Here is a 72,089-nt window from a genome sequence, read left to right as displayed (position 1 = left end):
ATCATCAGGTAGCAGGTAGTCAGGTCTTAAAACATTGGGGAAATAAAAAGGGTTTCAGGTCCACTGAGTCCCAGTCCAAAAGTGTAAGCACTCCACCACACTGGTTCCCGCACTTGCACACATGCATGCAGTGTGCAATATACCACCTCAGCATGGCATGTTCCTGGGGTCGAACAGGGTGTGCATGGGCACCAGTGTGCCCCCACAGGCCTCTTACTTGGCACCCACCAGAGGCAGCGTGGAGCAATGGTTAAGAGTGCAGGAATGGGAATCAGGAGGTCTGGGTTCCAGATCCAGCCCTGGGCGGCTTTCAACCAGTCAGAGACTCTCAGCCCAACCAACTTCACAGGGTTGTTATTGCGAAGATAAGACTGGGAGGAAGAGGGGGAGAATTATGTGAGCTGCCTTGAGTTCCTTGAAAGGAGGAAAAGCAGGATCTAAATATAATAAACAAATTACTGGCAAGCAAGAATTATATAATTGATATAGTATCTTGTTTGGCTTGCCTGGTGGCCATGCCAGCCAGTCATGTGAGGGCCCCCTCAGCGGAAGCCAGGCGCATCCTGCCAAGGGCCGATTTTGTTCTGCTTCACTGCTTTCCATCAAGGCCACACTAGGCATGTGCTAAGCAGACAGAGGTTTCTTTCCCCATGTTTGCCCTGTTTGCATAGCGTAATAGCTCGATCAAGACAAGGCGTTCGTGGATAGGGTGCTGAAGCTTGCCCACTCCTGTGCCTTACTGAGCCCATAATCCATCACTCCAACTACCCTTCTGCATTTCCTGGTGGACTTCCTGTGTTAATGGTGCAAACAGAGAACAGTGCCCAGACCTGCACTGGGCACCTTGTAGCCTGCCCGATGTTTCACTGCAAGAACCATCATCCCTGACTTTTCCACCAAAAGTACTGCTTCCTTCCACAAATGCAAAGTCTGAGCAACTCACGCCCACTTCTTCTCGACCATGCATCTCTTTCGGCCTGAGGAACAAAGACCTTCCTGCCCAAGGACTGAATTCCGTTTCAGAGGTCTTGGGGGCCTCGTTCTGGTGGTGGACGAGGCCAAAGACAAAAAGGGGCAGGCAGCCAAAATTCTACGCAGGCCAGCATATTTGATACTAAAGCTCGAAGTGTCAGCACAAAAGACTCCAGAGAGGCAGTTCAGCCTTTCGGAAGGGGGAGAGTACACAGAGAAAAGCCAGGATGCCACCAAGCAGTTGGCGGTTGGGAGGAAAGACATGGTGCTGAGTGAAGTCCAGTGGGTTGGATGAGGACCCCAGAGGGTCCTGAGCGAGACAGACCAACATTCTGATTCGATGTAAGGCAGCTTCCTGTGAATAAGAATTATTCTTATTCTCTTCCTCCTCCCAAAACTTGAAAGCTTCTTGCCTGCATTGGCTTATCTTTGAGTTCAAGTCCTCTTGAAAAAGAGAAACATGTTTACTTAGGATATTGCACAGAAGGGCTCTGTAAAAAATACATTATCAAATGGAGAAAAATATAATTTTCTTAGCAAACAAGATGTCATCGCAATAGTACAAATGTCATATTTAAATTCATTCTATTAAGATGTATGGCATTTAATGGTGGGCTCTGGAAATGACTTTATAAACAGAACATCATTTTCCTATAAAAGGGATGGTATATTTTTAAATCAAGCCAGTAAAAACTCAGTCATCAGTGGTTTATGAAACTTGAGTACACTGATGCTTCAGTACTCAATTAATGTCAAGCAATATGGATTTCAATCTGGCCTGAATATATTTAAATAAATGAACTAGAGAGAAATGTTGGTTCTTCGGCCAGCCAGAGCTAAAAATCCATTTTCTAGCCCATTTATAATAAGAACTAATTTAAATGTAATATATCTAAAGCACAATATGTTTCCTAATTTTTGCATGCAACCATTACTTACAGTTTAAGTAATCGTCATATCCATGGATCTTGGGGCACTTAAGTGAAATTTCATGGAACTGAACTGTACCACACAATCCTTCAAAAATAAAAGCATTCTGCTAAAGTGCAATTGAATAGAGAAAGTGTTTGGCTGAGGAAATCTGCAAGGACATTAAGCAGAGCATAGAGATAAAAAGAGGGGCCAGGGCAGCCCAAGTCCTTGAGGGTTCTTGGACAAGACAGTCTCAGTGGGCCTTCAACACTGGGCCCCGCCATTGCCACCAGAAGCTGGTGGCCTCCTCTTTCTGGCTGTTTTTACCAGGGAGCTAGAAACATGCTCCTTTGCCCTGCACTGTTGAGAGCCAGAGAGCTGGACTGGGGACCTGGGGGATCTGGGCTCTAGTCCCCACTCTGCCAGGAATCCCACTGGATGGGTTTGGGCCAGTCACAGACTCTCAGCCCAACCTATTTCACAGGAATGTTGCTGTGAAGATAAGACAGAGCTGTGTAAGCTGCCTCGGGTTCCTTACAAAAGGAAAAAGGTGAGATAGCAAAGCAAAGCAAAGCAACAACAATATTGTCAGGTCCAAAGCAAGAGGCAAGTGGACTGGTAGGCTGAATAGATTCAAAGGAAGAGCAAGTCCAAGGTGACCCCAAACATGCCTCCCCTTAACATTGGCCCTGAGAAGAGGCAGAAGCAAGACATACCCGTGCAAAGTCTTTCCCTTTCCTATTTTGATAGACTTGGATTCCAGTGAAATCAGTCCTCTTGCTACAGTCTTTTTGCCCATTCAAATGCTAAACTTTTAGAGTTCTAATCTGTTTAAAATATTTCCTGATGTTGATTGAGCTTCTTTGTTATACTTCTTTGTTATAATATACTGTTATATTTTATTCTCGGTGGCTTAATTGTTCATAGTTGCATTTTATTGCATTTATATCCCACCTTTCTTCCTTTTTCAAGAATTCAAGCCAGCTCACAAAAGCGCCATTTTCCCTCGTAACAGCCCTGTCAAGTAGCCGAGGCTGAGAATGAGTGATGGGCCGAAGTCACCCAGTGAGCTCAATGGCTGAGAAGTGACTAGAACCCAGTCCTTCCAACTCCCAGTCCAGGACTCTGCTGCTGCAACACACTGGTTCCCAACATAGCAACACAGCAGCGGGGAGAACTGTGTTGCAAGGGGCACACACGCAGTGCCATTTAATAAGGAGAATCCCCTATTTGACAACAATTTGCCCCTTCTCGTGTCTCACTTTTCATTTGGGCCTTTTGATTTTTGGGGTTAGCTCTGCTTCTTCTTCTCAGAATGAGTTGTCTGCCCAAGACTCAAGCAGAGATGAGAAGGAAGAAACTGTACTAAAGAATCCCTTCGTAACTGTGTTAGCAGTGGAGAGATTATTTGGTTTCTATACTGCATTATTTAAAGCCTCTTTGCCTTCATTTATGGCACTTTGGTATCAACGTACTTACTTTCAATCCAAAAGGGGACCATACACTGGGTTGCTGAGCCTATTTCTATAATAAAAGCATTGCTTTTCATTAAACAGCAGAGCAGCCTTCCTGACTCAGATACCCTCCAGAGTCATGACCAGACTGGCAGGGATGCTGCGTACAAATTCCAACACAGCCGAAATGCACCAGGATGGGGCAAGCCATGTTAATGAGTGGAAACAACATTTTGCAGGTCCTTTGCTGCTAGAAACATTGCTGGCTTCCACAAATGCAAAATCTGAGCACCAATGCCCTGAGTCACATGATTTGATAGAATCTTAGAATTGTAGAGTTGGAAAGGACCAAGAAGACCATCAGGTCCAACCTCCTGCTGTTGTTGGACACCAGTTATAGAATCACATCAGCAGTTTTTACTCTTCTTGCAAATGCTTTTGAAATATTCCAACACAGCAAGAGTTCACCTGTGCATATGCCCTATGATAATACCATGGCTGGGCAGTATCCAAAGTTATGTGGGGTTTGCCCTTTCCTTCCACCTATCTGAAGCCCTCAGGTTCCCTCCACCCATCCCAAATCTGCACCAGAGATTTGGGGGTGCAACAAGCTGCACCCCCAATCTCTGTCTCTCTTCTCATGATTCATGGGATGGTGTTGAAGCACACCAAGTAAAGGCTTGAGGCCAAAACCACTGCCCAAACAAGCATATTTTTTCTTAAATCTCTTACCACCAATAAACAAGCCTTTTAGAATGGTTTCCCAGCATCCAAACAGGGACTGGATCAGGAGCTCAAGTGAGCTGGATTTGACCCCTAGATGTGAGATGCAGCAACGCTGACTCAAAGCCTTCAAGAGGGTAACATAACATGTGAGTTGTGACAGTTTTTTCCATATGTTCAAACTGACAATGGTACTATGCAAAGGTTAGTATTAAAGTCTTCGTTTCTAAAGAGTCCAGGCTACATTAAAACATGCACACACGCACCAGACAATGTCCCATTCATATTCAGCTACAGAGACGCCAAAGATCCGTTTTGACAAATTATACAAAAGAAAAGCACCCACTTAATATTTTTTAACCTGCAGAACTAGATGTGACTAGATGGCATTCAATATACAGAATGACTCATTTGACAGCTGAATGGAGGCTCTGGTTACCTTTGATCTTGAACTTCGACTTGACCTGAGCCAGTATCAAGTGATACTAGTTTACCATCTGTCCTTGGTCAGCCCAATGGAGGACTTCAAAGGGTAGATTTAATAGCATAGAGTTTGGCCTTGATGTGGAGGCTGTATCTGTTCTTACTTACCAAACAATAAAACCCTGTATTTAGTTTCCCATCAACAGATGGGGAGCTAGTGCCTCATTCCATTTTGTTGCCCCATCTGGATGTTTTAGAGGTAACCAAAAGGGGGCGGGGGAAGGTGAGACCACCAAAACACCCTGGTCAAGCTGAGCGAGCGCAAAGGGGAAAGCAGAAGAGACGGAGGCCTGTGTTAGGTCAGGACTTATGAAATGCATGCCAGGCAACCCCTAAGCAATTGTTGAGACGAAACGATAATGGCAGTGAAATCAGATGTTGCCTCAATCGGAATGCTTTGAAAGCTTTTTTGATGAGATTCAGGAATATCATCATGTTGGCCCTTCCTGTGAATTGGATTAAACTTTCCCTCTGTGGATCTACATGTAGTCCCTTCCATGCTCTGAACATACACTGAATCCAGGATCCAGCATGAGTCACTGATTACATTTACTGGAACGATGAGGGGCTGCAGCTTCTGGCTTAGGTAATTTTTTTAAAGGCCGGGGCAAATCTATGGAGGTTCCCTTTATTACTGACTGGCTATGTTGAACAACCTTCCCCAGGCTGGTATTCTGCAAGCATTCCAGCCAGTTTGGCTGAAGCATCTGCCTAGGAAGGTGCTGCTCAACCTGTATTGGAAGGGACTACACTCTTCCCATGTCAAGATATGTACATCATAAGGTATAGAAAGTTGGACTCGCTGGACATCTTACAGAAGCTGTGGCATCTCCAAAAACTTGCCTTCTTGTGCACTACTGTTAGGCCTTTAGGAGCTCGCTTTCTTTTATCTTAAAATATGTAATCTGATTGCTTCAATGGGGCCAGCCCCAACTTTACACTCACCTTTTTGGAGGGGTCAGAAAGAGGGTATGTCCCATCAAGGTCAGGCAGAATGGTGCCCTCCAACAGTTGTACATATGACGGGCCATTGTGGAGATGCTACAACTTCTGGATAAGATATCCAGAGAGTCAAGCTTTTTGTACCTTATGACAGAATTGATATGGACTCTTGGACTCTTGGATATGCAGGCCAAGCCTGCTCCTAGGCCCACCTTTGCCTGCAGAAGTCCAAGTTGTGATTATGATCCTGAGCACCTTCCGCAACTGGTGCTCAACTGCAGAGGCAGCCTGGCCAAAGTTATCCATGCTCTGGCAACTTCCTGGTTTGATGAATGCAGTGCGTTGCTTGCACGTCTGCCTTTGAAGATCTCCGAAAGATACTTTAAGAGAATGACAACTAAATCTGAAACCACAGATGAACTTCTGTGGATAAATAAAAGGTAAAGGTAAAGGTTTCCCTTTGACATTAATGTTCAGTCATGTCTGACTCTAGAGGGCGATGCTCATCTCTGTTTCCTAGCTGAGGAAGCCAGCATTTGTCTGCAGACAATTTTCGTGGTCATGTGGCTGGCATGACTAAACACCAAGGTGCACGGAATGCTGTCACCTTCCCACCGAAGTGGTACCTTTTTATCTACTTGCATTGGCATGCTTTCGAACTGCACAGTTGGCAGGAGCTGGGACGGGGCAATGGGGACTCATCCCTTTGTGCAGATTCAAACCGGTGACCTTTCGATCAACCAGCCCAGCAGCACAGCAGTTTAATCCACTGTGCCACCTGCATCCTTCTATGGATAAATATAACATTACTAATATATTTAAATTTCTGTGGTTCCTATTAGCGGTATTTTGTGTTTTGCTAGTTGAAAAAGTTGTAGTATTTTCTATATATTGATCAATTGCATTACAAGCAAGTGATTTAAAACTCAATCAAAATAATATTTTAAAAGGACTGCTCCAAAATGACAGTTAATCCCTAATGCAGCTGCTAGGTTACTAAGCAGAATAAATCACAGAGCTCAGCACCACCCACGATGGCTTAATTTACCTGCGGGAACTGTTACACAATGTTAGGCACCCGTGGGTGTGATTTCTGTATGGCTCCCATGGGCCACTGGCTTTCCATGGCTTGCCATGACATGTGACTCCTGACAGTTAGACAACCCTCACATAACCCATGTCTTGTTTCACAGATTAACCCATGGCAGACTGCCATGATGTGTGAACAGGTCTTTAAGATCCTCAAAGTACCCAAGCCTTCAGCCATGTAGAGCTTTAAAGGACAAAATCGGCAGGGGAGGCCCTTCTCCGGGAACCCTCCGTGAAAGAAATTAGGAGGGTGGGTACTCGGAGGAGGGCTTTCTCTGCGGTGGCGCCTAAGTTATGGAATGCGCTCCCCAGAGAGGTCCGCCTGGCGCCGTCGTTATTTGTTTTTCGGCGCCAGACGAAGACCTTTTTATTCAAGTGGCATTTTAACTGTTAATATTATTGAATTTTATCTGGCCAAGGCGGCTTATTTTTTACTGTATTTTTGTATTTTTAATTTAATATTTATATTTTTGATTTATAATTATTTTAGCTTAGTGTTGTAAGCCGCCCCAAGGCTTCGGCGAATGGGGCAGCATAAAAATGTTTTAATAAATAAAAATAAAATAAAAAAAGCTAGATTCTAAATCTGAGCCCAGAAACGAAACAAACAGCCAGTACAGATTACCATAAAATTGGAACTATGTGTTTTATAGCTATATGGAATCTGACAGCAACTTTCAGTATTAGCTGAAGTTTGGGGATGATTTTTTTATGGGCAAGCTCATGAGGAATGTCTTACAGAAACCTGCAGTTCATGGATGAAGCAGTTCCACAAATGTGTAATAATGCTTGCTTCTGCTACAAACAGCAGAATGTTTTTATCTAAAACAATATTTAAGATTAAGAAAAAATCACAATAATAAAACACAGGCCAATGACAACAAGGTCGACTTTATTATCCTCTGCTACAGGAAGCAATGAAAAGGTAAAGATGGAACACTTTGCCATGCATAGCAATTATTCGGCTTGATTACTTCCTGCCCACCAGCACGGAATGTACACTAGCAGAGGTTACGTTCAATGTTGATAGATCTAGAAATGTTGAATATTGCACTCTCTTAACAATGCCTCTACATCTATTGGAAGCTATTTGCCAGCAATCTAATTTTTTCCCTGCAATTTGAGGAAATGTAGCATAATATTTATATTTGTTTCCTCTCCAAAAGAAAAGGAAAAACCTGGAGTAGAGCTATTTTATTAGCATTACAAACAAAGCACCTTCAATTGGAAACCTAACGTGGATAAACAGCTGAAAAACATTGTGCTTTTATATGCTATTACGTTCGATATTATTGGTTATGCCTTTTTTATTTTTTAGTAGTGTATCAAGCAACTCACCGATATTTTGATTTTCTCTTTGCCCAAACAAATGAATTTCTTGAAGCCATAATCATCCTTGAAAAATATGCCAAATGGCTGAAGGAGAAAAACAACAATGACACCCCTGTCTATCAAAATAGATCAGTGTGTGACAACTTCAGCTTTCACTCAAAATAGGTATTGACTTGCATTTATAGCCTATGCTAACCCATGGACTCGAGGCAGGGTGCAGCCACATATAATCTGACTGCCTCTGTTTCCTCTGTTTCCCAGGACAATCCTTCTTTGCTAGTGTGAGTTGCTAGGCTGGCCAATCAACATGGCTTTGCTTTCTCCCCAAGGTCCCTAAAACACCTTTCCTCGCCTTCGAACAACCCTGGGCATGGCGCTTGTGCAACTGCCCCCTCGTGCAATGGCCATCGCACTGCTGGTGTCCCAAGTTTCCCTGGAAAACCTATTGCAAGGCAAATGCACTGACGAGGCTTCCTTTGCATCAGCGCTAGAGCTGAATGGGCTGCTGCTCCTGATGCCCTCCGTTCAGTGGACTGTTTGGGGATGATGGGACTCGTATTCCAGCCCAGCCAGAGGATGTGTCTTGCTGCCTGTGGCATGCATACGGTTTACCTATTTTATTTCTGTATTGCTCATTGAACAAAACTCTCTGGGCAATTTGCAACTTGGAAGTGGAGGCTTTTTTCTGTCTACAGACAGGATAGGATACGAAGTCTCTTACCTGTAGCAAACCAAGTGCCCCTGTGATGCCCAGTTGCCCTTTCATCTGCTCCAGTTCATCGGGGTATGTTGGGGGCCTTCAGCTTTAGAATAGGCACCCCCACAAAGTCATTCAACTGACAGTAACAATTAATTTTTGGTACCAGGTTAAAATGTCCTTATTTGCCTTGACACTTTAATGAGATGGTTATAGTTTTTAGCTGCTTGGATAATATTCTTGTTACCTGCTCTCAGTTTTACTACCCGATGGCCTTCTGTCATTATATTTTGCATTTTGTAGTTTTGCTTTTGCAAATGGCCTTGCAAGTTAATTTAGTAGGAAAAGATCAATCTAGAAACATTAAAATTAACAAGTATAGAAATTGTAAATGACCAATAGCATATGATAGGAAAAGTACCTTTTTTCCAAATTATGTTTAACAAAAAGAACAACCTCCCTCTATTTTTTTTATAAATGTAGAAAGGTCAGTGAACACCCACCCCCCCCGAAAATAGAATAGAAACTTCAGCGGGCAGCAGTGATGAAGTGGGTCTTAGTGGGAGAACTGAGGTGACAGAATCCTTCAATTAAATCCTTTAATTCATTGATTTATTTTCTTTATATCCCAGCCTTTCTTTTAAAAAAATCAAGACAAGTAACAGCGGCATTAAAACATCCAACATCCAAACATTCATTCATTCATTCATTCATTCATTCATAAAATGTGTATGCCATCCAATTACTTGTGTCTCTGGATGACTTACACCATAATAAATTGATAACCCCTTCATCCTTCTCCGGGAGCCCTCTTTGAAGGAAATTAGGAGGGAAGCTACTCAGAGAAGGGCCTTTTCAGCGGTGGCGCCCTGACTGTGGAACATGCTCTCCAGGGAGGTTTGCCTGGTGCTGTCGCTTTATTCTTTTTGGCTTTAGGTGAAGACCTTTTTATTTTCCCAATATTTTAACAAGCAATTGGTTTTATCCTTGTTTTTATCATCATTTATTGGATGCATTGTGTTGTGTGTTGTTTGTTGTATATGATTGCTTTGATTTTGTTTTGTTTTGTTTTGGTTTTTGTTTTGGTTTTGGTTTGTTTTTTGTAAGCTGTCCAGAGACTTTTAGTATTGGGATGGCATATAAAAACGTTAAATAAATAAATAAAGGATTTCTATCTAGATCTAATTATCTCTATACAGGTAAAGGTAAGGGAATCTCTGTGGATTTCACTCCACTTAGCCAGTGGCTAATGGGGGGTTGTGCTCATTTCCATTTCTAAGACCGTGAACGAGCACTGTCCAAAGAGGAACCTGTAGTCAAGTGGCCAACATGACATCATCGAGTGCTTTTACCTTCCCACCAAGGTGGTACCTATTTACCTACTCACATTACATGCTTTTGAACTGCTAGGTTGGCTGGGAGCTAGGGGCGAATGACAGGAGATCACTCCATCTGGTGGAAACTGGGCTTGGACCACTGGAGAGCTGACCGTTTCTGGCTGACAGTTTCAGAGTCATTAAACTTCTGTGCCACCACTTCCTCTAATTATCTCTGTATGTAAATAAAAATCTATCAATCCACAGCTGAACTAACCAGCAGTAAATGCCTAAGTTAGCAACTAACTTTTAGTCTGATGAGAAAATGATTGGCAGCTGGCATACCTTTTGGGACAGCAAATTCCAAGGTCTGGATGCCATCTAAGAGAAGCCCCACCACTGACAAAAAGGCTTGTGAGTCAGTGAAATAAAATCATTACAATTTGTGCCCAAATAAATATGTCCTGTACTTAGAAGTGGTATATTGAGGGGAGACTACACATCTGAGTTAGTGGACTCCACTCACAGACTCAAGTGGACATATCTTTCATTGAAGCAACACTCTCGCAGGGTATGTCCTCTCTCTTCTCAGTCCAGGAGCAGTAGATGTTGCCCTCAATTCCCTCCTGGGTACTTACTGGGCACTCACCCCATCCAGGCCAAAGTGAGCAATTTTTCCATATTGTTAGAAGAGACCATTCAACCAACCTCCTCCACCACCACCATGTCGTTGAGAAGTGCTGGCCATGTGAACTGTCCATGCATATCTATTTATAATTGAACACTGGGCCCACCAGTAACCTTGTTGAAGAGCCAAAGCCCTAACAGGGGAGGGACTGTGGGATCCAAACGCCCTGGCTGTTATTTTGCTCCTGCCTGGCCTTGTCAGCTTGTCTTTTCAAGAACGAGATGAAAATGTGCTTTGTGCCTGTCTGCTCATGGAGACAGAACAAGTACAGGCAACATGTCTAACCAATTGCTCAGTAAAAGTTGTGTTCAGCACCCGACTGTGAGCCAGAGACGATGATAATTCAGTTATTCTAGCCACAGCAAGTGCACAGACTTGGAAGCAACTGACAGGTCCCAACGATCGTATGTGTTAATGGTTATTAAAATCTATGTTACTTTTATGAAAATCAGTAAATAAACATTTAAACATTTAGCCTGTTTGCATTTTGAGTGTTTGCTGTTTCACGCTGACAAATGATGCTAGCCTCTTCCCCATCACTGCTGCAAGATCATCTGGCTGGAGCCGTAAGTCCCGACAGGCATGGCTCACTTTTCCTGAATAATGCTGAAATGTTGGACATCTCTTCCTAGCCTTGTGCGCAATCATCCTGCATCACATGTCCCGGCATGTTGAGATTCCACCTGCGACCCCCCCACACCCATGCATTGCGCAGTAGTGCATGGAAGTCAATTATTGAAATGAAACCATTGCAGGCTAAAAGGGGGCTGGCAAATGGCAAAAAGCTGCAATTAACTACATTTCCATAGCTTGCTGTTGGGAAGGCAGGAGCATAATTTGAAGCAGTCAGTTCTTCCAGCCTGATGTTAGTGCATTGCTTTGTCACTCCTTGTGTTGCTACTTGTAAAATGCCAGGAATCACTTGGGAATGCCTGCTCTAGATAGCTTTAAACTCTGCAATCAAGCTTTAAACTCTGCAATTGGCCTGAAGTGTGATATTCTGAGACTAAGAGAAAAAGAGAGATTCCTTGGGCTGCCAATAAATGCCTTTTGAGTTAACGCTCCAGCCAGGTGTGGGTTTCCACATAAAGAGAACCTGCAGAAGTTGAGATGTCCTGAAGCATAGCAGCTTCAACCTAAGAGAGAGATCCTATACCTGTGTAGTGGAAAGGAAAGGAAAGGAAAGGAAAGGAAAGGAAAGGAAAGGAAAGGAAAGGAGCCAACAACAGCCCGTGACTGGCTGGGGAACACTGGGAGCTGTTGGCCCCTTTTTCTGTCTAAACAAGCTCAAGGTTTTCCCTAAAGGGATTACCAAAATGCCTTGCACTGTAAACAGTGTCACAAAATGGAAGACTGCTGAGCTGTATTAAAGTTGCATTGAAAAGTTGCATTGAAGTTAGCTGTGTATCACCGATGTAAACACACTTGGAGAAATACCAAGCTATATCGGGGTTTGAAAGGAGAAGAAAGGCAAGCTTGTGAGGGTCTTCCCTGTAAGAATGGGGGACCATGAACAGATCCACTGACCACTCTGATCCACCTCTCCCTCTCTCTCGCTCTCTCGCTCCCCAACCCCCCCCCCCCAGTCCCAGCTCACTCTGAGGAGGCGCTCTCCAGCATGGCCTTATTATTTCTGCGGCCTTATTATTCATGGTGGGCCATGTGCCACAGCCCGGGTTACTATGGGAGGCTTTAGGGGTGGAAAAGTAGGAGTAAGGCAGCTGAGCCCCAGGGCAGAGAGGAGAATGCAGGGGCAACCAGCCAATTAACTGTGGAGTAAATGGGGAAAGTACGAAGTCTAAGACAAACAATATGACTGGCTAACTGAAGCAATGTGTTACGCAGGTGCTGCTGATGGAGGAGAATGGAAGGAGCAGGTGAGGGGGAGAGAAGTGGGAGGGAGAGTACAACATGGACATCTGCTAGGACAGCTGCTCATTTGGTAACACTGAGAAGGGCAGAGCGTTCCATGATGATGAAAAAGATCCATCCCAGTCTAAAGACCACATGAACCTGCGGAATTTCCTTGCATGATGGCCAACTGGTAATGTTTTGCCTGGATGATATGGAGGGTTTGGGGGAAGAAAGGCCTGAAAAAGGTCTCCAACTAGGGCTGGCACAGTGTTTCTGCTCTATTTGGCAGGTTGGAACGGCCCCCGAGTGGCTTTGGTGGCCTGCATGGCGCCAAGGTGGCCTGTCCTGCTCTGTTCAGTGGAGGCTCCTCGGAAGTAAGTGTGCATAGGCGTGCGACCTCACATGAGTGATTCTTTCTGCATTTCTGACTCAGAGCAACATGGAACGCATTACTTCCAAAAATTCCACTGAAGGCTGGCATTGCAAGTGCTGCAAACATAACCACTAACTGCCATATATTGGCTTTTTGCTTTAATAGGCTTTTAACCAACTTTCTTAATGGACTGAATACAATTTAGATATGGAACTTGGCTAAAACGTAGCTTCAATTGGCTATTAAAATTTAAGAGCCAACTAAGATAGCTAATTACAAAAAATAAGAGAGAGAGAGAGTGAGAAAGAGAAGAGCGCTCCAACGATAATGCTAAGCAGAATTAGTAATAGCAAATGACAGTCTGTCTAGTCTTATTCCCAAAGGGGGGGAAAAAACCTCTTCACTGAAAAGTTAACCAGACAATGTACAAAAAATGTTTTTCTTTCTTTTTTTAACACCTCCAAACCAACTGCCTTGATCGTAATACTGGTGTTATGGCTTCCCATATCTGGCAGCTGACTGGGACGAAGTGTGGGAAACTGTATTAGTATATCAATTAGGGGAGACTGCCAAAGTTATTCCATTTGGGCTGTCAGACTGTGTGCATGTGGTGTGTATATGTATACACGGAATACAATAGAAATTTTATTTGCATCAGCCACAAGTCATTGCGATGTATACATAACACTTGAAGAATTCTAATAGGGGACAAGAAGAGGAAATAGAAAGAATAAATCAGCAGGCACGGGGGTGGGGGAGAGAGAGTTTTCAGATAAGAAAGGAAGAACTGAACTCCTTTTGCTTATAATTATATTGGATTCTCCCTCCAGATATTTTAGATTAGAGAGGTGGAGAAAAGTAAACAAGGGTCTGTCTGGTGAATGGCACTAGAAGAAGTGTTGTGCGATTCTTTATCAATACCCTCATTACAGCATCACTTGACGTGCCTCCTAGTCCTCCTGTGAAGACAGAGCATGTATGGTGTCCACTTTGAAAAACGGGGAGGGGAAAACATGTAGGTAGTGGAGTCTTTAACATTCCCGACTCAAGTGTCTCCCTGCTGTGCCTGTAAATGTCAGTCCAGTTTTTTCACGGCTGTGCGCACAGATTAGAAACAGCAGGAGAGCTTGGGAGTATGACTACAATACCCGTAAGGACGCTTGTCTTCATGGCACTGCTCAAGTGATTCTTGGAATGCAGGACCCCGCTGTTTTCTAATATTTACACACAACTGGAGTCATCAAGAGCGGTAAATGCAGTCTATAAGGAAGCTTGCTTCCTTTGTGTAAGGGACTTTACATTCAAATCAAGACTCCAAGGGCTGCTGCCCCCTCTTTTCCCTCCCACCCTGAAGACACGGTATATATCGCAATACTGATGTCGTCATGTGCTTTCCATCCTGGCCCCCGGCTTCTGCAATGCCCCAGGCAGCTCCCGAGTAGCTCCATTCAAAGACGTTGTGGATTTTCATTGGGTGCACATGCTTCTCATCCTTACCTTCAGAGTCCTCCATTGCCTTGTCTTCCGTCATCTGAGGAGAGACTGAGGAAACTGGGCATGTTCAGCCTTGAGAAGAGAGGACTGAGGGGGGACATGGTATCCCTCTAAAGTACCTCAAAGGCTGTCACAAAGAGGAAGGTCAAGATCCCTTCTGGCTGATGCCAGAGTGTAGGACACGGAATAATCAGTTCAAGTTGCGACAACCCAGATTCAGACTGGACATCAGGAAAAGCTTCCGCACTGCCAGAGCAATATAACAGTAGAACCAGCTGCCTAGAGAGGTGGTGGGCTCTCCCACACTGGAAACATTCAGAAAGAACCTGGACAGCCATCTGAGTGGGATGGTGTGATGCAGTGTCCTGCAACAGCAGGGGGTTGGGCTCGATGGCCTTCATGGCCCTTTCCAACTCTACTATTCTGTGATTCTATGATCTCTCCATTCTCCCAACTGCACGCATCCCTTCCCATGGCCTTCGTTTTTCCAGCTCCACCTCTCTCAGCCATTCAATGGTGTCCTGCTCCCCAAAGGAAGCCTTCACTTCTCCTTTGCTGCCCCTCATGGCAGAATGCCTCCCCAGCAGCCTCCAAGGCCCTCCTCAAACCTTACCTTTTCAGGAAAAACTTTGGAACAGCCAATCCCATATAGCAAGTAAACCAAAGGATCTAGCATTGAAATAAGCACATGTTCCTTGCCTTCCTCTGCTGTTTCCTTGTGTCAATATTAACATTGTAAAACCACTTGGGGTAATCAAGCCAGTGCTTTCCCTAGAAACAAAAAGGACAAAACTGAGGCAGTCATGTTTTGGGCCCATCATAAGAAGGCAAGAGAAGACCATCATGCTAGGGAAAGTTGATGGCAGAAGAAAAGGAAGACCAAATGCGAGATGGATTGACTCTAAAAAGGAAGCCACAGACTGGAAGTACAAGAGCTGAGCAGGGTTGTCATGGATAGGACATTTCAGAAAGCTTTTGTTCATTGGATTGCCATATGTCAGAGGTGGCTTGATGGCACATAACAATGATGAACTTGGGTTAGGCATCTGTCAAACTAATTCTTCATAAAGCACCATATGCATAGATAGAGGCATGCGAGAGTGTCTGGGTGTGTAAAGCCCAGGGATTTGCAGAGAAAGCCAGTCCAAGCACACATGGGCAGGTGAGCCTTACCTATTATAGAGGCCCTACCTGGACAGCTTCTCAGGTTCTGCTATTTCTACAGCACGGAAAGATTGCCAGCCGTAGTTGATCTGAAGAAAAAGAAAGGAGACATCCCTGGGCTGAGCCAACTGGACAACTAAAAGCCTCGGAAGCTACCCCAACATGGGGCACCATTGACCCTGAAGGAGCCAACTCCAAAAGGGGTCTCATATTTGGGGGGAGCTGCCACAGGAAGAGCCACAAGGGCAAGGACCACCCCCTAACATCTTACTTTTGGGTTTTTCAGACCTCTTGATGGAAGCACAACTGTTTCTTCCCTCCAGAAGACATGAAAGGAGGACAAGGAGCCAAGTGAGGAAATCTATGGCGGTGGGGACTAGTGACCATAGTGATAGGTAGAGGGAAATATGCTGCCAGGAGGAGGGCTAGGCAGGGAAGGGGAACATGGCCCAGAGAATTAACTGCTCTGCTGTGTTCTGGTTCTTCTTCTATCCAAAACTCTGGTGGCAGCCATATCGGCCTGTCTTTGGGTCTCTGGGTGCTACTTTTGAATGTCTCATCCGTGACTTGGAGAACAGGCCCGGTCTCATCCATGACTTTAAAGAGTGGATAAGGCAGCTGACCTGGCATGAATCATGGGTGGGTGAACAGGCAAGGATTGGTCTCTGGCCATTATGCCCACTGGGGTACTTGACTCAGCATCAAGGAAGGCCAGGAAGGGGACGTTGCCATGGCCTATAGGAGCTCTCTCTCTCTCCAGGCTTCCTGTTTGACTACTAGCCTGGAGTGTTTGCATCTGGTATTGGGCCAACAGGGAAGATTAGGAATGTTATTGTGTACCACCCAGCTTACTGCTCAACAGGCTCCCTATCTGAACTGACAGAAGCAGCCTCAGTTGCTATGCTGAGATTCCCCGACAACTGTTGCTTTTGGAGGATGTCAGCATCCATGCTGAGAGCGCTTCATCTGGGGCATCTCAGGATTCATGGACGGCACTGGCCCGACACACATAACAGGACACACTCTAGATTTTTTTTCAATAATAGCAAGGGATTTGAATTGCTCCCTTTGAGACTTAGATTTGCAGCAACTGTTCCTCTCTGCAAGGATGAGGGATCTGTTATGATGGTCTGTCTCCTGGGGCTAATGGATCCAGAGGGTTCGGGCTGCCGGCTGCTGGTTCTGTGGAATCCCTGATTAATCGCTGGAATATAGAGATGACCCAGGCAGGTGATATAAATGCTCCTTGAGTGCCCTCTCTGTAGTAGAACTCATACACCTCTGTGGTAACCTGGAGATGAGAGCAGTGAAACACCACGGGAGGCAGCTTGAGCACAGATGAAGAACTCCTGGTGGGTGCAGCGGAGGCTCACTTCTTTCAAATTTCATGTCAATGCTGGATGGCAAATTTTGCTTTTGGATAAAGAGCGAAATCAGGAGTTCACTAAGATTACTTATCTTTGGCTTCTAGAAAATAAACTAGGCTGACATGTTTGGCTGACTGTTCTCACTAAAAATCTTTTTACAAGGTATCAGAGAACTGTAGAAATCTGAGGCAACCAAAGTGATCAGTGATAGAGATCAAGAGGCGTTGAGAAAAATTGAGATTTTGGGAACAGGTAGCTAGCAAAAAGGTGTATAAAGTTATGCACAGTGTGGAGAAAGTGGACACACACGAGAGCGAGCGAGAGTGCACGTGGTAGAATCTTTCCATAATGAAGTTTAAATGGTGGGAGATTAAGGACAGATTAAATGAAGTATTTCTTCACACAGTGCAATGGAATTTGCTTTCACAAATTTCACTAGTTCATAAATGATCTGGAATTAAGAGCAAATGGTGGGGTGGCCAAGTTTGCTAATATATCAAATTATTTAGGGTGACTAAAAAAAATGAGGGTTATAAGAGCTGCAAAATAATCTCACCGATCTGGTTAACAGAGCATCAAAATAACAAATGTGACTCCCCGTAAGCAAGTAAGACAAAAGAAAATCCCATCTTCATGTACATGCTGATGAGATCTGAGCTAGCAGATCCTGCAGTTGTGGTAGACAGCTCAATGACAACCTATGAGCTATGAAAATGTTGAATTCCATCTTGGGCATAATTAGGAAAGGGATTGAAAACAAAACTGCCAAAAGCATACTGCCTTTATACAACTCTAAGGTGTAACCATACTTGGAATAGTGTGAGAAGGTCTTGTTACCACACTTCAAAAGGAATACTGTATAGTTGGGAAAGGTGCAGAGAAAGCAACTAAAATGATCAACAGGCTGGAGCTATTCCCCTAGGAGGAAAGGTTACAACATCTGGGGTTGTTTAGCATAGGAAAAATGATAAGGGGAGACATGAAAGCATTGTATGAACGCAGGCCACGGTGTGCAAAAAGCAGATAGGGAGATAGTTTTCTCCCTCTCTCATAATAGTAGAATCTGGGGTCATCCCATGAGGCTGATTGGCTGCAGATTCAGGACAGGTTGTAAAAAGTACTTCTTCACACAAGAACTATGGAATTCACTTCTACTATATGTAGACTGTACAATATATAAAGGGGGTTATACAAATCCATGAAGGATTAAGCTATCAGTGGTGACTAGTGATGATGGATATATGTAACTTCCAGTTGGGGCGGCAGCACGTCCCCAAATATAAATTCCCTAGGAATTTGGGCACAAAAATGCCATTTCACTCCATGTCTAGCACACAGGCTTTCCAGAGGCAAGTGGCTGTTGAAAATGAACACTGGACAAGATTGTATTTTAGTTTGATCTAGCATAGCACTTAAACTCTAACCTTCTAAACAGCATTATGCAAGCCTTCCTGTCCTTCCCTCATACTTTAATGGTCACAGTGTGTTTAAAATGTTTATGAAAGAATTTGAATATATTATATATATTTGAATATATTTATATAATAAATAAAAGCAGTGCTCCAGTATATATTCCAGTATTATTTTATGCTCCAGTATATATTCATTTCCTGTGGACACAAGAAATTGAAATTATGAACATGCTCCTTCAGTTTCTTTTTCAAAACATGGTTGGCTATCTCTTAGCTCATTGTGGGAAAGTAGTTAGAGAATCACATGCCTGTTTAATTAAACTTTGTAATCCTATGTATGTTTTGATAGAAGCATAAACTAGGGTGGTGTGATACTTGAAGTGTAGGACTGGGGAACTGGGAGATCTGGGTTCTAGTTCCCACTCAACCACGCAACTCATGACGTGACTGCGCCATCCACTCTCCACCTAACCTACCTCACAGGGTTCTTGCTGTGAAACTTCAGTGGTGGAGGAGTGTTGTACACTGCTTCACAAGGAAAAAAAGGAGAGATACAAGTGCAGAACAACATAAAACGTTTCATACTTGAGCAAAATAAAGGATGCAAAAATGTGCAAATTGGGAGCACATCTTGCAAAAAAACGGGATTGAGGTTTAACTATTTGATGGAGGGGTTCTCCAGTTAGCCTTACGTCCATTGTAGAAAAAACAATGGAAAGGCTCATAATAGAGAGAGATCTAGTGATGCTAGATAGGGAAGGGAGGCTGACAACCACACAACACAGCTTCCGCAAAAACAGGTCCTGCCAGACAAACCTTGTGGGATTCTATGACAAGGTTTCGAGATGGCTAGATGGAGGGGATGCAGTGGATGTGGTATACCTGGATTTCAGCAAGGCCTTTGCCAAAGTGCCCCATGATATCCTGGTGGAGAAACTGAGGAGTTTTGGGATACACCAAAGCACTGTCCGGTGGATTAGGGCATGATTGACTGACTGAAAGCAGAAGGTAACCATTAGCATGGAATCATTGGGATGGTGGCCAGTGACAAGAGGGGTCCCCCAGGGCTCTGTCCTGGGGCCGATCCTATTTAATCTTTTCATCAACGACATGGAAGAAGGGGTGAACAGTCTGCTGATCAAATTCGCAGACGACACTAAAACTGGAGCAGTGGCCACAACTGAGGAGCAGGTACTCCAGATCCAGAGGATCTGGACAGACTATGGAAGTGGGCAGGAGACAACAGGATGGCGTTCAATGTGGATAAGTGCAAGGTCTTGCACTTGGGGCATAGGAATAGGGGTCATAAGTACAGGTTAGGTGACAAGTGGCTGGAGAGCAGCACTTGTGAAAGGGACCTTGGGGTGCTGGTTGACTGCAGGCTAACACCACCCTTGGTTGCATAGCCAGAAGTGTGGCTTCTAGATTGAGAGAGGTATTACTACCGCTCTATACGACTCTGGTGTGCCTGCAACTGGAGTATTGTGCTCAGTTTTGGGCCCCTCATTACAGAAAGGATATAGCCAGGTTGGAGTCAGTGCAGCGTAGGGCCACAAGGTTGGTGGCCGGTTTGCAGGGGATGGGGTATGAGGCAAGACTGAGGGAACTGGGTCTCTTCAGCCTGGAGGAGACTCAGAAGGGATATGTTGGCGACATACAGGTATGTGAGAGGATGTCACACAGAGATGGGTAGAGACCTGTTCTCCCCTGCAGAGGAAGGCAGGACACGCTCCAACGGTGGAAAGCTCAGGTAACCAAGGTTCCATTTAGATGCCAGGAAGCACTTCCTGACAGTTAGGACCCTGAGGGTGTGGAATGGGCTTCCACGAGAGGTTGCTGAGGCCCCATCGATGAGGGTGTTCAAAGATAGGCTGGACATGCACATGGTGGGCATGTCGCGAGCAGAGCCGGCTGGAGGCAGGGGTCAGACTAGATGGCCCGGGAGGCCCCTTCTGACTCGCTGTTTCTGTTTCTCTGTCAAATTAATGCTTACTAAAGGTAATGCTCTGGTTTGCACCCTAACTTTTCACTTGGAAAAGAGAGTGGAGGCTTCCTCCATTTTACGCAGCAACAAGGTAGGATGTAATCCTATCACACCTTGTTGTAATCTTTTATTAATGGAAGACCAGTCTACTTGATTTAGATTGTAGTTGTTTTTTAATGTTAAGTTATCTGCCTTGTGGTGTTCAAGTTCTGGGCCAGAAAGGCAAAATATTGTTAAGCAACAGAACACTGTATCATGAAGCACAAGGTAGGTTGAGATGTCCTGTCAATCTGCAGCATTTTCTGACATCCAATAGCAATTAACAAAGTGCCCCCCACCCCTCTGATCAGCAACCTGAATTAGTTTCTTGGAGAGCGGACTCCTCAAAGAAAACCAAAGGGGCATTTTCATTTGAGAGGTTTTGTGGACCTGGTTCTGGTCATCATCAAAAACTCCTGGAATGAGCATGTTCTTGGAGGCAGCCTGTTTCTTAAAGTATTTTCACTTACCTGAGCCATTATTTCCACCTGTCTTGTAAGTGGACCACATAACTTCAGCATCAAGCAAAGATCCTTTTATTTGCCCAGGTATTTCAGCAGCTATTATGGTCATGGTTATAGTTTTTTATCTATTTTGCTGAATGTGACTTATTGTTGTCATTTTTGTTTATATTAAAAGGAGACAGAAATGCCTTAAATTAAAAGATTCACTGGACTGGTCTTTCTTTAGTTGGCAACTGCAGTCACACCCTCCATCATAAACACATTTAACTTGGATATACTTCAGACAGACTCCAACAGAACTTGTAATTCAAGCATGCTTCAACTTCTGTCTTGGGTGATTTCATTTAAACAAACATGACAATTAAAAGTTTGCTTTTATTCAAGTTTGATACAAAGTGAACAGCTGCAAAAGAGTACAAAACAGCCATTTAAGGATTTTGAAATGTACTGGTATTAAGCTGTACATTCTGTAAATAAGACTTAAAATTTTATTTTTCCAGTTGCAACTACACAATGCAGCACAGTAAGTCTATAGATTGCACACACACAAAAGCAAAATACAGTAACAGTCTACAGACTGCACATACACAAAGTACTGCAAATAAACCAAACCAAAACACCTAGGAAAAGCGGCAAACATACATTATTCTGACCCTTTTAATTCTCAATTCTCTTCTTGAGATTCAGGTTTGTCTTGGCTTCTGGTAAATTCTTCTGCAATTTGGGTTTTCTGCCTCTCTTGTCTACAGTTGTTGAGAATAAAAAAAATTAAAGATTAGAAATACTGATCACAAAGTGATGGTCAAAGCATTCTATATTATCACATTAAGAGGAGAAATCCACATTTTTCAGTGATTTACACCCCTCATAAAAATACCCTAGCTTTAGGACAATCCTGAGTCTCATAAAATTAATTTATAGTAACAAAATTTATAGAAGTAGTATATAGTATTCCAAGACATAAATGATAGTTTGATAGGGTCAATGAATAGTCAGCCTACTGGCACTATCTATCCATTTGTATGGTTTTATCTGCCCACTCCACCAATGGCAAGAGGCCTTAAAAAGTGTTCCCCTGTGTGTACGCAGGGACTACGGTAGGTGCTGAACTGCTTTCAGCCCATGGGTCAAATTCCATTTTGGAAGTTTTCAGAGCACTACATTCCAGCAGAGGGAAGGCCAAAAGCAAAAGCTGGAGGGCCAAATTTCCACATATCTTAGCTTAGCAGCTCTTACTGCAAGGAACTAAGCCTTAGGAGAGGCATTTCATACTTTCTGAATAGGGAAAAAAATGGAAAAGCCAGGAAATCACTGGACATTTTGTGGTTATGGAAAAGGGGATGTGTTAAAAGAAACAGGTGTGGCCTTCTGAAGAACTACAGAGGGGTGGGCTTGGCCCTCTGGTTTGTAGCTCTGTGCCCGAGGACTAAAGTATATGAATGCAGAAGCAGTGCTGGAGATTCATCTCCCCCTCTTCTTGTAAGACTCAGCCTGAGATCTGTGCAAACACTTGTATGTCTATGTATATACACATGGTTTATCTTGCAGCAACATCACCACAGTCCCAGATTCTGCCTTTGGGACTATTCCAAAAGGGGGAGGGAGGGGTGAAATTTGACTTGTGGACAAGGCAGGGAGACAAAAGGTGCTTGTTGTCTGATTTAACTACAAAGAATCCCAATTCTCTCTTACAAATCTCTGTTAGATCTCAAGTAGAAGAAAACATTTTAAGTTAAAATAATGGCTGATTCAGAGAGTACATTAGCAGATAAAGCAGAAGCATAAATAATTCTTGCATTCATTGTTTTTGCTAATATCTCAGTGTCTATATCACTTCAAAAACAAACAGGTCTCTCACCTTGCCTGCTGTCAGATCTGATCTCTGTGTTCCAGAGATTTCAGGGCACAAATCTGACTGCAAGCGAGGTCCATGTGAAATTAGCAGGCAAGTCAAGATAGCTAACAGTTACCTGCTGCAGTCTCCTCTCATTCTCATGTCTAATCTTTCCCTAATATGGGCAAGTGCCCTTCTTGCCGAATACCAAAAAGAAAACAAAGGAATGGTGGCCCTTTTAATTACCAAAAGATGCACAGAAGAGGCCGGGCCTCTGAAAAAAACACTGTGTCTCTTAATTTTAAAAACACAGACATGAAAGCATACAAGCAACTAGGCTGTGTCTGCTAGGACTCTGTGGCTTAGTATCTCCATTTGAATGCTTCCTTACCTATTAAAAACAAGTGTAAAACAGATCACGGCACACCAGAAGCACTATCATAGATCAATCCCTCTGCTTCATCCCATGTACCAGGAGTGTCGAACCAGTAGCTAAGTATTAGGGTGAAGCACCATTTAGAATGAGAAAAACAGCACAAAAGCTGGGAAATCACCAAAATTGTGGGCTGAAGGAAAGAGTGTATGGCCAGGGGAATGGACTGAGGCCATCTGAGTACCCCAGTGGGCCAGAATGGGGTACTTCTTATGGTCCTGAGGTTTGACACCCCTGCTATTTTCTAATACTGAAGTCATTTTTTGTGTTCTGATAGTTCGTGCACAAGCACATCAGCAGACTTATGGGAAATGCAAGTATTTTGCAGAAGTACACAATGCCCTCTGTACAAAGGGAACACCTCAGATGGAGGGTGGGGAAAAACCTAAAGCAGCCCAATGAGGACTAAGCATAGTCCCCGAACACGGAATGTGGACTTACTGATTAGTGAGTGCAGGAGGAATGGAAAACAGGGAGGAGAAATAGAAGAGAGTATTTTCAAGGTGGCAGAGTAAATTGGCTGGCACATTGAACAAGACTGTTCCATGTTGCAATGTCATGCTGCAGGTCTCACATCATATACTTAAATTCCCAATTTTATTTATTTGATTTATATCCTGCTTCCTTCTCCTCCTGCTGCTCTCAATCTTATTCCCGCAATAACCACTTCTGTGAGGTAGGTTGGGGTGAGAGTTCTGGGCCCAGAATCACTCAGTTAGCTCCAGATCACCCGAGTCCTAGCCCCACACTCTTAACCATCAAACCACATCGAATCTCCAGTTATTTAACTTTAACCAGTGCTCTTTTAGAGTTCAAAACACTGAAACCCCAGTTTGTTTGTATTTGCATAAGGAGAAAAGTACAGCCAGTTTCAAAAGCATTAAAAGCCAAAGACGGGGCACCAAGACCAACTCTCAACATAAAATAACAGGGTTGTTGATAGTAACACCAAAGAAACAAAAAATGCAAACCTGTTTGCTTAAGAAAGTATCTTGAAGGGTATACATTATATACCCTGAATTGAAAATCCTCCACTGACAGGTTAGCCAGCAGTTTAATAGGAAGATACAAGGGAAATGGGCTTTATGGTTTCCAAATTAAGGCTCATCATGAATTAAAATCCTTGGGCACTTGAGAACTCAATTTAGACTTAAAGAGCAGCATTCGACAAACAGGCTCATTGACCTGAATACTGCACACATGCATGTTTGACTTCAGTCCTGGGCAAACCAGGTAATAGCTCCTCCTAAGAAACAAGGTGCTCCAAGCATGGGTGAACATTACAAGTTAGCAGTGAGTCAGCGTTGGTTATGTAGAAAAGCAAGTTTCAAATGCCTACTGGAGTTTCACCCAGTGTATAGCACGTCGCTGAGGCTCATCAAGCTGAAACTGAACTTAGACATTCCCACTTCCCTCCTAAACTGTTTTCCCAGGTCTGCTGGCTGAGAATTATGTGAGTTGCACTCCAACACATTCAGAGGGCAATGAGTTGGGTGGGGAAGGATGGAATACGGCATAATAAGCAATGTCCTTCCCTGAGTCACCATAAAGGCTCTTAAAGAAAATATACATGAAATAAATTTCATAACGGAAGGGAAATAGCAGTGGGCTATCCAGAATACCTGGATTAAGAGCTATTGATTTGTCGCTCAATTTATGAGTTGGAAACCAGTATCTATGAGATCAATCTGCAGCTGATTTCTACGCCTAAACCAAGATGTGAAAACCACAGAAAGATCACACAGCACTGAAGGTAACCTACAAAATGCCAGTGAAATCCTAGCACAGTTAAGCACAAGTGATACGCAGGGGAGAATACAGCCACCACTTGAAAGCATAGTTTATGCCAGTCTTTCCCAACCTGGTGCCTCTGGATGTGTTTGATTCCCAACATCCCCAGCCAGCATTGTCAGAGATGGGCACTGAACTGGGGATGGCTGGTATATGTGATACTATATTTTATGCAAAGCTTGCATTTCTACATATTGTGAGACCTTTTGTCTCTCTTCAACTCCTAGCCTGTACTTTCTTCTCTCTACAACACTTTCTAAAATTCTCTGAACCTCCATTAATGCTCTCTCGTTTCCTCTTGCCACCACACAATACATGTTCTCTTTTCTCTCCACCTAATCTTAATTTCTGCCCTTTCTTGCTTTTTTTTTTTTTTTTTTGCTTTCCTCATTCTTGCTTCTCCATAGCTCACACATTTCAGAGGTAAAACTATGCAAGACTTTCCTGCTTCCAGCCATCCCCACACTGAGGGAGTTTTTAAGGCTGAACTAAACATATGAGCAGCACCAAATGTGTTGTGTCAAGTTCCCATAAACCAAGAGCATTAAATAAAAGCACAGAGTGAGTGGAACAAGCATGGCTACCCTTCCCTTTGCTTTCCCCCTAAAGCCACTTCTTCCAGCCATTTTTCCCCTAGTGGGTCTCTGAGACTGGAAGCAACAGTCAATGGAGAAACAGAAGAGAGCAAGGTGGGAGAGCAAGAAAGAGTCAGATCATGTGTTTATGCTTTTCTGTGTATAGAAGGTTCTCCAGCATAGTGCTGGCTGACCCAGGTTTGAAAAACATCTGACGGAAGATGAGGCGATCAATGGCTGCTCGTTATGATGGAAACATGTCATCTTCAGTAGCAGAGGGAGCATGCCGCTGAGTACTGGTTACTGGGAAAAACAAGCACTGCTGTGCTCCTGTCCTGCTTGAGGGTTCCTCACACAGGCATCTAGTGTGAACAGAAGGCTGGGACTAGATAGGCCTTTGCTCGGATCCTGCAGGGCTCTTCCTATGTTAACAGGTGACAGCTTCACCGAACACCTAGAAGTCTACAGAGAACGAGGGCAATGTAGACAGCTAGAATCCTGCTGTCTCTACCCTATCCCAATTTAAATTTGTTAGGTGGCCCTTAGGATGCTCCTCCAAAATGTCAGAGAAGGTAGTTGGCCTTCTACAGAAAGAAATAAAGGAGACAGTGACCTATAATCTTTCGCTGTACATACATACAACAGCTGGTTTGTTTGTTTAAGGAAGGAAGGAGGAAAGGAATACAGAATCACCTCTAGCTTGTACAACCCTGGGACTGATGTCACATCAACCCAGCATAGCAACATCATGCCAAGGATATTCCGGGGGGATGGGGATGGGCACTGAGATTTCTAGCACACATGCAGAGGCAAAAAAACAGTTTTTAAAAGTTCTGGGGCTTTTAAACTATCACTGCTGGGCTACCACCAACTCTAAGTACCCCCTAAAATGCTTTTTTTAAACTTCCATCCAACTGAAATGGCCCTCTCCCCCCCACTATCCACCCAAAGTTTGGCAACTTTTGACTTGGCCATAGTCCTAGCTGACTCTGGTTTGACAGATGGTCATGGTTTCATTTTTATGTTAGGTTTTTCTTTAACATGTTTGCAATAAAATGAACTTTAACTGTACTGATTTTCATAAAGCTGAACTAAAAAATCAATTTCAACTTAAAAAAAATAAAACAAGCCATGGTATTTTATCTAACCTAGATCAGACAGTACCTGGTTAGATGGAGGAAAAGGCTGGTTGTAAGTCAGGTCCCGTAAGTATTATCCACATCATACATGGCACATAGAATAAGTACCATCTGCCACATTGCCTTTTGTGGAGGACAGCCTATAACTCACTGACAGAGGGGGTCCAAACTCTAATCCATAGCCGTTCCTACCCAAAAGAGCTGAGACAGTAGGGCAACAATCCTTGCTTTCGACAGGCTTGCTGATGTGTTTGTGTGGCTCATAAACTACCAATTATGCCAAAACAGAACCAAGATTATTATTCTGTCTATTTGGAGAACTCCCTTTTCTTAAAGTAGCTCCACTCACTGCTGCAAACGGCTGCTGCTGCTGCTAGCCTCTGGCTGCAACCTGCTGTGATGAATTGGTCCTGGGGAGTCAGCACTTCCTGACAGTGAATTGGACAAGATAGGGGAGGATAAAAATGAGAACAGAGAGGAAAATAAATGGTGGGAAAAGGGGCAGGGAACCACCAACAACAACTTTCATCAAGAAACTGTCATCCGTTCTATATGATGGGGAGCAAATATATTTCACATTTGCTGCCAGCACATAGCTGACAATCTTATTTTCTTCAAGTTACTCAACAAAATGGTCATTTATTACAAAACTTAAATATCGTTGGAAATTTTTTATTAAAATGATGTATGTATGACAAATACTAATAGGAACATTTGACTCACTAGGTGATGCATGTTTCTTTCTTTTGATAGTCACCACATCATCTTCATTGGATTCAGTGTCATCTTCATCAGAAGTGGCTGCCACTGATGTAGCACCTAATTTCCTTTTTTTCTATCCCCCCAAAAAACAAAAGCCAGGTTTTATACAAAGCAGAAAACCACATGTAGACAAGCTAAATCACAGAAAAACACACAAAATCCCTCTCCTTTCCCTTCTGATTACGGTCAAAATCCCTCTCCTTTCCCTTCTGTGAGTAACCAGCTTGAAGAGACTAACAAATGCATCATAATTTTATCATAATTAACATGGCATGATTTTCCAACCTTTTTTTTAAACTGAAGTTCATATACAAAGACATTTTAGTTTGTTTAGGAACCAGGCTGTAGTAGTAGTATTAGTAGTAATTACATTTAAATCCCTATTTTTCCTATTGCAAGAAACCCAAGGTAGCTTACAAGGTAGTCCTCCTCTCCATTTTAACCTCACAACAACCCTAGGCTGAGAGTCTCTGACTGGCCCAAAGTCAACTAATGAACTTCATGGCCAAGTAGGGACTTAGGACCTGGATCTCCTAAGTCCCTTTTGAGCAATCTAATCACTAATCCACAGTGGCTAATCATATACAATTTACCAAATGCATAAGTATTAAAGTGCATGCAAGTTGCATAAGAATGCTCCCCCGTGAATGAACTCCAGCATGTGCTTTCCGGATTCTCAGAGTACTTGAACTTTTAGTTTGAAAATCATGTTCAAATTGCAGTCTTTCACAACTGCAGAAAAACATGTACAGCATGCCAGCAGTATCAGTGAAGAAACTGTGAGGAATCTAATCTTTGCAAAGTCTACACAAAATGACCTGATCTGTGCTCTTAGACTTGGGTGCATGCTGGAATTTAGCAATACACCAGATTGCACACTTGTCCAAATGTTGCAGTGCAGATCTAGACCATGGATAGTATCCTACCAAGCCTGTGTATTCTTCTCAGGAGCAACTGCTTGTGCGAAGGGGCTTCTGCACCTCTAAAAATAACCCAAACATGTCAGCAATGGAGCAGATCAGCGGAACTTTCAAAAAGGTTTATTCCTGGTTTGTTTATGGGGTTATTTAAACGAATCTTGTAAGAAGAGCGAAAGACCCATTACACAAGTGGCCATTCCTGCCTTTGCAACTGAACCAAAGGAAATGAAGTGGCCCCCTGTTGGATATCATCCAGTTTAAACACATCAACGTATGCTGCAAGTTTTGAAAGAAAGGGCACATCTGGGTGCAAAATGATGCAGAAACAGAATGGAATAGCAAGTTAAAACCTGCGAAAATGTCATGAACTGCAGACAGATATGACCTTCCCCTGTATCAGCTGAGGGAGCAGCATTTTAGGAAGGCTGGCTCAGGCAAGGCAGGAGTACAGAAGGCAACAGCCTGAGACCACCATGCTGCCTTTCATGCAGCCACCTCGCCTGTGTGGCCCCTTTCCCACCTTCACCTCGACCTTGGCCACCACATTTTTACCTAGGCCCCAGTTACTACCAACCAAACCATTGCATTTTAAAGAATGCACATAACGGATTTAAAAATTACAAAGGCACACACAATTCAGAAAGGCGAATTCCAATCAGAAAGGAAGAAAATTAAGAAAGTACTGATTGTCACTTGACTTTGTTTTTATTTTAGATGGTGTGGCTGTAGGAATTTGTTTGTATCCTCTTACTCAAATGCTGCATTTGTACAGCTAGAATACAGCATCCCATTATTCTTCCCTCCCTACAGCAAGAACTGCTTCTCAACCAAAGTTCAGCAGGTTATACATATTCTTAAAAAAGCAAAGCAGACAAAAATATTTTAAAATAAACTGGAAGTATGTGTGTGCTCCCCCCTTTTTTTTTTTTTTGCAATGAATGTTGACAAGCCAGTGTGTTTTGCCAGACACAAACACATCGTAGTCCATAAGCTTAAAAATAACTACTAAAGTTTAGCACGCTTTTTTTGGTAAGTTTGACAAACGTGCAGCTTTACTGAAATAGCTGCTGAAGTGGTTACAACCTCACATAGCTGACAAGGGAAGGGGAGAGTGCATTACATCTTTCCAAAGTGTTGCTTCATGATTACCATCTAAACCCTGCTGGGCTGAACAGATTGGTTCGATAATTACATACAATAACTGCAGTGGGCAGGTAACCCTCAGCTGGCACAGGGCAGCTCCCCTGTGAGAACTTCCATATGCAAACTGCACTGATGGAGTGCATTAGGTACATCTTTCCTGCCGGTGCACAGGCCTGATTAACGCCAACCAAGACTCCAAGGTTAGCATGTCAGCAGATTTGTGATGCATTAGGCAGGAATAAACACGGACACTTTTGTTCATTCTGACCAAAATTAAGGAGGAATATTTCACCACTATATTGCTTTTATATACAGGATATAAATGCATTCATCCTGGTTGAACTGAAGGAAGATTTTTAAAAGGCTCACTGCAAAAGCAGACATCAAATACTTTCCACACAGAAAGCAAAAGGATATTTATCTTGTTTCTAAGCTTATTCAATAAAAGCACTTTCTTAATCTTGATGCAGGTGGGTTACATGGCAAGAGAAGTCAGGCATCATTCCCTGACAGAGACAACACCCATGTCTGATGCAGAGTGCGAGGCAAACTATGAATCACTAATTCATATTTATTTCACTCCAAATATTTCCTAGCAGTTATCGAGTGCCATCAATGGGCTCATCACCAAACATAAGACATGTCCTGTGGCTTGAGTAGTTTACAGCAGCAATAATGGATGCTTTCACTGCAATGCAATGAGGATAACTTCTCTTTCGACAGGAGCTAACTGAACCCATGCAAATATTAGAGTAACATCATCCATTACATATGAAAGTGAATTAGATTCAAGCCAAGTTGGGAACAATGTCTCATTAATACATCTCAGAACTAGCATCACTTAAAATTTATAGTAGAGAAGATGTAGATCTCCTAGTGTGAAAGAATTTCAATTAAGGTGGGCAACAGCTGTTGCTGTTATTTCACAATACCTGCCATTCTGATATATCGAATACTGACTGGCACACTCCGGATTAAAGATCATCTTGGAAAAGAAACCTGGTCAGCAATTTAAATTTAAGCTGATACACTTAATGTGAAGTCTAGTGCAGGTTTACTCAAAGTACATGATTAATGTAGCTTATTCCCAAATAAGCATACATAGGATCACAGCATTAAAACAAAACAGTGAAAGTCAGCTATTTATATAGGAAATGTCTTCTCTGAGAATTGAATTTTAAGAAGAGGGGATGGGTTACATGAGGTTCAATGAATATGAAAGCCCATGTTATCTCCTACCCAACATTAGACTGGGAGTGCCCCATAAATTCAGATCTTCCTCCTCCTCCTCAGATGCAGCCATGGTTCCAAGATCATTGTTAGCAAAAATAAATAAATAAATAAATAAAATGGTAACACATAAGTGCTGCTTAACCACGGTATGTTCCAAAATTGGCGGAGAAACTTCTCTAATAGAGAAGGGGAAATATGTTAACAAGCTGGGGAGGAGTCTGTGAGGTCCCAGGACAGATTTAAGTCTTTATTAGACTGGATTGTTTTTAAACAAGACACTAAATTCCTGTTGCTGCATAAACATTATGGTATACCAAGCACTCCAGTAGTTCTTCTCCTACTACAAATATTAGACCAAGTCGTTGATCATTGTTAAAATAGTACTGTTATAGTTATAATAGAATCATACAATAAGGTTTCCCATCTATATCACTGCTGAAATGGATAATGCCAAGTTTTACCCAGAAGTCCATGATTCTTTCCTTAATGAAGTCCCCCCCCCCCCGAGATGTCTACTTTCCAGGCAAATAGAATAACTAGAAACATCAGTGTTAAGCTGCATGCAAAATCCCAACTGTAGTCTATCAAGCTGGAAGCTGGACTAAGTACTGATGGTCTCCATCATATTTTGTCCTTTGCTGGCATCCTATCTATTTTACATCAGTCATGAATCAGTCAGTGGAACCAATAATGTAAAATGAATATGGGCAACTAAGTCTGCAGGAATCATGGGATGTTAAAGAACCATTCATGTGACCAGCAGACTCTGTTAGAGTTCAAGTTGTCAATTGAAAAACAGATTTGAGTACTTATGAAGGCAGGGCTGCATGTTAAATATGCGCGTATCATAGATCTTCAACATCAAAGGAACAAGGAAAGCTAAAATGCAAAACTGCATCATTTTTAAAAGAAAATGTTTCATTTGTAAGTCACTGTAAAGTATCAGTGTATCAGATAGTAACACAGCCAGCAGCTGTGGGCTTGCTTTTGTCTTATTCAAAAAGAAAAATATTCAAGCTATGTTAATGAACAGCTTTTTAAAAAATGCAAACCAACTACAGCTTTCAGTTTTGCAGTCATTATCCATCCAGAAAGCATGCACAAAGGGTATATTTAGCCTAAGTTACTGCATTCCGTTGCTTCTCCTGGACCAATCGGAGGCTTTTAAAGCCATCAACCATGGTATACTTCTAGACACATTCTCTGGGTTAAGGACTACAGGTATTCACAAGGGGTCACATGACATCAGGGTGATCAACAAGCTACCGTGCTTCATTCTTCGTTCATCTTCATGCTATGAGAACAGGGCCAGTGTGTTGATGTGCTTTTATTATCATTTAGATGGCCACTCACAGAAACTGCTGCTGTGGTACTGTTCAGCTCCCTACTCCAGGGCTCACAGATGGTTATCATATCCTCCATGCTTTTCAACATTACATGAAACCACTGAGTGAGGTACTGTACAACTGCAGAGAAGACACCCTTCTCTATTTCTGTTTTTCATCCAATTCAGATGAGGCAGTGATGGCACCAAACTAGTGGTTCAATGCATTAACTGTTGTGAACCGCCCAAAGAGCTTTGCCAGTTGGGTGCTGTAGAAATGAAATTAATATCAATTATACTAGTATTAACAAACAAACAAAAAGATGAGGGCTAAACAAAATTGGCTTAATTCAGTCAAAACAGAGGTCCTGCTGGTAGCTGGTGCAGCAGCTGCAACTCTACCTAGATAGAGCTAGGCTGACCCCAGTGATCCATAATATGGTAAACTCTAGATTAGAACAGTCTTCTGGAGATGGATCTCAGTTCATTACCCACAGCTGCTATGAGGTACCAAGCATTTACACCGAAGAAAGTTTTTATTCATTACATCTATATTGCCCTTTTCCTCCAAGGAGTTCCTGGCAGGATAAATAATTTCCCTCTCACAACAATTTCATCCTCACGATCTCTTGCATGAGGTATCTTATACTGAAATATACCAACTGGTTCAAAGGTACCCAAGTAAGCTTCATGGCCAAGTAAAAATCTGAACCCTTGTTCCCTAGTCCAGCACCTTGAACACCATATTACAAAAGTTTTCTACTCCATTGCATGCACATTTTTTAAAACCCTGGATAAGTTTATCATGGCAAACAAGTAAATGCTGATTGGATTCAGGGTTCCCACCAAGTTAAATGCCAAGATAAACCAACTGAAAAATTCTATAGAGAAAAGAGCTGAGTGCATTAATAGATTAATTGGTTCAATTAACTAAAGTGTGGATTTTTAACAGGACTGTAAATCAGAGCACTTCTTTTTGAAAAATGCTCAGGGCCAAGAACATTGTTTAAGACTATGTATATCTCTTGATTTAGGGAAGGCTTTTGGAGATTATTTTCCATGATCCAATTTCCCCCATTAGTCAAGAGGGGAAACATATGATCACCCCCTGTATTTCAAGGCCTTTGAAGGGAAAGATGAACATCCTGGCCCCAACTATATTGACTGAGAAACAAGATCAATTATTCAGCAACATATAGCTTTAACTGTCAACATTTACTGGCTAACAACTAGTTCATTAAAACAAAAGAAAATCAACAGGTGGGAAAAGGTCACCAGCAAAATGAATTCTTATGAATGTGGGCATTTGGAAAATAAAGCCTGACTCAACATGAGAACAACTGCATCACTTTACACTGAAACAAACATGAAGTCAGACACACCAAGTATTTAGTTAAGCAGACTGGTATTCTACCCTTCTACTATAGCCAGAACACAACCTGTAGCTAACAAAACTTTAGAACTCTATAGGAAATTGACACTTTCAGATAAAGAGGCTCTTGTAGCAATATGCTATTGTAAACACACTGCCAGTTCCTCTTAACTATCCTCTTTTTACTTCACTTTCAACATTAAATTATAGTTTAACCAAAGGGGTAAGGAGCTCCAATTTTCTCACACAGAGACCACATGTGTCAGCTTATCAGGCCCAATTTATTAATTTCAAGTTTGCTAATCAACACTGTAGACTAGGCTTCCAGCTGACAAATCTTCACCATAAAATACATTTAATTTTCCAATGACAAATATGGGATTTCTTCCCTTATGTACAGGCAGCACCCTTCTCATTCTAGCTTTCAAATAAACTTTACTAGGATAATAAATAATGTCATTTACTCACACCTAGGTCAATAAATATATCTTATGTCTACCTCTAAATAATGAAAGCTACCAAGTGTGTTTTTGCACAAAAGTTTCCTAGATACTAGCATCTTTCTCTCATATACACCTAGTCTTTCTTACACATTTCTAGGCAGAAATTACCTTTGAACTACAGGCACTCAGATCACTATTTATACTAGTTTAATGACAAAAGCATTTAAATATATGTGGGGTGCACCAGTACCCATGATTTGTTGCTATATTAACTACCAGATTGTTTCGTCCTTGAAAACCATGAGGTGAAGGTTTTCCTATCGAGCAGCACAACCTATGGAGGAGTCAATTATGGGTAGTCTGGTAAAGTGGTGGACCACCCATCAGTTTTAAACTGAAGAGTTATTCTGTTCAAACAGCCCCATACTTTTAAAAAGCTTTCAGGAGAGATACTGCCCAGAATCCAAAGACCCTGTATACCTAGTTTTAACTTCTCTCCCCAGGGGAATATGGTGTGTTCTTCTTCCACTTTGCCCTCCTACGCCGAGCCTAGCAGTGTTTCAAAAGCAGTTTCTGCTATGGCACAGAGGTCCCCATTATAGAAAAAAAGACTCCCATGGGATGTGTGCAAGCTCTTGGACATGCCTGAAGTAGCTCTTTGGATTCAGGCCAAAGACAATAAGATTGAGTAAGTCATGTGCTCATGAAATATGGCCAAGTCTCAAGTGTACATTTGTTCTCTTTCCCCTTCCGATTTTGATTTTGCCTACGTGAAATCCATTTCCAATGATAGTTTCCCTTTCAGCTGAAAACAAGAGACATTAAATACGGATCTGAATTAAGAAATAAAGACCTTAAGTGCTGGCTTTGTTGGAACATCTCCATTCTCTGAAACGCCGAAGTCCAATATACCATCATCCTTCTGACCAATGTCCTTGAGACCCTGAAGAAGTATTTCTCGTAACTGCTGGTATGGTGGTTTTTGAGTGTAGGCCAAAGCCATCACTGTGTCCATATACCTGGCAATTTCATCTGAAAGAAACCATCAAAAGTCAGACTGAGTTCTACCTCAACTCATAAAACATCAAGAAACAGCTACAAAGCTTGCATGAATTCTCAATATTTTATTAAGGAAGGATTGCAAGCAAATCTCCCTTAAGATGCTTAGAACTTTCAGATGGTTGGCCTCTTTTGCTGACAAAAGTAGCCTTGCTTCTGGAAGAGGAGTGATCTGCTTCAAATAACTATATCAAGACACTAGAAAGGGGGCAGGGATGGAGACTTTTTCTGCCCCTTCCCTCCAAGGATGACCTGCCAAAAAGCCTCTCCCTGAATCGTGGGGGGTACATCTAGGGAAGTCTACTGAATGATCTGTGGTGTGGTACAGGCGGCTGAGGGGGAAGGGGGCTGGAAAGTGCTTTCATAGAATTTTCAGTGATTTCTTCCCTTGCTCCTAAGGACACCACATTAAACAAGATCCCTCAACCTTTGGGAAAGGCTTTTTGGTGGGCTACTTACAGAAGGACAAGAGAGTCAATCCACCAAATATTTTCTTGACTAGACCTAACTAAGGCAGTAAAGACCTGCGCTGGTCAATTATGGTTTCCAGGCCAAGCTCATTCTGAAATATTTGTATTTCTTTATTCTTAATTGTCTAGTGTTTTAGACATTATATGTTCATTTTGTTTTCTGACACAAATATACACATTAGGAATCACTCAAGCAACTGAACCCTATAATCTGAAAGTCATCTCTGTTTCAAGGTCTGCTAGGATCAGAAAATCTGAATATAATTCAGATACTATTGCAATCAATGAGAACTCTCAATGGCTGTGAATATTGTCCTCTATGCTGAAAAAAAAACCAGATTTCCTGGATAGTTTATTTTCCTCATCTTCCAACGTTATCAGAATCTAAACTGTATGTACATTCTTTGAAGCAGAAAAAATGCTACTACACGGAGTGACTCCTAGCAAGATCCATCTGCCAGCAGACCTCCTCTGCCTTATAAGCACCCCTATGTCCCCAAAAACTGCTGTAGAAGATTGGGGGACTCTCTGAAGCAGATCTGGACAAGCACACAGGGAGTATAGGACAGAGGAATTGGAGCAGAATTCACACTGCATTAAAGGACTGCTCACACAATGTTGGATATCACATATATATCACACACATATTTGGCAACTTATTGAAGGATCATCTTAACTATGCTTGGGAAATACATGACAGCACCCCTCAAAAGAAATTTTCTGAAACTAAACAGACAGCTACACGTGATATACAAATGGACATTCTTCTTCTTCTTCTTCAATGTATGTTTTTCTAAATAACTCTTAAAAATAAATTATTAAAATATATTATGGGCTAGTATTAAATCTAAAACTTCCTACCCGGTTTATTTTTTTCAGGGAAACATTCATCCATCAATGCTGCAATATCATCAGTATACCTGACAAAAAAGGAAAGCAAAAAGTTATATTTAACAGATCCACAATTGGGAGGCAGGGGGTTCTGAATTTTGATCTCTTTAAACTTTACACACAGTCATGAGAACAAAAATAAGGCCAATCTGTTAAATTTTAAAATTGTATTTCACTCCTGAACAAAATCTTTCATTCTCTACTTTAGTACAATCGCATTTAGTAATATGGGCTCAAAATATTCAGACAACCCAAGCCCTGGATGAATGGAAATATTATTGTATTATAATATTTTGATGGATGTGTTAGTATATCATGAAATTCCCAGAAAACCATGTACATTTATCAGGCAGGAAAGTCAGTGCCTTTAACTGAACTAACTTGTGCTGGGAAAGGGGAATAGGAACTTTCAAGCAGAACTGACAGATAAAATAAGATTACACTAACATCGAGCTCAGCAGTGCATATGTGGGCAAAGTTGCATAGTAGTTTAAGAAAGGTAGGGCCATGTTCAGATAGTATGTTTTGAGCAGTTGGTGGAACACAGTACTGATGATGATCTGGTGTCAGCACAGCTCATCTGCCAACAGATCTGAGCATGGCATTGATGAACTATGATAATTCCGCCCATGTCAAGACACTGTGGCAAGATGATACAATGGGGGGCGGGGGGAGGCAACTTGATCAATATTTACACTTTTTTGTTTTTTCTATGTTCAACTGTTCACTAGTTTTCTGACAAACATGATTGCATGTTTTAAATGCTTTTTTCCATCCAATGAAGTTAGTCTTAGAAAATAGCATACTCTCTGTTCTACTGGGTCTGCCTGGCTATATACTTGAGCAACATTTTTGATACACAGGTGAAGGCTGTTGAGCTGTTTTTCTATACACCAGGCTTGTTTGTTAATATTATTAAAATAGACATTTACTTGATTTTTGAGGCTTTGACACACTCAGGATCTTTCAGGCTCTCTTCCCAAGGCAGCTTGCCACTAAGCCAGCATATCATGCAATAACCTAAAATTTCCAAATCACCACGTCTTGATGGAGCTGCAAACAAAACAGTGTCTTACGTTCACAATGAAGTTGAAGCTTGTCAACTTTAAAACATTTCCTTAAAGCTGTAAAAGGATCCATTAACATAATACCACAGTGCATGGAACACCAGAGGGATGAACATTCTGCATAATGTCACTGGTGTATAAACGCTTTCCCCAAGGTCTCCAATGTGTGGATCATGGCTGCCATAAGTGAAAAGGGAAGTGTGGGATGGAGAATCCCAGGCTGCAGTTAAGCCTGGCTGGAAGAGGTGTGTAATGAATGAGGTTTCTAAGTGGGGTCAGACCTAATGATGGCTGAGATCCAAACAACTACTTTAAGGGCACCCAAGGGTTTAACTGTCCTTCTTAGGACGGCAAGACCCATGCCATACCACAAATTGCCTCAGAATCAAGATGGGAGAGAGAGCTCCAGTTTTACTAAGAGAAGCACGAACTCCCTTGGAGTGCACTGAGCCAGCTGCAACATTCTCCAGATCCTGGTCCTAGAAAGCTTGTAAGAGTCAGTTATATCTATTTTGGGGCACAGTATATTACATCATAATTCTTGATGGGCTGACTCACTACCTATTGTTACCATTAGTCTCAGAGTTACTGAACTGAGCATGGCATTACAGTCTCAGAATTTGGCCAAATACTGGGCCTACACTGAAAAAATATCTCTCGTCCTGGAAGGCAACAGATGTGCCTTTGTGCATGTGTGGATAGGAAGCACTCATGCAGTCAGACCTTTAGTTCTTCTCTACAGCGGTTCCCACCAGGCGGAAGAGAGACAAAACTCTATGTACGTTTAAGTTTTTTGTTTTAACGAAAGATGGTCTCTTCTGTAGCAAGGAATGATGCAGAGAAAAAAGAATAGCAAAACTCTAGTGAAACTAAAGGGCATGGGGAATCAAGTTTAGTAGCAGAGCAAATGCTTTGCATGCAGAAGGTCCCAAGCTCAATCTTCAGCATCCCTAAACAGGGATAGGGAAGACTCCTTTCTGAAACTCTGGAGAGCCACTGGGCAGCCGATATTGAGTTAGACAAACCAACATTGGAAGGCAGCTTTCTCTGAAGGCTTCATGTCTACACACATATTCCTTGGGACCTGGTCACATTTTACAGTGTTTAAATATCTATTTTATAGGTTTGACAAGATAATGGTAAGTCCTAGAATTTGGCTTTGTTTACACTGACCAAGAAAGAGAATCCATATCCAGATGTCAGCAAGCTACTTAAATGAGGATTTTAACATGGTTGGCATGACTAAATGCAAAGAACATCATGCAAGAAGCAGAACAATTACTTACCCACCCCCTTGTGTGCATCAATACTAGTAAATTCAAGGGTTCCATCATGACACCGTTTGGGATTTTCTTTATACTCCTTGTGAATGCCTTCCGGACAGTATCGATATGCAAGGCCATAATCCACCAAGTACACCTATTAAGACACCAACTGCATCAGAATCCATTTCAACCAAGAATTAAAAAATAAGTAAATTAACATTTTTTAATTGCACAATACTTAAGAATTCTTATTCTCAGAAATTATACAATTTTTAAAGACACCCTAAAAAAAAACTAAAAAAAAACCATTCTCATATCTATAGAATAACCATTCCATGTAGTCCAATATTTAAGAACAAAGCATCACATTATTAGATATGATACTACACATGAGGAGGTATTTGGTTTTCATTAAGGAAAACACCAAGTCTGTTTGCCAACTATATCTCTTTGAAGAGTAACTGAATATTAGTTTTTAAAGAACAGTATAGCAAAATGTTACACACTTTGTTCATTTCAAATCTGAAAAGAACCACTATGGAGCTAGAAGGATCTTTCCAGCTGAGCAATTGGTGAGTCCAAGTCCCTGATTAAATCTTTTCACCAGCACAAGCCTGCATCCCTGTTCTTTCCAGTCTCATTTGTATGTCATCAATGGAGCTGACTAGTAACTGCAAATTGCTGTCTAGTTTTCACAACTGCATTTGTCATGCACAAGTTTCAGTATAAACTGCAGGAAGGGATCTAATAACTACTTCTTGTTGTAATTCAGCACAATGAAGCCTTCTGGACTGGCTAACTCCAAAGTGCCCCCCTAGTCTGCAACCTTTGGTTAATTATAATAAATCACCCAACTGTTACTTTTTTATTTCTTCTAATTAGCAAACATGATTCCCTCTATTTGTCATTTGAGGCATACACCTAAAAAATGTTGAGTGTGTATCTTCAAATAAAATCAGAGAACAATCCTTTTCAGTTGCGGCACCCAGGCTATGCAACCAGCCCTCCAAAGAGCTGCACCTGATACCCATTCTATTCCTTTCAGAACCAGATAAAAACCTTTTTATTTACCTAATAATTTAACAGTTAGAATTTTTATCCATATTTTACATTGTATTTTATCTTGCACTGTTATTTTATTTGACATTGTGACTATGCCTCTGAAATGATCTGGTTGCAGGTGCTGAGTTTGTGGTGAGTATAAAGTTTTTATCTGATGTATTATCTTTGTGATTGTGTATATTACTGATGTTGGTATATATTTTAATACTGTAAACCATCCAGGGATCCTTTTGGCGCGGGGGGGGGGGGGGGGACAGTATAATCTGCATCTGACTCCCCTGTCATGGTCAGATCACTTCCTCGTGAGGTCTGAGCTCGGAGCTGGCCTTTCCCTCTGTAAGGGTGCGGACCCTATTGTGATGGTCCGCCCTCAGAGCTGGATGGATCTGGATAAATTCCTGAGGGTTCTGGGAGATTTTCTGGTTGTGGCACTCCTGTTGATGCTCTGATTGAACTGTGGAATGGGGAAATGGCCAGAGCCATTGACACAATCACCCCTAAGCGTCCTCTCCTGCCAAGCAGAGCCCGTCCATCTCCATGGTATACATCTGAATTACAGGAGATGAAGCAGGTTGGGAGACAACTAGAGCGTAGGTGGAGGAAATCACGGGATGAATCTGACCGAACACACTTGCGTGCTCATTATCAAGTCTATGCTGTAGGGGTGAGGGCGGCGAAGAAGAAATTCTTCTCCACTTCCATTGCCTCCTCACAGTGCTGTCCAGTGGAGCTTTTTCGAGTGCTACATGGGCTGATATACCCCAGCCTTAAGAAAGATCCTGTACCACCATCGATGGGCCAATGTAACGACTTTGCCCAGCACTTCAAGGAGAAAATCACTCAGATTCATCACGAGCTGGACTCCACAATTGATTCAGATCCCTTAGGGGAGACACCAATGACGCCGTCTGGTCAAGTATTAATGGATGATGTGGACAAGGTGCTTGGACAAGTACACCCCTTGCCCTTCCTGGCTGCTGACCAAAGCCAAACACGGGATTGGTTCCTGGATCCTGGAGGTTATTAAAGCCTCTCTGAGGGACGGCCAGGTGCCCGCTCCTTTAAAGGAGGCAGTAATCAGGCCTGTCCTAAAGAAGGCGTCTCTGGATCCAGAGATGGCTGCCAATTATAGACCGGTGGCCAACATCCCGTTTTTGGGCAAGGTGTTGGAATGGGTGGTGGCAGGACAACTCCAAGTACTCTTGGATGAAACTGAATATCTGGACCCATTTCAGTCTGGCTTCAGACCCGGGTATGGTACTGAATCTGCCTTGGTCACCCTGTACAATGATCTGTGCAGGGAGAGAGACAGGGGAGTGCGTCCCTGTTGGTTCCCCTGGACCTCTCAGCGGCTTTCGATACCATCGACCATGGTATCCTCCTGAATAGGCTGGCGGGGTTGGGAGTAGGAGGCACTGCTTGGCAGTGGTTTCACTCCTACCTTGAAGGCCGATTCCAGAAGCTGGTGCGGGGGGACTTTGGCTCTCTGCCATGGCAGCTATGCCATGGAGTACCACAGGGTTCCATTTTGTCCCCCTTGCTATTTAATATCTATATGAAACCACTAGGAGAGGTCATCAGGAAGTTTGGGCTGCGGAGTAATCAGTATGCTAATGACACCCAGCTCTACCTCTCTTTTTCAACTAACCCAGGTGAGATAGTGGCTGTACTGAACCGGTGCCTGGCCGAGGTAATGGGCTGGATGAGGGCCAATAAACTGAAACTCAATCCAGATAAGACGGAGGTTCTGTTGGTGGGTGATTCAAGCTCCTGGGTAGATGACTTGGGACTTGCCCTGGACGGGGTTGCACTCCCTCTAAAGGACAGGGTCCGCAGCTTGGGAGTGCTCCTCGACCTGGAGCTGTCCTTGGAAGCTCAAGTGACAGCAGTGGCGAGGAGCGCTTTCCTTCAGCTTTGGCTAATCTATCAGCTGCGTCCCTACCTGGAGAGATTGCCTAGCAACAGTAACACAAGCACTGGTTACTTCCTGGTTGGATTTCTGTAATGCACTTTACGTGGGGCTGCCCTTGAAGACAGTCCAGATACTTCAGATGGTTCAAAATAGAGCTGCAAGGATGCTGTTGGGGACTGGGTGTTATTCTCATATAACCCCAGTCCTCTATCAGCTCCACTGGCGTCCCATCAAAGTCCGGGCTCAATTCAAGGAGCTTGTTATTACCTATAAAACCCTAAACAGCTTGGGACCAGGATACCTTAAGGAACGCCTTTTCCCTATTTGCCCTCCCGCCCCGAGATCAGCAACAGAAGCCCTCCTCCAGGAACCCTCTGTGAAAGACATTAGGAGACAGAGTACCCAGAGGAGGGCCTTCTCTGAGGTGGCGCCCCGTCTATGGAATGCGCTCTCACCATTATATGTTTTTCGGCGTCAGGTTAAGACCTTTTTATTTAATCAATATTTTAATAAGTTTTAATATTGAATTGTAGTATTGTATTTTATTAATTGCAGCCAGAGTGGGTCGTCAATTTATTTATGCTGTTAGCCGTCCAGAGACGTTTGTAATTGGATGGCATACAAATTTTATAAATAAAATAATAAATACATAAATAAATAAATACAAACCTAAATAAATAAATCCTAGGGAAAGTTAGACAGAAAAAGTCCTATAATTCCCAGCATGCCCTAGTCAGCCATGCTGGGTAAGCATTCATCACTCATCATATAGATTCAGCCATGTAGGAAAGCAGATGCTAATACACTGGGGAGAGGGTGGGATTGCCAACAGTGTCATGATTTTTTTTCCAAAACACAAACCTGCTAGTTAATACAATCTAATGTTGATTCAAGTTCCACAAAGCTGGGAAAATGAAGTGAAGGCTAATCTCAAAACAGACATGCTCTGTAATTAGTGCTAACGTTGCACGTCATAAACTGTGCTTGTTTATTTCTAGCTTACTCTCTATTCACCCACAATTTCTTCCCTTGTCTTTGAGGCCCAAATGCAGAGGGAGAGCTAGGGATCAGTAAAGATGCGCCATCTTATCCTAGTTCTGTATTTATTTTATTTATTTATTTAGAAAGCTTCTATGCCGCCCCATTCGCTGAAGCCTCGAGGCGGCTTACAACAATAAATAAATAATAACAATATAAAACAATATAATTGGAAACATCCTGGCCATAAAAATAAATAAATAATATTAACAATTAAAATAGCATTTAAATAAAAAGGTCTTCGCCTGGCGTCAAAAAACAAATAATGATGGTGCCAGGCGGACCTCTCTGGGGAGCACTTTCCATAGATTGGGCGCCACTGCAGAGAACGCCCTCCTCCGAGTACATACCCTCCTAATATCCTTCACGGAGGGTTCCCGGAGAAAGGCCTCTCCCGCTGATCTCAAGGGGCAGGTGGGCACATATGGACGTAAGCGCTCCTTTAGGTAAACAGGACCCAAGCCATTAAGGGCTTTATAGGTCATAACCAACACCTTGAATTGGGCCCGGACTTCAATGGGGAGCTAGTGAAGCTGATGGAGAACTGGAGTCATGTGAACATAATGCCCAGTCCCCGTCAGCAGCCTGGCAGCTCTATTTTGAACCAACTGAACTATCCTGGCCGTCTTCAAGGGCAGCCCCACGTAGAGCGCGTTACAGAAGTCAAGACGGGAAGTCACCAACGCGTGTGTCACTGTCGCACTATATTGCCTCACAAAGCACCTGAGCCTTACTGTGAGTTGACAGGAACGCACATAGTAGATTCCAAAATTACAAAGGCACAAACAATTCAAAAAAGGCCAATTCCAGAAGCTGGTATGATGGGTTGAACTAGGAGTGAGCAGAAGGTAGCTCTCCAAATATTTTGGTCTTCAACTCCCAGCATTTCTGACCACAGGCCAAGCTCAGAGAAGCTTCTGAAGGCTGACATCAGGAACATATGAAGATCTACCTTCTGTCCATTCTTGGATTAAACAGCAGGAAGGGGGCTTCTTTCATCACCCTTTGTCATTCTTATGCTGGCTCATTAGAAAAGAAGCATTTGTGTTCCATTACAGAAAGACCAAATTACATGAGTTAAAGTTTTATATACTTGGTTTTAAGTGATACAACTGTCCAATGACTCTTAGTCCTCTAGACAAAGAGAAAGACCTTGCCTTGCCTTTTCTCGCATTTAAGAGAAGGCTGGTATACTAATTCTGTACACATATGAGTAGCAAAGCAAAAAACTTTTTGTGGACTAGTACATTTGATGAATCCATTTGCAAAGCTAGTTTTGCAACTTCGAAAGTACTAGTATTTGCTTATTCACTCCAAGAACAGTGGAAAATTATGGACTTCGTATATGCATTTGCCAAACACTAAAGATGTAAAATAATAATAATAATAAAATTAGACAGCTACAGATATTTCTGTAAACCAATTGATTTAAATAATCAACATGTAAAAAAATCAGGTTTTCCAAGTAACAGAACACTTATGCTTGATGGAGTCTTCAAACAAAGGAAATAAAAAATTGACAAAGCAGACAGGCAAACGTAATTCACTGGTGTACTATATAATTTTAAACTTCCACCCCCAAATAGCTATTTGAAATTCGTTTTGTATCGCAAGCATTCTCCTGAATATTATTCAGGGCAGAATAGCCAATTTGATCAACTGCCAGCAAAGTGAATAAAAAATGTACAACATTAACTAGATATAAATGTCAAGCAGAAATATTAATGCTGTACACATTCATAAAGGCAAGATTTCTGCTGAGGTTCACAGCAGCTCCATTTTCTTAAAAACAATAGGTTAAACACTGAAGGAAGAAAACGCTGGAAGTTACCTGATGTGGAGCCTTGTAACCCAGGAGAAGATTCGAGGCTTTGATGTCTCCATGCACATATTCATGTTCATGAACATATTCTAAAACATCAAGCTAAAAAAAGCTCAATATAGGATAACGTCATCAAAAAATGCTCAACCCCACCCAGCAGGGGGCCTGTATCCATTACAGACTAACTTTAAAGCCATGATTACATTTGGTTGCATTAAAAATACTGTATGTTTAACTTACTATTCTCAAGCCCAACTGTAATACTGTTTTGCGTGTAAACTGCTTTCCTTGCTCTTCAAAAACCTTCTGAAGATCTTTCCCAAATCTGTCCATCACCATAAATCTATAGCTAATTTCAAAATAAAGAGACTTTAAGGACATTCACACAGAGAGAGAATTTATATTATCCATTTATTTTAAAAAGTGTAAGTAGCTGTTTGGCAAAAAGACACTGAAAACAATAAACAAGAGAATATACACTTAAGAGCAGTAGCAACATTCAAAGTATGTTTTCTCAATTTTTATGCCTATTTAAATTATACAAGCAATAAAACACTGGAGAACAATTCAATTCACGCTCATGGCCCATTGGAACAAGTTCTTCAGTACATTTTTAAAGATTAACAGGGAAGTGACCAGACGTGCCTCCTGAGCGAAGATGCTGCTATGTCTGGGCAAGATCACATGTGCAATTCTGAAGTACCAGCCATACTTAAGATGGCAATGGGACACCGAGCAGGATCTTACCTGAAGAGTTTAAGGATCACCTGTTCTTTAAATAATGTAGTCCCACACCAAAAATGTAATTCTAGTAAGCAAGGCTGTAAAGCTACAAGCACATGCCAATCCTTTCTCCAGTTGCTTATAAGTAGCTTATAATGACACTGGCCGTTCCTACCACCACCACCACCACACACACACACACACAAAAAGGCAGCCCTACAATACTGTGGATCTGCTGCTATATTTCGGTGGCCACTGAATTCACACCTATACTTTTTACATATTATTTTGGATTTTATTGCTTTCCTCCAACTAGATAATATTTCAAAATATCATTAAATGTCACTACAAAAGAATATGGGCAGTTATTCTAATACACACTGTGAACAAAAGCCAGAGACTAAAATTAGGGCAATCTGGAATGCATTGGAAGGATACTCAAGTTTCATGAACACCTCTGAACTTGAACCACAGGTTTAGAGCTGAAATTGTATTGGTAGAGATATTTGTTCAGGTGGCAATATACTATGCCCTGATATTTTCACAATGATAAACTTTTTAGTACAAGTGTCAATGCAATGCCAAAGGCTATCCCTTAATGATATCTGCCAAGATGAATTTTAAGAAGCTGCTTATGGTTTGTGAAACACCTACTGCTCAGAAACGCAACTACGAAACTATACATTCTAAAATAATAACTGGTTTGTACCTTTTGCCATTCTTTTGATGCATGCCAGATCCCCAGTACTTTGGTACACCTAAGTATTTCAGTTTGTGAGAAGAAATCCATTTCTTAACTGAAAGCATAAAAATTTCCAAATATGCAGAGTTACAGTTTTCTGCAAAGCAATTATTGTCATATTTAAGCAAGAATTTGATTACTGGTAAATCAGAAAGTTGATTTACATAAATGAACAGTAAACAAATACTTACTAAGACACTAAGGACTCAACCTACCAAACACGTAGCACTTTTAAGACTCAGTAGATCTGGTCATGTGAAAATCTTTCCTGCTGAAATTGACAGGACCTAAAATGCTTGCTTTGGCTAGATTTTACCATTGCTATTATCTATGCATTCACATGTATATTTCTTTCTACATTCTTAGCAATTTTAATGCAACAAATGCATCCTGCACAGGCAAAAGATAGCCAAGACATCTTGTCTCTTTCACAATTCAAGTACAATATTTAAATACAATGTTTATACTTTTCCCATTCAAATAGCCATCTTTTCCCCTTGCAAATTAGTGGCTTCAGCCTCAATGGGCTGTGACCTTCTAGCATAAAAAGGACAAGAGCAAGTGTTCCAGTTCAGTAGACCCTGTTTATAAACAATTACCTTCAATAAGTATCCAACACTGCACCATTATAAAGAAACATCCAGACATAATTAAAATGCCCTTAAAGCACCATTTAAGAGTCCTCTATGTGTTATTGTTCTAGCTGCCCATGAACCATTTAACAATATATTACTATACCTCTTCCTGTGTTCCACATTATAATATTTGGAAAGGATTACCGAAATTGTTTTGTTACATCAGAAGTCAAGAGCAGACTACTTACTTAGCTCTGGTTTAGCAGCTCGCGTGTAGAAACTTAATTCAGTAAAGAGTGGTCCATTGTCACTGGGCTCCTTTAAAAATCATTTGAAAGGAAGTATAACTTTTCCAACCTGATATATATCCACTTCTCCCTAGCAAATACTTTGATACTAAATAAAGTTTTTTTCCAGTGTCTTATATAAAACTTGCACCTTAAATATTTAAGATCCTTTCCTTTCAGTTAACCATTCCTTAAATGGTCGGTATGAAACGGGAAAAAAATCTAATCAATGAAAATAATAAGAACATTTCTACACATTTTAATAGGATGTAGTTATCATTTTATTAAATTTCTATTCCACTGTTTTTCTTACAGAGAACACAAAGAGGCCTACATAATTATCCTCCTCCTGCTCTCACTATTGTCCCCACAACAACAACCCTGTGAAGTAGGTTGGGATGAGAGTCTGTGACTGGCTCAGAGTCACGCAGTTGGTTCCATGGCTGAGCAGACTAGGACTCAGACTGCCTGAGTCCCATTCCCACACTCTTAACCACTACATTACACATCAATATGATGACTGAAAACCTAATTAATATTCATCATTTTAATAATGATGTGGCATTTACTATTGTATCAAATTACCAGTTTTGCTTTATTCTCACAGAGGATATGTCTCTTACAGAAGTAAATCTAACAAGAATGTGTGCAGACGCAGGCGACTGCCTCATCCATGCTCGGACGATTTGCTCATCTAGTCCAGTACTGCCTGCTTTGACAAGGAGAAGCTCTACAGTATCTCAAGCGACTTTCCCCATCTTTTTAGCTGAATATGCTGGCGACTAGGCACAGCCTAGTCTTTCTCATGCAAAGCACAGCTTTGCCATCACGGCTCTACCACCTCTAAAAGAGGTACTTCACCAAGTCAGCTCCTGCAGAAACAGGTGCCATATTAAAAGCCATTCATTATTCCTAATATCCATGTGTGAACTTGTGCACATGGCTGCCTACCAAAAGGATGAGGAAGGTGAATGGCGAGGGCTTGAGCAGCGTTTAGGCCACATTTTAGCCAAGCTGAAACGCTGCAGGGGACCATACAGTGCCCAGAATCTTGTTTCAGTTTTGCTGAGGCAGTGCATCACAAGTGTGTCCTACAAGTAGGTTAAATTGCCCAGATGAGCCTGATTTAGCTTAAGAAATTCAATTCTGACCCACGGCAAACTCAAATGTATGCAAGAACTTCAACCTATCTACATGTGGTGCCATATGTCAGTATTTCTAAGAGACATTTACATTTTCAAGCTGTCTATTCTGTGGAGTCAGATGTATCCATATATTAACACAATCTGTCTCTATTATGGTTATACACTAAAGTAGACCACAAAGCACTGATGTTCTATATAAATAAAATGTTTATATCAACATCCTTTTAAAACCACACATATATCACCAATATGAACTATATCACCAATATGCACTAATGCTTTTCAAAGCATTTGGTAGTCAAAGGCATGATGTATAGACTATTTTTACAAACGTAAACTTAATCGATTCATAGTATCTACATGCCTATAAATAAAAGGCAGCCAGAAACACAGAAGTCCACATGACACGACTTTACTGCTACCAAGCATTCACATTTGTAACTACACTAAGCTGCCCCTTATACTTTGGCAATTTTTATTAATTCAACAGGCTTTCCTCAAAATTGTTCAAGAGACCAAGGTTTAACAAACTGCAGGAGGTAGGCAGTTAACTGCATCAGAAGCAGATCTGCACAAAGTCCGGTGGTGCAAAGGACTCCGGGGAGAATTCCAGCCTCAGGTGTCCCACCCTATCCCAGTGGAATCTACCCTGCCAAGGTGGAAGGTGATGAGACTTACAGACAAAGAGAGTTGGAGTTAAAAGGACTGGACAGGAAAACAGACCTGATCCTCCTCCACCCATCCACTGGGTGGAGAACTCCCTAGTCAAAATTGGTTGCCATGGAAAAATATAGACATATACCATTTCTGCTAGGGAAATGGTTCAATGTGCTACTAAACAGATACCAAAAGCTGCAAGCCCATATTCCAGCTCCAATTTTTCCCAGCATTAATAACTGCTCCTTTTTTACATTACTATGATAAAGAAACCTAAAGCAGAAAAATTCCACTGCAATTTGTAACTAGAACCCAGAAGCAAAAGAACAATGGCCACAGCTATTTTAATTAAGAATTCTAATAGCAGAATTAAAAGATTTTGAATTTAGTTGTTCAAGTTGTGGAACAAAATTTCTCCCTGTAAAATTTCACAAACCTATTGCAAGGAGGTAAGCAGAACATTCTTTCTCATTTTCCTACAATGTTCTAAATAGTCAACCAAATTCGAGTTGAGATATTGGACTGTTCAAATACAGACTGTTTCAAAATAAAAAAATATTAAACTTACCACTTTTATAACATAGGATGCATCACTGGTGACTGATTTTGAAGAATTAACATCAGCTGTTAAAATATGAAGGGCTTATGAGTAGGATGAGAGAACTACTTTTAAATATACAGTGAGTAGTTTTACAAAATAAAACAAAAATGTTATTTAATAGCTTGAGTGCAAAAGCCACATCTGAGTGGGAACCTTTACAATAGCAGTACCTTAAGCCTGAAAGAAATACCACTTGGGTTCTTCACACATTAAACATGCTCCTTGGTCAATCGTGCCTCCAAAGTGGTATATTTATGTGCCAAAGTGCATTTGTCGCACTTTGTTTTGTTTTTGTTTTACATATTCCCACAATTTCCCAAGCACACATTAAACTGTAGGGTGAAATAGCTCTCTGGAAGAGTAACTGAAATGGCAACATTAGGTTGCCAGACATTTGCAAGCTAGAAAGGGACCATTCTATTATTGCTAGTCTGAACAAAGTCAGATCCAACAGCCATCACTGTACCAAATCCTGAGACCAGTAATACTATGCTCAGCCTTTAGGGCCTCCCTCCAAGTGCAGAAGGTGGCAACAAGGAGGAGGGTTTTCTCAGTGGTGGCCCCCATCTCTGGATTAACCTCCCCACTGCAGCCTGGCTAGAACCAAATCTGTCATCTTGTTGGTGCCAAATTCAGACAGTCCTCTTTTCTGAGGCTTTTAACAACAGCCACCCAGGGACTTGAGGGTGATCAACAGGTGTTTTGCAGAGAAACCCCCCTCTCATTATTCGTTGTTATTATCTCTTTTTAAAAAGACAATAAAAAGCTGTTTTATGCTTTTTAATATATTTTTCTGATTTTATTATATTTTTATTTTACTGTTATCTGTTTTATGGACTATGTAAACCGCCCAGAGAGCTTTGGCTGTGGGGAGGTACAGAAATGAAATAATTAATTTATAAAGCATTTCCTGCTGAATGTCTTGCTTCCACACCACGATCACCAGAAAAGCCAGCCACCATCAGGAAGTTCTCTTACAAGGCAAAGGATTTTTACTTTTTAGACTAAGATGCTGCATTTCACAAAATGAATTATTTTCCAGCTCATGGATCTAGCAATTTCCAAACAGGAATCCTATGGCTGAGATCTTTACCAATAGCTAGAAGAAGTAAAGGTGTATTATTCATTCCTTCCATTTAAATTAGTCTGAGGACTCTCTAAGGTTGTAGGGATCAGAAGGTCTTGAGCAACAGCAGCATTGCTGGAAACAAAACTTGAGGCAAACCTCCTCCTCCTACCCCAGAATGGCCATCAATTCCAACTTTCTAGCCAATACAGAAGTTGAATAATTTGCTTTAATCAGATAAACTGGCCTTTCCCAATCTGAGGTCTCTGCATTACACTGGACCATCAATTCTGCTGGTTGAGGTAATGGTGAATTGCAGTCCACCATCATTTTAGGACTACAGATTGGGAAAGATGGACACGTGGAAAAAATAAACTGCATGAAAGCAAAATGGAAGGATGGCAGGAAAAATAAAATGCATCAAAGTAGGTGGGGATCTGGTAGAGATGGTCTGGGTAAAATTTAAAGGTTTCCACAGGGGGAGGGACCTGACAGTGGGAATATATTATTGCCCCCCAAGTCAACTTGAGACCCTGGACGATGCTCTGGCAGACCAGTTTCAAAGGATATCTTGGGGAGGGACATGGTAATTATGGAAGATATCAATTGACTTAGTCTTGACCAACAGGGAGGAGCTGATAGATGGGGTACAGATTAGGGGAGCTCTGGGTGTAAGTGATCACTCCATCCTTTGTTTTGAGTTCAGGGGAATGGGGATGAGCAGCAGGTTGAGTAGTAGAAGCTGGGACCTCACAAGGGCCAACTTTGGTCAATTGAAGGCCAGACTGGGGAAAGCCTCCTGGGAGAGGGTCCTGGAAAGCAAAGGAGTTCAGGAGGGGTGGGTGGCACTCAAAAGGGTGGTCTTCAAGGCACAAGCCTTGGCAATACTGCTAGTTAGCAAGGTGGGGAGGTGAAAGAGAGCACCACTGTGGATGCGAAAAGAGATGGTAAGAGGGATTAGACAAAAGAGGAACCTCTGTAGGAAATGGGCACTGGGACAAGTACACAAAAGGGTATTCAAGGAAGAGGCTCACTGCAGAAGGATTCTTCATAAGGTTAAGGCTGATTATGAATTGATATTGCAAACAATATCAGGAACAATAAAAAGGACTTCTATCAACATGTAAATAGCAAGAGGAAGGGAAGACAGGTGGTGGGACTGCTTAATAAGGAAGAAGGAGATTTGGTGACTCATGTGTGGGAACAGGCGCATTTGCTAAATGATTATTTTGCCTCTGTGTTCTCTCCAAAGCAGGATGGGGGAGATCTACATGGGGGACCGGATGAGGCTGGGGATTTAGGGGCACAGATTAGAGTCACCCCCCCGCCCCCAGAAGTTGAGGAGCTCCTCAGGGCACTCGACGTTACAAAGGCACCGGGCCCTGATAGGTTACATCCGAGGGTACTTCAGGTGTTGGCGGGGGTACTCTCACGTCTGTTTGCTTCCATTTTTGAGGCCTCATGGAGAATGGGTGAGGTTCCAAGAGATTGGAGGGTAGCATCAGTGGTCCCAATTTTCAAAAAGGGTAGTAGAGAGGACATGAGGAATTACAGACCAGTTAGCCTTACATCCATTCTAGGAAAGATAATGGAAAGGCTTATAATAGTGAGAGATCTAGTAACCCTAGATAGGGAAGTGAGGTTGGCGGCCACACAACACAACTTCTGCAAAAACAGGTCCTGCCAGACCAACCTTGTGGAAATCTATGACAAGGTTTCAAGGTGGCTAGATGGAGGGAATGTGGTAGATGTGGTTTACCTGGATTTCAGCAAGGCCTTTGACAAAATACCACATGATATCCTAGTTGAGAAATTGAGTAGTTTTGGGATAGATCAATGCACTGTCCAATGAAGTAGGACATGGCTGACAGACTGAAAGCTGAGGATAACTATTAGTGAGAAATCATCAGGATGGCAGCCAGTGACAAGCAGGGTCCCCAAGGACTCTGTCCTTGGACTGATCCTGTTCAATCTTTTCATCAATGACCTGGAGGAGGAGGTGACAAGTCTGCTGATCAGATTTGCAGACGATAATAAAATGGGGGCGGTGGCCACAACCAAAGAGCAGGTATTCCAGATCCAGAAAGATCTGGACAGAGTACGGAAGTGGGCTGGGGAGAATAGGGTGGCATTCAATGTGGATAAGTGTAAGGTCTTGCACTTGGGGCATAAGAATGGGTGCCATAAGTACAGGTTAGGGGACAAGTGGCTGGAGAGCAGCACTTGTGAAAGGGATCGTGGGGTATTGGTTGATGCAGGCTAAACTTGAGTCAGCAGTGTGACACAGTGGTCAATAGCCAGAAGCATGGCTTCTAGATCAAGAGAGGTATTACTGCCACTCTATGACTCTGGTGTGTGCACAGATGGAGTCCGTGTTCCATTCTGGGCTTCACATTACAGGAAGGATATCGCCAGGTTGGAATCGGTGCAGTGTAGGGCCAGAAGGATGGTGGCCAGATTGCAGGGGAAGCCGTATGAGGGAACTGGGTCTTTTTAGCCCAGAGGAGAGGAGACTCCAGGGGGATCTGTTGGCGACATATAGGTACTTGATGGGGTGCACACAGAGGCGGGTAGAGACCTGTTTTTCCCCTGTGGTGGAGGGGAGGACATGTTCCAATGGAGCCAAGCTCAGGGAATCAAGGTTCAGTTTGGATGCCAGGAAGCACTTCCTGACAGCTAGGACCCCAAGGGTGTGGAATGGGCTTCCACAGGAGGTGGTTGAAGCCCCACTGGTTAGCGTGTTCAAGGATAGGTTGGACACACACATGGTAAACATGTCATGAGTGGAGCCAGCTGGAGTCGGGGGCCAGACTAGATGCCCCAGGAGACCCCTTCTGACTTGCTCTGTTTCTATCTTTTAAGCTATGACAACTCTTGAGATGCATGCTTCAGCTGCTAATTTGGACATTTTGGGTCAAAAAGCATTATATATTTTTACAATGTCCAACCAGCAGCCAACTGGGTCCAAGCTTCCACACAATCGAGGACATCTATATCAGGATCTACTGAGTCCATCATTCTGCTTTCAACACTAGCCAACCAGGTTCCTCTGAACAGGCAGATCCTTGGTTTCAGTGAGAATGCTAGAAAAGCAAGATGCTTTCCAGAGTTTGGAAGTGGATAACCTTCAAGTCTAAGGAGGAAGCCATCTGCAAAAGCTCCTGCAATTCTGCAATCACTCTTACTGGAGGAAGAAGGATCAGTGAAGCAGAGAGGATGGGTCAGGAGTAGCAGCCCTACTTCCAAGCATGAAGGTGATGAAAGTCAGAATTAACAACATAAATTCAGTAGGGCTGAACAAAGTGTGAGTTGCCAAGTGCATCTTTGGATTCCTCAAGATAGTATTTTGAAGGAAAAAATGCTGACAATTTGGTCAAATCATGCACACAATGACTATATTTTACTGCTCCCACTGCCTTAAAATTACATGGCACCACCACCATCTCCAGAACAAATACAAGGCTCTAAATTTAACACTGTTTAAACTCTTATCTTACCAAGATAGAGGCAGCCAAAGCCACCTTTCCCAATAACTGGGCCAAGCTTCCAAGTTTTTTTGAACATGTCAGTAAAAACTTCTCCAGGAAGAAATTCCTCTGCAAGCTTCCTCTTCGTAGGACCTCTTTTTCCAGCGGTCTTCTTTACATTAGGCATTCTTGCTAAATAGAACAAAAGCAAAATCACCAGTAAGAGGTCAGGTTTATGCCACACTCCCACTTGTTTTCAGCTGTTATCTATTGCTACTTTCCATTATTCAATATAACCTGCCACTCACAAGTACTAAAACAAGCACTGTACAACTTCTGATTCTAGAGTTTTGATGCTTTGAGTGCAGTCTTTTTCTTATGGGACAAGATTTCCTTCTTATAATTGAATCTTGAACAAAGCCAACATTTTCTTTCCGCATTAAGTGCAGTAACAATTCTTCAGTTTATAAAGAACTTCTATATCCCCAACTAAAATCTCAAATGCCTATTGTGGCCAGGTGCCATTCACATTGAGAGAACCATATCTTTGATGTATTGAGCAGACAGGACCATCACCCAACAGTAGCATCTAATGCATTGCCATCTAAGTAAATAGCTACTATGGGTCAAGTGAGAGCTACTCTAAGAAACAAGTTAAGTGATGGCTTTGTTTCCTTAGTATTTACACAGAGAGAACACCTTAGAATTTCTCCAAGGCGGCTCTTAAAGAGATTAAAAATGCTACCTGTACCTCTGTCAAAGTTATTTTCTACTGAATTAACACCTTGATCATGAACTAGGATGGAAAGAAACTCCATTTTTATGTAATTTCTAAAATATTTTTAAAGGTCCACCCTCAAAGGTCCGCCCTCAAGGGAGGTGTAACAGTGGTGCTCTAACCTCTCTTCTTTTCAAGCCCTGTAAGGGGAAGTTCACAAGATCTTCTGTAAAATGGCCAACTTTCTCTTTCAAACTCTGCCTTTCACTGAGGTATTTCTATTGCAAAGCAGGAGCTGTAGGGGAGACCTGCTTTTTTCTCATAATTGCCTCAGTGTTTTCCTCCTTACGCTTCAAAGTCTCAGCTGATGCCCAACAGCAAAGTATTGCCAATCTGTAAGTGCCACCATGAAACACATACAAAGGAAGCTGCTTTCTTAACTATGGAAAAAGCAGGACTCAAGCTAACCCATTTTTTACTATTATGGCCCATTCCTAATCTCATACCTACTGACATTAGGATGACATTATGCCTGCTTGCAGGCTGAGCCTAGAATGGCCTACTCTTGACTGCCAACAGATTGCTGGAAGAGTCTCAGCCAGAGATCTCTCTAAATCTTTCAGTGACCGAGTACATGCATCAGACCTAGGACCTTCTGCACATACAGTCTGCACCCTATCTTTGAAACCTGATCCATCATACATACCCTGAACAGATTAGCCTAGCAAGTATGCTTCACGCTTAAACTGGACAGGTTGTTTGCCCTGTGCTGTCCAAACCTGGAGGCTTCAAGGTTGCTGGGTAGTTTTCTTCAAGAACAATGCATTTCTCACAGCCATTATTTTATTTCTATTTTATTTGTTTCAGTTACATCTTGACTTTCTTCCAAGGAATCCCATGCACTGTACATCACAGGTCCCTATCTTTTTGGACCCAAGGGCACATTTGGGAATTTGTAAAACTGCTGTGGGCACAGCCTAATCTTTGGATCACCACTGTGGCATCTACTTGCTGGATGTTTGGCTGTTTTATTCAGCGAAAAATACTTCTGCCCTGTATCTGACATTCTAACATCTTTTGTAACATCTAATTTAACTGACTGTTGGTGATGCAATACAGTTTCGTTGTAAACCACCCAGAGAACTTTAGCTGTGGGGCTGTGTAGAAATGAAATAAATAATGGTGATGTGTTTGGCAATGTCCAGTAGTTGCTTCTTTTTGGGAGGAGGTAATTATACAGAGAATTTCATACTGGGACAGATTTTCACATTCACTTATGTAAATGCTCTAATTATTTACCTGTTTCATGGAAATTGACAAATGGAAAGGGACATGAGTTCTCCATATCTTCTAAAAGGACTTATACTACAAAACTGGAAGAACTGACACTCACCTCCTACAATGCAATGGATTGAAAATCTTGGAAGACTCACAATTTATGCACGGGTGACATATAGATGGCAACTTCCATCTTTCACAGGAAACCTATTTGGATATTTGGCCTGCTTTTGTTGAGGTCTATGCAAAGCTAGTAGAAGGTTGTATGCATTTAATACAAATTCATGTGCACGTATTGAAAACAATATTTTTAAAAGAATATTCCAAATGGCCCTGAGTGTTCCCTGGTATATACAATCCATCTCACCTCTGCTATATTCTCACAAAACCGGAGGGGTATGTTATATCCTCATTACAGGCCTGCCGTACACTAGGTTTCTGTATTATCAGCACAATTGTACTATTCCCAGTACCGGACAAAAAGTGCAAGAACTATTTATTCATTTAAAGTTTTTATATGCTGTCCATTACCAGAGTCTCTGGACAGCTTACAAAAACCTTGCTGCAAGAAGACTATGATGTTGAAACTATAGACTGTGGTTCTCCCTTACACAATCTATGGCAACATGCCCACTTTCTGAAACAAGCATTTCCACTCATTTTGGATATTCCCCAAATAACTAAATCTCTACAGTGTAAGCAGTGAGTGGAAGCAGAAGTGGTGGAATTGGCCACTGCAAGAAAAAATGGATTTTGCCCAAAGGCACCCAGAAATTAATAAAATTTTAAAAAGCAACACTGTTGTGTAGAGGCAGGGTATACTGCTATGTTAAAAGAGGTAGAACTATTCACTTTTCTTATTTCTGTATCAAATTTTCTTGTAATTAATTCCCAAACCAGTAAATAGAAGGTAAAGTCAACTGACAAAATGTAATTTATGATTAAATTTCTTTTCAAGAAATTTTATTCTAAAACCAAATGGAAAAAAAGGATTCTATTTCAGTTTTAAAATATTTAAATGTTGCAAATTTCATTTTTTAATAGAATGGGGTGAGGGAGCAAACATTATCAATACAGCTGAACAAGTGATACACTAGATAGTAGTTATAAACTATAATAAGGACCATGCACTGGCAACCTGAATCAAGGTGATGCCATTATATATATCACTTGGAAGACCATCCTCTGTGCTCACCTATGTGATCTCATACTCCTATTTTTATGCTGTTTAGGAACCTATAATTTGCTGTTCTCAGATAATGAATATTTGCTCTCTATAAACAGACGTGGATATTCCCTTTCTACCTTAAGAAATTGCTCTGCACAATAACTACTTGACCTTGCCTTAAGAAACATTCATAGTTATTCCAAAAGAAGCAAAGGCACATAGGCTGCAATGAGCAACAGATTTGGATAGTTTGTTCCTAGCCCAAGCTGGCATTCCCCACAAGTAAAATCTACATACACACATGGCTGGGCCTGTTTCCAATATCCTACAAAGCCAGAAGTAACCCATGAAAACCTAAGAACCAGGCTCTAATTATTTTATCCTGTGCCTTTCTGTAAAACATTAAGGCAGCTTTTGATGACATAATTAAGAACCATATAATCAATAAAAACACAAAAACAGTCACAGCTACCATTAACAGCTTCTATGGACAACTTAAAACACAGCACAATCCTATGGTCCTTTGACAGCATCTGAGGGGGCACAGAATATTTCAGATTCCCTGACCCAAGGTCAGAAACAAAGATGTTCCCACCCTATTTCCTATCCTCACCAGCATGGAAAGAATCATAGTGACTGCTCTCCAAAGTCAGGAACTCAACCTTGGAGAAGAGGATGTTCTGGTGGGAAGGGAGGGGAGAAGTCCAGATACATTTCTTTCCTCCTCCTCTGGCATGTCCCAGCCATACTGGGACAAAAGCCCATCTAGGGAAAAATCTAGGGTGGGAGAACAGGGGGACATGTATTACCTCTGCCATTCCTCCTACCCTGCAAAGGATGGTCATACGTCTTCAAGCTTACAATCAAGAACATATCTTGGGCTTTATCCTAAGATAACCTCAAAGGTCTCAGTCTGAGACCAGACTTAGACCAGCACTTTCAACTAGACCCAGAAACAAACTGTCAACCAGAACAGCTGGATAAGAGTGGAGTTTGGGATTTCAAACACCTTTCACCAGAGAATGCTGTTCATTGCCCTAGCTCATTCTCAGACAGAACTAGGGCATGAATGGCTTTTGTGCCTCATAGCTTCTGTGATTCCTCTCACTTTCTAAGCAGCTATGTCCTACTACGCATTTCCATCCTCACCGCATAGACCTAAAATGAACATGCCTCAAATTTATTTTGAATTATTTCTTCTGTGTGGGAACACAGAATGACTCAACAGCTGATATCCTTCCGCATTTGGTGGTGCTCTAATCCACCACAAACTGTTGTTTATTTCAGCAAGGTTGTTCCCTTTTAGCAAGCAGGCAAGTTCCATTAGTTTTGAAAGAGAAGAAAACATCATTTAAGGCCTTCCTTTTATTTAAGAAAGCTATTTGCCAAAAAGGAGAAAATATAGGAAGGGTTGTGGGATCTAACAACTTAAGTTCTAGATATTTTAGATTACAGCCAGATATTGTATTATAGATATTTAAATTACAACTCCTATCAGCATATTGATCAGACTGGGTGGAATTGATGGAAGTTGTAGCTTGATGTGTAAATATCTCCACAATGTTAATTTATGGATTTTTTATGTAAAGCTCACTCTTCCTCCACACTGATGAAAAGCTGTAGCACAGAGAAAATGTTTTATAACAAGCCAGTTATATCCATCTGGCCTAGTATTATCAACACTAACTGGCAGCAGCTATCCAAGGTTTCACACAGGGGCTTTCTGAGCCCTAGCCGAAGATGCCCTGGATTGAAATCTGGACGTCGTGAAGACAAAGTAGGTGCCCTAGTACAAAGTTCGCCCATCCCCAGTTGCTGGTACGCAGGCAATACATACGGCTCTCCTAAACCCCAACGGCCTTCCCAGGACTTAGGGGACCCATCAGAATGGCGCAGAACAGCCGCGACCGCACACACCAGAATTCGGACCCTCCACATGCGCTGCCCTACAACAGGGCTGGCAGGGAGTAGGATGATGGGAATTGTAGTCCAATACTTTTAGGTGGGGCGGGGGGAGGCTGACACGGGAGGAGGTGCCGCTGGAGCAAACACGAAGGCGCAGGTTGACAGCGGCTCGTCCGCAGGCGCAGCCGCCCCGAAAGGCAGAGGCGGCGCCCGGCCGTAGGCCCGACGCGCCCTGCTCCGTACCTAGAGGAGTCGTCGACCGAAGAGACGCCGGGAGAAAGGCGCCAGGAACACGGCTCCCCGCCCGCTCACGAACTGGAAGCTCCCTCGCTCCGAACCGGAAGCGGCAGGCGGAAGTTCGGAGTTGCCGCGCAGCGAGTGGGCGGAGCTTCCGGCTGCTGCGCGCCGGAGTCGTCTGGCCGGCGGGGCGGGCGGGAAGCTCCTCCCCGGCGGCGCGACCGGCGCGGGGAGCTCGGCGGAGGCTCCGCATGCCTGGCCTGTGGCGCGGGAGCTCCCGGCCGAGTCCCCGCGTGGCGTTTCGTGTAAAGCTCCTTCTGGAACGCGGGGGGTGTGCACACGCAATATATATAATATTTTGGGTTTCGGGGTATATATGCATACTTGTTTTATACACACACGCACTTCTATGTATGTATTAACTATTTGATCTTCAGGTAATGAATTAACTAGTTCTCCTTAAGTTGTTGTGTGCGTTTGCAAGGTGTTTTTTTCTTATTTAATTTTCAAATAAAGAATTTACCATATTTGTTCATACTGTAATGTAAATGTATGTAGTCCGTCTATTTGAAAGGTGTTCTTCCATATATAGATTAAGTGTTTTCCCAATCTAACATTAAACTAATATACCGCGTATGTGTAAACGTATTTAAATATGAGGTTTTATCCATCTGCTCTTTGGCTATGTATTCAGAGTGCCATGCTATGCTTTGTTTGGGGGAAGAAAAAGGTCCTGCATGTCCCAGCACTCCCCAGTTCTCCATGCTGCCATGGGCATGCTGGGAGTTGTAGGACTTTTTTATGCCTAAATGTCAATATATCCTAACTGGCTGTCTTTATACTGTACCTTTATAATGCAGTCCTATGGATGCCCACTGAAACTTAAGTTCTACAATGCTTACTCCCATGTAAGTTTGTGCAGGACTGCAGCCTTCAGTTCTGTTCTTGACTTTGTGCTGCATGAGTATTTAATGGACATGCCCTTTAAACTATGTTCCTGCTGACAAACAGCTATTTCTTAACCCTACTTTCCTAAGTTTGAAGATAATTATTATGCTACACCTGGATCTTATTTGATCCAACCAATAAACCTAACAACCGTATGTCTAAGACTAATCACTCATGAACAAATATATTGCTCTAATTTTACACCTGGAATGCAAAGTACAGTTACAGGAGAGCAATTCCTGCAATTGCTTCTGAGTAAAAGTGTTCCTCATGTCCCTTTGAAACCAATGGCACAAATTAGTCTGGACTAATTTTAATTCCTTTTACTTTCAGTGGGATTGTATACAGTGTAATTCTAAGCATACCTACTCAAAAGTGACTCCCACTGAGCATGATGGGACTTTGGTCCAAATTAGATCATTAGCTGTTGTAGGTGAGTTTAGAGTAGAATTAGGGCTATGGCATATAGGGTCAGAGATTCAATTCCTTCATGGTATCCACTATTTAAAATGGATAAAAGTTTCTATTGGAGCCAGAGCAGGATCAAGATTTAGGGTTAGAGATTGCAGCATTAGAAAGGATTCATCCCCTCCCTCTGTAGCATGGTCCCAAGTTTGATGTGCCTCCAGCAGAATTTGTAATTTTTAAAAAATACATGAAATGCAACCATGCATTTGACCTTTATCCTCTATTAAATATGTTTTGGGTTACAACCCCCTTTCCCCCTATGGCTTGCATCAGATCAGGAATGAAGGGAAGGAATCAGATGTGGGAGAAGGACATACGTAGTCCTGAGGATCTTTGAAGGTTTGAGTTTGTTGTGCTATACCATCTAGCATCTGAACCAAGCTAGTTCTTTTATGGTGCCATTTGTAGGGTTATAGCTGACTTCTTAAATTCGCAATACAAGTGTCTTTCAAATACTTCCCCATTTGTTTTGGTATTGTGCTCATTGATTTTTGCTGCTGGAGCCTTTTCAGTTGAACAGCAGGCCAAAAGAGCTTTAAATAAATACTGTTTCATTTATTGCATTCTTGCCTGAAAAGCTCTTGCCTGCCAAGACTAAAGCAGAAAGAAGCCCTCCTGCTGCCAAGGGTGGGGCATCCTAACATTTCTAGAGCAATATAAGCTGTACCACAGGCTGTATCTGAATTGCAAATGATTTTTTTTTAACAAAACCCATCTAGAATTATCAGCCTGCTGCAGGAACACCTACATGTCACAGACATTTGAGGTTCTTGAACATGGAAACTGTGTCAGCCTACTCTACAGATGTTTGCACTCAGAAGTCCAGAGGTTTATTTATTTTTCAGTGCAACCTATAGACCATTTTAGGGCTTTCTGGGCAGTGTACATTACCTTAAAAATCAGTAATTTAATAGAAAGGTCCATAAAATACAACAGTATTATGATAGGAGCAAGTACAGCAGTTTAAAATCAATTAAAAGTTCATAAAAATAGAAACAATATAAATATTATTTTTAAAAATTATTTAAATACCTTGAAAATAGGGCAGTTTTCACCTGGCAAACTGCTGGGAATGAGGATGCCAGGTGAACGTCTTTAGTGAGCCCATTCCAGAGGTGAGGCAGAGGTTTATGAGGTAGCCAGACATAAGTCTTGCAGTGCTTACTCCCAAGAAAGTTTATACAGGGGTGCAGCCTTATGTTTGAGGACCTCCAGTTCTGTTCTTTGTGCTACTGGAGTATTTATGAACATATCCTTTAAACTGTGTTCCTGCTGACGAACAGCTATTTTTAACCCTGCTCTCGCCTAAGTTTGAAGATAATTATAATGCTATACCTGGATATTAGTTATTTGATCCAACCAATAAATCTAATAACCCCTAAGACTAATCTTCATTAACAAATATATTACTCTAATTTTACACCTGGAATGCAAAATTAGATGCTTAGGGACAAGGAATACATTCTCTCACACTTCCAGTCCCTATTTAGCTCTACATGGAGCAGGCAAATGCCTACATAGGCTACTGACCCAGTTTTCGCATAACTAGAAGTCACCAGGGGTGAATTTCCACATGCGGCTTTTCACCATGGTGATGACGACCATTTTGAAATCCAGGATGTGATGGGAGTCAACGGGCAATTCTCTTGATGCAAAACCCATGGTAGTTTCTTGCACAGGATGGACTGTCGTGTCTTCTGAACCTAGTCATGGTATTTCAGCACGGTACATTTGGTTTTTAGAAACCACAATATTTATTTTTATTTATTTATAACATTTTTATGCTGCACCCATAAGAAACAGTGGTCTGTTCTATGGTCTCCATGATTCACCATGGTTTTTCCGTTCGTCCAAACCTAGTATGGTTGTTTCCATGGCCCAAACCCTGAGCTAACACAGCTAACACAGAGTCTCCAGAAAGAGCAGCAGCTGCTGCAGGAGGTACTCTAGCCATCCTGCATGGGATTCAGTTTCAGACACAGCAGCTGATAGGATTTGTACTACCAGCGAGAAGACAGTGAGACAGATGGAAGCTACACTAACATGAAAACCACTTGATCACCTGTCATGCAGCTCCAGGAAAAATAACTGCACTAGGGAAACATCAAAGGGTTGCTTGTCATGACATGAGAATGCAGCCGCTGTAGCTCCTTGCTACTTAGAAGCCCAATGAGAATGGAGTATCAGACTGGTTGACTAGCCATCCACAAGCCTAAACCAGTTCACAAGTTCTGGGTGGCTTGTCAGCCAATCCAACAATCCACTCTTTCTGGGTTCACATGTACCACCAAGGTACAAGGTGCTTATGCCACAGCTCGGATATTCAAAATGGAGGCTACCACCACCACCATAGGAAGTCTTATGGGGTGCTACTTGTTACACAGGGACAGATCTTACAATCTGTAGTCAGTCCTCTCTCAGTTCTCAAATTCTACCTGGCTACAACCCCCATCCATCATGCAAACAAGCAACTGTTTGGTAGTGCATGCTCTGGAATCGAGTCTGACTCCCAAATAACTGACCAGAAACAATCACATGCCGTGTAATTTCCTGTGGATGTCAATGGGGCAGGGCATGTGTTTCCAGTGGGACCTGTACCCTTCCCCATTGATATCCACGGAAAAAATTGCCTGTAATTCCTCCCCAAATTAACTTTAAAATAAAACCCTGATGAATCTGAGACAAGGTAAAAGAAACTCATGGCCTGTTCCTAGAGAAAAGGGGCCAATGAGGCCACGTGTTGCAGATGCAGAAGTGGAGAATGAAGCGTGAATGGAGGTACTCACTCTGAGCCGGTGTGATGTAGTGCCCCAGACCGGGACTCGGGCAATCTGGGTTCTAGTCGCGGAGCCAACTGAGTAACTCTGGACCAGTCACAGACTCTCAGCCCAACCTACCTCGAGGCGTGTTGCTCTGGGGTTAAGGTTGTGAGCAGAAGGAGAATTCTGTAAGCCACTTCGAGTTCTTGAAAAAGAAGAAAGGTGAAATAGAAATCAAATAAATAAATAAATACAAATTGCCTGCACACATGGGTCTGTTGGGCAATGAGGCACCTTCTCAGGAGTTTGGTTCAACCGTGAGAAAGCAGCACCAGCAATCTAGCAAGGGGAGAGCCGGCCCCAGGTATGGCAGCATCCTTGGCATGAGCCTCTTTCATGCTCCCCACCCACCATGTCAGGGCCTGCTAGGTCAGAGGCATCTCTTCAGCTTCTCCTCCTGTTGATTTCTGCAGGTTTGGATGGGCTCTCCAGAGCACCGTGGACAATTGTGGTGGCAGCTGCCTGGTTCTCATCAGAGGAGTAGCCAAACAGGAGGTGCAGTAGCAGCAGTGGGCCTGTAGCAGGAGTTCCTCCGATTGTCACCTCCAAGGCAGGCTTGGTTGGTGACAACAAGGAGAAGGGCTTTTTCAGTGGTGGCCCCCACTTATGACCTCCCCAGTGAGGCCGACCTGGCACCCACTTTAGTATCCTTTCAGTGCCCGATGAAGACTATCCTCTATTGCAGCGCATTGAATTAGGTTTTGGTGAGCTTAGTTGCCTAAACAGGTTGCCTGATTCATTTTCTTAGCCTATTGCAATATTTATATGAGTTTTAATTTGATTTAAATTTCATATGATAACTTTTGTCTTCTGTGTACTTTTATATTGCATGTTTATGTGTTGTAATCCACCCAGAGAACTCCAGCTATTGATCATTATAGAAATTAAATAAGAATTGGGCCATGCTTCATGCATTTCCCACCTGCTCATTTCAGTATTTGGAGTTGCTAGAGATTGAACTTGAGACCTCTGAATTGACAGGCAGGAGATCCAAGACATGAAGGAATGTGGTAAAGCCACTAAAGTAAAAGTGGTCATAGGCTTTGCTTGTAACTCTCACCACCAACAGCCATTCCAGGAGGCTGCAGCAGAGGGTGATGAGACGGATGCTGTGCCATTCCGCTAGTCCTCCACGTGCTTTTCCCCTTTTCCCTCCCCATCCCCTCTGCTGTCAAATCCTGTTAGGTTGTAGGCCTGCAGACAAGGACGGTCTTGTTTTTTATTGGTTGTCTGCAAGCTGCTCCAGGAGCTTTTTTGGCAGAGGAACAGGCTAAAACTCCTATAAATAAATAACCTTTTCATGCATATGCTTCCATGGGGAATAACTATTGTGGGGTTACAAAATGTTACGTCAGATCTAGCCAGCAAAATGGCTTTTCTTGTGATACCAGGAAGTAAATGAATGAAGCCATTCAACAAATTCATCTGGAGAGCCATGCAGAGAGGCACAAGAGACAAGGTAGCAGAAAATAATTTTCCGTTTCTAGATCAATAACGATTGATTTATTAAATCAATCCAAATTATAGGGAGGTCCCCATGATCTTCCAAGTTGCTGTGCTTGCTTTAGCTCTGGCCCCAAATTTGCATTGATGGGCTTTGTAATGATTTACCTCTCCTATCATTAGACCTTCTAATCACCTTCTTGAAGGAAGCACACATAACGTATCTTTCCCAGGCCCACACAGGCGGTGCTGTCTTGCTACGGCAGTACAAAGGACTTCTGTTTATCATCAAACATTTCATGAATCCCATTACGTGTGAAAGAATTATTATCTATCCCACTGCAGCAAAAACACTTTTCCCTATAATGGAATTTTTACTCTGGAAATTTATTTTAGTATTAAAAGGTTCCACTTTATACTGTCTACAGTTCAATCAGTGATCTAAAAGGCACTTACATGCTTTGAACAAGATACATAAAAAGCTTTTATTGCAAATGCTTTGCTGTATCTACCAATTTTGCCATTGATCTGTTTCCATGTAAGGCAGTCCTGGAAGCTGCCCATGCTGTATAAAAATCACACGGTGGGTTTTGATCTCCAGCCAGTGATTAAAGCACATTATGGAGGTCTGACAATTTTTTCTTCTGGCCATTAGCATACCTCTAAACATCACTGTATTAAATGCTAGCGGCGTTCTTAATAAATGCTATTTAAAAACAAGAACCCCAGAATGTATAAACTTACTATTTACCACTCTTTATAGCTGGGAGGATGCAAAGCCCTTGAATGAAGTGAGTTTGGCCTTTAGTGATAACACTTTACTGATCAAAGAGCTATTTCCTGAGGTAATTAGGAGCAGGCACAATGCACGAGGCGGAAGGTAGGGGTGTGTGTGTGTGTGTGTGTGTGTTCATCCTCATGTGTGCCACCTTAGCCACTGAAAGGCCTGAATACTAGAACAGCTACGCCTCAGATTATACTTTCCCGAATCAAGAAGACCCCTGGCTGGGAGATCCCTCTGGCACTAGCCAAAGGAACCATTTTTGCAGCCAGATACTAAAATGCTTGGTGGCCATCAAGCTCCTAGCAGTAACAGTGTGCGGTGGGTGAGTCATAAATTAGGCATAACAATGTGCTTCAGAAGAAGCTCTCTAGAAGCCTGATGCCCAGCTCCATCAGAGAACATCCTCCAGCAGCATTTGACCTCAACTCCTAATATTGAACACAAGGTTCGGAAAGGCTGGTATAAAGCATCCTTGATGGCTGTCTGTCCATCTCTCTCTGTTCAATGGGGCTGACTTTTCAGTGTGTGAGTTGAAGTCTTAAGCCTGGAAGGCACCAGATTGGAGAAGACTGCTTTATGTTTGGACTGGTTCACAAGCCGTGGCAGCTCATGACTTTTTAAAAATTATGGGCCGTTGCAAATAGCTTCCTAGTGCATTGTCTAAAGCTGGGGTTGTTCCCTGGGTTAGTGTTGCATTCAAACCTGGACCTCTGGCTTGTTTTTCCTCTGATAAGCCACAGAAAAGAACCTATGGCTTGTTCCAGTGATGTTTCTCTGGCTTGTCATGGGAAAGACAAGCCAGACATCGAGGCTCGTGGCACAGCTGAACAGGTATGGTGCATTCATGGCCTGTTCAGTCACTCCTGCTTGCTTGCAGCAAGAAGGACCAAGCCGTGTGTACCTGCATTTCCACTCATTCCCAACAAGGCTGGGTTTAACCCCCCCCCCCCCGAAAAATGTTTAGATTGTTGTGATGTCTAGATAAAGAAACTGAAAGGACTTCATGATGTTTGGGATATTATCCATGCTTGTATCTTTCAGTGTGCACAACCCAGTCCCAGGGCTCTCACTGGTTTAAAGAAATCCTAGCTAATTAATTGGAGTTTTAGTCTAGTAATCACTAGCAATTCATCAACATAAATTTGCTCATTTTAGAGCAAAAAACAGACTTTGTTTGCAGACGTGGTGTGTGATTGTGTGCATATGCAAAGAAGCATCAAAGCAAATGTCACCTTAGAACAGGAGTTCCTTCTTAGGTGAGAGAAAGATGCATATCACTTTGAACATACATTTGCTCATATAGCAAACAACAAGTTCTTTTAAAACAAAATATTTCTTTTAATGCAAGCACTTTTAAATACATTTGTGCTTTCCATGCAAATAAAGAATCTTCTGCCTGATGAATTGGGTACAATTTAGTTGATCAGCTTATGTTTTTAATTGGCTAATCTACCCACCAATTGATTGTAGTTTTAGTTTCAGGGTGGGGTGGTTGTCACTTCAGGGCTTTTTCTTTTCCCCATTAAAAGGGTTCCTTCCGCTTGCTGTCATCCTCCAGCCTTTTCCTGTCCTTGGCACCATATGCCCCCTTGACCTGCACGTATGTAATAATGAAAACGTGGAGTCTGGATCACCTGTGTCAGGGGAATGGGCTAGCTGCATGATGGAGGGATGCAGCCAGTACCTTTGCCCATGAAAGGGCTGGTGCTCCGGGTAAGCAGAGGAGATCTTGGATTGTGCAACCACTGAAAAATTGTATATGTGCAACCCACTGAAAAAACCCCATACAGTTGCATCCTAGTGCAATCATCATTATTTCAGCGATACCCTGCAAACTCACATTGCTTTGGGGACAATAGCAACAATTTGGGTTCACCCTTCCATCAAGTATCACACGCAGGTAACTTTCTGCTATTCTGTTTGCATCCATGGTGATTTACATCACATATAAATAAAGTGCTTAGATTACTTAATGCTCAATTCATTGATTCCCTGATTACCAATTATAATCTCTTTTCTTGGCTTTTTTTTTAAAGGAAAACAAAAGACACAAACCCACTGAATAACTCATTGCCGGGTGTCCCGTTGGCTCTTGTACACAGACGACACAAACTCAGAAAGTTAACACTGAGAGTTAACAAAAACCCAGTTAATCACCACTGCCATCTTCTCATTCGTTATACAAGCACACCAAGAGCTTAATCACATGCATTATTGTAATCAGCCTGCCAATCACATGTTGAAGTGTTTCGTTTTTAATTTTTTTGACATTTTTTGACAGAGTTACAATACGATTCCCCCTCCCCAGCCGATCTAAAACATGGAGATGGCAGGCCTGATATTGTGTGACAAAAAATGAGAAGGGACAAAAATGGATGCTTCTCCATAGACACGTTTCAAAGACTAAGAATTGCTAACAGTTTTGCCCTATAAAATTGGTTTCCCTACAAAGGTTGTCAAGAATTTTTTTACACTTACATTTTTTTACACTTACAATCAAGAATTTTTTTACACTTGCATCAACTGCTGTATCCTAATTCAAATAATTGGTCCTTATTGGTCAGTATTGCTTGCACTGACTGGCAACTAATTTACAAAGTTTAAGACAAGAGGCTTGTCTGGAGGTACATCACATGCCCCGGGGAAAACTGGTACCTTTTTCCTTATTTTTCTGCATAAGATTTATATACAGCAGGACCCCCGTATCTGCAGGGATGGGTTCCAAACCCCCAGCAGATGCCTGAAACTGCAGATAATAACAATCACTATACACTGAACATGTGCCCTTCTTTTTTCGCAATTTCACAAATAGAAAATTCATTCTTAGAATACATCCTAGCAACCTTAGCATAATGATTTTTTCCTTTTGTTAAATTGAGAATTTTCACTTGAAGGAAGCACTTTAAGACTTCCCTTTCAGACCAAGATCAACCACAATTAAGTGAAAATGGGGTAAATGAACCAGTGGAAATTTGGGGTGGGGGGTCCTTGCTTCATATTTTGGTGTGGAGATTTCAGAGTGGTGAACAACAAAAGGTAAAGCAGTTGCAAACATAAAGTAAGAAACACTGAAAACCAAATCGATAAAACTGTGGCTGGCAGGAGACACCAAAAGCACTTGCCCGACCTGTAGAGATGGAGCTCCACAGATGGGGGGCCATCGCACTGAAGGTTCTTCTCCAGGTGGCCTCCAATCGATGTGGAACTATCAGGTGCACCTGGTGCTTCAGGTCTGGTTGCTTTGATTAATTCTATTTGCTTTTAAATTAGGTGGGTTGTGTCTGCATGTGTGTGTCTTAATTCAGGCTGTTAGCCCCTTTGGGAGTTCTTAACTGAGGGGCAGGGTGGAATCAGTCTAATAAATGAGCTAAATTAATGCATCACAACTCCCTGTCCTGAGACACCTGGCAATGGACTCCTGTATCACCACACATCAGTCCAGTATGACAACTATTATTCTGATCTGTATTTTCATGCTCAGATTTGTGGTACAGCACATTTTTAATACAAGTATTTGTCCTGTACTTCGTAATACATGAAAATATACCGAAGCAAGTAACTGTTGACAACAGGGATCCATCTGTCAGTGGAGAGAAAGCTTTTCCTGTTCACACAAAAATTACTTTGCCATGACAACTTTATAGAAGAGAGAACTTTTTGCCCTCTGACAGGGCGATGGGTTACATCAGAACCAAGCCAGTAACGGGAAGATGTTATTGCTATCTGATGACCATTTTGGTGGCCTCCACAATATAATTTTGTCATCCCATCCAGATTTCTCTGTAGACAGATGTCCCCTCTCACACCAACAACTGTCACAATTGGCACTGGTGTACCTGTTGGCAGCCCCAGCGCTCCCTACAAAGCAGGCTGGATGCTGAACCAACTGGAGACTTTATTATGTTCCACCACGCTTTTCTGAAGGCACTTGTTTGTCCTGCCACTAACTCGGGAAATACCTGTCCCTTTCCGGATGTTCCATTTCCATTTTCCTTAAAGTAAATCTTCAGACTTGTTTTGTTTCAGATGTTAAAGGGGAAACATGCAAAAAGGAGAATTCTCCTGTCCTTCCAGCTAACAGTATTCTGCGAATGGTGAATGATCACTTGGGTTCATCGTTCTTATTCTTGAATTTTATTAACATGTAACAAACCAAGAGGCCAGTCCTTATGAATCCTGGTTCCACAGAGTACTACGGACTTTAATTTTAAGGAAAGCATGCCTAGGATCAAATTAGCGATTGGATTGGTGGCAGAATTAGTTAAGAGCAAATGACTTAGTCCTGACTAATTTAAGTCTAGTTAATTTCAGTGGGTTGACTCTCTAAGCATGCCTTAGTTTGAATGTGGCATGGGGGCAGGAAAAACCCTTCCCCCAGTGATTGTGTGAACCTGCCACTCTCTGTGCCAAGGAACAAAAGAATCGATGCAGACCTTGAGGCAAAAGCTGCATTTTTAAATGTGTATATGTTTATTGAGTGGGACTCAGAAAGTGGCAGTGAATTAGCTATGGAATGTACCTGCCTCTGAAGAGCTGATGTGGAACAATGGAATTGCTTCCAATACCTATGCTCTGCTCATCCTGTTCTGTTATAAAAGAAACTCACACATTATAAAAAGCCTTCAGTGATCCTTCCATCAGGTGTGAGGAGCATGGTGAGTCCGGTGTCTGTGAGACTCCTTGCTCCTTGCTGCTTTTCTTTTGAGCTTTATCGGAGCTGTCCATGGTGTGGCACCCCGGGGATGTCTCATCCCTTCGGGAACCTAGCACAGGAGCTGGAATAGGCAGATTATACTTACGTGGCCTCCATTCATCGAGGGGCGGGAGGGGGGACTGCCTGCAACGTACATTGACAAAATAGTTCGACTGCAACAGATCTTTTTTCAGCAATACTGATTGAAGATGCAGGGCACTGATCTGGTTCAGGACTGCGCAGAAGGAGTAAAGCCCACCCCCCACCCCCCGGCTAGGACTTCCATCCAGATCAGATCCCTTACCATTTCCTCTGAGCAAGGAAAGAAAAGGCATAGCTGCTCACCACATGTTCAGTGCGTGGCTTGACCCACATCTTTTCCAGAGATTTTATTTTTTAGCATGTTCTCTCTTATAGAGGCAAATGACCTAATTCAAAATTACTACACACAGGAAATGGATGTCAAAAGGAATCACACTATCCACGCTTCCCCCTTCTACAACCACAGCAGAACCGTATGCAAGGAACACCCAACACGTAGCCAGCATTTGCATGAAGTGCTTCCTGTCTGTTGGTCTGGATAGTCCCAATCTCAGTGATGCTACATGGAACTGGCAAGGAACACCTCTGCTGGTAATAATTATCCTAGGAAAGAACATACTTGGCAGGATCAAAAATAGCTAATGGCCAAATTCTTGACCTGCAAGCATTTCATCCATCCCATGGCATAGCGCTGTGACTGCAAGCCTGGCACCTAGGCTACTGGGAAATGTAGTTTCCTGGTTCCTCAGAGGCTAAGAGAGGATCAGGCTCCCTCATACTCCCAAACATGCCCTCAGGAGCACACAAGCTTCAGTTTGGCTCGATATCAAGCTACATTTCCTGAACCATCTAGTGGTCATCCAAGCTCATTCCCAAGTCTGACTGGGGGAGATCGCCCGTTTGCTACTGACCACAACACACAATTTCCTCTCATGTGGGTGCAGGGAAATTAGATGCATGGAGGAAATGACGCCAGAGCCACTGGGCAGATGCCGCCGCAGTCACATCGCTCACAGGAAGTAATCCTATAGCCCCCAGACATGGACCGGGGAGAACATAAGATCATTTGGATTCCCAGCTTTGAGGGCCAAGGCAACACTCAAGCATCAGTCCTCGACCCTTCATAGTCCCTGTGGAAAGAACCACGCAGACTGCTTTCTGGGGTTGGAAAAGGGGCAGTTTGTGTGAGAAGCAAGTAATACCCTATTCCCACTTCCTTCCCTCTCTCTCTGAAATGCCTTAGTGAGGTGGTCAGAAGCAGCCCTCCAGCAAAAATGCGGGCCAGTGGGAGTGAGAAGGTGAACACCGCTTCCATTTTTCCTCATGTTCTGCTCTGGATACTCTGAGGTCAGGGTCTTTTGGACATTTTGATTATATTGTGCTTTTCAGGTCTGCAAGACGGCTGGTGAGACCTTCCACAGGCCTGCCATAAGCTCTTCTCTCTGCGTGTAGGACACGGGGGGATTCCTATGGTAAGAGAATCACTGGATGGCTTCACAGCACAATATTTAGTATTGAAGTGAACATTTCTTAAAGCAGACATAGGAGGGGGCAGAGGATTCAGCCCAAGAGACAGATTCATTTGGACGTCCACATGGTGGGCATGTCGTGAGCGGAGCCGGCTGGTGCTGGAGGTCAGACTAGATGGCCCGGGAGACCCCTTCTGACTCACCCTGTTTTCTATGTTTCTATTTCAGAGAAGCTCTCCAAGGGCAGGACTCCAGAGGTGGGCAAGACCAAAGGGAAAAGTTGCAGGACAAAAAATAGGAACAATCCCAGCTAATTTCAAACTCTTCCTGCCCCCCCACCCCCGCTCAGCGGGGGTGTGAGGAAAAGCATGCAAGTCAGGAAGCCACAGAAAGATTAGGGGCTGGGAAAAGGGGATTGGGACACTCCGGATCAATATTTCAGACTGGAATATCAGAGGTACCAGATGTTGCCTGTGGGCTGGTTCCCCCCACCCATGCCTGTTTTGAAGAATTGGAGGACACGCCTGGAGGCAATTTTTT

The 72,089-nt window shown here is 42.4% G+C and overlaps 1 protein-coding gene across 3 annotated transcripts; it reads right to left on the bottom strand.

The window, feature by feature from the left end:
- Window positions 1–21,116: 21,116 nt before the first annotated feature.
- Window positions 21,117–58,990, bottom strand: VRK1 (VRK serine/threonine kinase 1). Of its 3 annotated transcripts, XM_044436562.1 has the most exons (14): window positions 58,890–58,990; window positions 53,608–53,769; window positions 49,012–49,067; window positions 46,603–46,672; window positions 45,747–45,834; window positions 44,555–44,663; window positions 44,324–44,416; window positions 38,502–38,634; window positions 37,081–37,201; window positions 36,119–36,177; window positions 34,582–34,760; window positions 27,255–27,366; window positions 26,881–26,959; window positions 21,117–21,502 (listed from the first exon to the last, which is right to left on the bottom strand). In XM_044436562.1, exons 2-14 carry the CDS (start codon window positions 53,762–53,764, stop codon window positions 21,424–21,426), a joined length of 1,335 nt encoding a protein of 444 aa, XP_044292497.1. In that variant the 5' UTR covers window positions 53,765–53,769; window positions 58,890–58,990; the 3' UTR covers window positions 21,117–21,423. The 3 variants fall into 3 exon arrangements, with proteins under 3 accessions (XP_044292497.1, XP_044292498.1, XP_044292500.1); XM_044436563.1 differs by lacking the exon at window positions 26,881–26,959; XM_044436565.1 differs by lacking the exons at window positions 26,881–26,959; window positions 27,255–27,366.
- Between the last annotated feature and the right edge of the window lie 13,099 nt (window positions 58,991–72,089).

The sequence above is a fragment of the Varanus komodoensis genome, unplaced genomic scaffold, assembly GCF_004798865.1.
Source record: "Varanus komodoensis strain SLA01 unplaced genomic scaffold, ASM479886v1 scaffold3, whole genome shotgun sequence".
In the NCBI taxonomy this organism is placed as follows: domain Eukaryota; kingdom Metazoa; phylum Chordata; class Lepidosauria; order Squamata; family Varanidae; genus Varanus; species Varanus komodoensis.
This window is presented reverse-complemented; position numbering and strand designations above follow the sequence as displayed.

What these genes read in the sequence shown, in the direction of transcription:
- VRK1 (XM_044436562.1), bottom strand. Translation starts at nt 53,764, where the DNA reads ATGCCTAATGTAAAGAAGACCGCTGGAAAAAGAGGTCCTACGAAGAGG. An exon ending in AGCTGCTAAACCAGAGCTAA is followed by an intron (nt 45,835 to 46,602) that starts GTAAGTAGTCTG and finishes TTATGCTTTCAG; the next exon opens with TTAAGAAATGGATTTCTTCT. An exon ending in AGCAGCAGCCGTTTGCAGCA is followed by an intron (nt 21,503 to 26,880) that starts GTGAGTGGAGCT and finishes CAACAACTGTAG; the next exon opens with ACAAGAGAGGCAGAAAACCC.